Source organism: Apodemus sylvaticus, chromosome 1, assembly GCF_947179515.1.
Source record: "Apodemus sylvaticus chromosome 1, mApoSyl1.1, whole genome shotgun sequence".
Taxonomy (NCBI): Eukaryota; Metazoa; Chordata; class Mammalia; order Rodentia; family Muridae; genus Apodemus; species Apodemus sylvaticus.
The window spans coordinates 76,094,473-76,155,420 of NC_067472.1; the positions used below are offsets into that span (position 1 = coordinate 76,094,473).

At 42.0% G+C, this 60,948-nt stretch overlaps 1 protein-coding gene and 2 long non-coding RNA genes across 3 annotated transcripts; 1 reads left to right on the forward strand and 2 right to left on the reverse strand.

Annotated features, from left to right (window-relative positions):
• Window positions 1–2,606: 2,606 nt before the first annotated feature.
• On the reverse strand, window positions 2,607–46,510 carry Wdr11 (WD repeat domain 11). The gene is made up of 29 exons (XM_052197318.1): window positions 46,071–46,510; window positions 45,054–45,165; window positions 40,477–40,630; window positions 39,071–39,244; window positions 36,337–36,523; window positions 34,312–34,477; window positions 33,775–33,889; window positions 32,738–32,933; window positions 32,333–32,436; window positions 28,858–29,034; window positions 27,867–27,951; window positions 22,633–22,739; window positions 20,028–20,103; window positions 19,257–19,365; window positions 17,714–17,838; window positions 17,251–17,398; window positions 14,066–14,172; window positions 13,628–13,742; window positions 13,070–13,241; window positions 10,351–10,459; window positions 9,375–9,437; window positions 8,460–8,525; window positions 7,711–7,888; window positions 7,224–7,319; window positions 6,506–6,671; window positions 5,963–6,060; window positions 5,548–5,693; window positions 4,636–4,716; window positions 2,607–3,526 (listed from the first exon to the last, which is right to left on the reverse strand). The coding sequence occupies exons 1-29, from the start codon at window positions 46,154–46,156 to the stop codon at window positions 3,370–3,372; spliced, it is 3,675 nt and encodes a 1,224-aa protein (XP_052053278.1). The 5' UTR covers window positions 46,157–46,510; the 3' UTR covers window positions 2,607–3,369.
• LOC127695292 (uncharacterized) lies at window positions 46,282–56,205 on the forward strand. Its single transcript, XR_007979938.1, has 4 exons — window positions 46,282–46,351; window positions 46,830–47,048; window positions 53,605–53,831; window positions 54,752–56,205. It is a non-coding gene; the product is annotated as an uncharacterized LOC127695292 (long non-coding RNA).
• On the reverse strand, window positions 48,543–60,696 carry LOC127695283 (uncharacterized). Its single transcript, XR_007979936.1, has 5 exons — window positions 60,574–60,696; window positions 58,161–58,212; window positions 56,180–56,248; window positions 52,050–53,796; window positions 48,543–48,664 (listed from the first exon to the last, which is right to left on the reverse strand). It is a non-coding gene; the product is annotated as an uncharacterized LOC127695283 (long non-coding RNA).
• Window positions 60,697–60,948: the final 252 nt, after the last annotated feature.

Genomic DNA, 60,948 nt, shown 5'->3' on the forward strand with positions numbered 1-60,948 from the left:
CAGTTAAGTTCCTTTCCTTTGTGTTGATGGGTAGTTGGATATACTTCTTCTAGTAACATATATTAGGTAGCATGTGCTGGCTGGTCCTATGTCAACTTGACTCACAATATTCTGAAAGGAGGGAGCCTTAATTGAAAATGTCTCCATAAAATCCGGCTGTAAGGCATTTTCTTCATTGGTGATTGATGGGAGACGGCCTAGTCCATTGTGAATGGTTCCACCCCTGGGCTGATGGTCCTGGATTCTATAAGAAAACCAAGATGGGCAAACCTCAGAGGCAAGCCAGTAAGCAGCACTCCTCCATAGCCTCTTCATCAGCTCCTGTCTCCGGGTTTCTGCCCTGCCTGAATTCCTGTCCTGACTTCCTTCATTGATGAATTGTAATGTGGAAATGTAAGCCAAGTAAACCCTTTCTTCCTAGCTTGGTTTTTGGTCATGGTGTTTTGTTGCAGCAATAGAAACCCTAAGACACAGCAGTAATAACACAGTAAGTGTAGGTTAACTAACATGAAACTACACAACTGTACCTCTGCCACAGCCGTGTGAGCTTGGACTTTTCGGGCTCACCAAGTTTCTGAAAAACTAGATGTTCACTCCAGAGTTATGACAATCAAAGGTGTTCTGGAGTCTAGTCCGGAGATGGTGACTCACCAAAGTTCCTAGAGCTGACAGGTGCAAGGCATGTTGGTTATAAAGCAGTCACAGCCTAGTTCACTAAAGTTACCAGCTGTCTTAGGGTTTCTATTCCTGCACAAACATGACCAAGAAGCAAGATGGGGAGGAAAGGGTTTAATCAGCTTACAGTTCTGCACTGCTGTTCATCACAAAAGGAAGTCAAGACTGGAACTCAAGCAGGTCAGGAAGCAGGAGCTGATGCAGAAGCCATGGAGGGATGTTCCTTACTAGTTTGCTTCCCCTGGCTTGCTCAGCCTGCTCTCTTATAGAACCCAAGAATACCAGCCCAGAGATGGTACCACCCACAAGGGGCCCTCCCCCCCTTGATCACTAATTGAGAAAATGCTCCACAGATGGATCACATGGAGGCACTTCCCCAACTGAAACTCCTTTCTCTGTGATAACTCCAGTCTGTGTCAAGTTGACACACAAAACCAGTCAGTATACCAGCCAAGTCTAGAAAGAAGCAAGGAGTTAAGACATTCCTTAACTTTAGCATTTGTGTCGGGGCAGTCCAGACGCGGCGAGGGCTGTCAGAAGGACCCTGGTGGATCAGATATCATTAATCATCATGGTTGGTTTCTAAGTTCTGGGAGCCAGATGCCTTCTGCTTTTCAGCCTCAGGTAGATCAGAGATAATTGGAAAGGTCAGTAATCATATACTAAGGTTAATGAGGAACACTCAAACATTAACCCAATGCTTCTTGAGAAAATAGTGCAAGTCCTTTCCCCATGTCTTCAAGAGTCTGCTGCTGCCCCCGACACAGGGGCCTGTGCAGTACGGTGTCAGTTTCTTCCTTGACTCTGTCCTGTTGGTTTTACTGCAGACTTGTTAGTTCTGATGGGTCCACTTGCTGCCTCGGCTCTGTGGGACCGTGTGGGGCTGCAGCCATCAAGCACGAGGACTAGTTTTAAACACAACCAATTTTGTGTCTTCTGGCCTTAACTATCTTGGCTTTAAAATGATGGCGAATGACCAAGAAAAGAAATGAAGGGAGGTTCTTGCAGTAATGTGTCTGGAGTGAAACATGCTTCAAAGGTTTCCAAATACACTTGAACTTGAGCCTTCTGTTTGCATCATCTGAGGCCATTTACCTGAGAATTGTCACAAATGACATGGAGGTCAGCCTGGGCTACTCACAGACATTTCCTGGAGCCTATCTGTGAGAACCCGAGACTGCAAAGTGCCAGGCAGGAAGAGCGGTCCATCTGACATTCTCCTGAGCACTCATTGTAACAGTAACAAGAGTAACAAGTAACAGTAACAAGAGTAACAAGAGACGAGGTAACAAGTCCCAGTGGGTCAGTGGGACCCAGAGACTTCACAAGGCAGCAATTTGGCCCCTAAGTGGAAGTCATGAAACTGCTCTGTCAAGCGCAGGACAGGAACATTTTAGATCTTTCTAGCCATCTGCCTTCAGTCACATGGATCCCCATTAGTCCTCCAACCAGATGGAGCAAAGGCAGTGAATGCTGGGCCTGATAACACACTAGTGAAGCTTCACTCTCGGTGAGCAGCAGATGTGGGAGCCGAACTGTTCCAGTCCCCTCCCCAGCCTCCATGCCAGCCAGCATCATTTCTTCAAATGCTGAAGCTTCAGGAAGCAGGCCGGCACTTCCGGCTACCACAGAGCACAGACTAAGCTGCCTTTACCTCACCTCGGACCCACAGCCACAGTTCACACCGTCTTTCTGCCAAGGTCCTACATGGGGTCTGGACCGAGCCACCCCACCAAAGCACCCCAACTTCCCTGGCTTCAACAATGGAAGACAGGGTTGCTGGAAACTACCCGAAGTTGCTGGGAACCAGTGACTAACTTGGACCTGGAGTTGTGCTTCTCAGAGCCCCTGGGAAGATACAGCAGGGGTGACGCTGTTGCTCATTCAGCTGTGTGGGGCTGAAAGACCCCAAAAGAAAAGGCTCAGACATCTTGGCTGGGACTTTCCTTTATTTATCATTTTTATAGCCACAGATGTTTAAGTTCGGAGTAATAATTTATAATAATTACATCTAGTGGAAGAAAACAAAGGCAGAAAGTACAAAAGAGGCTTCAGAAATGAGGTTACTAGAATGTATCTTGGGAGTTAAAATTCAGACCATCAGGGACCACGAACGCCAAACATAAAGCTTAGACGTGCACCCCCCTTAGACTACAAGCCCCCCTACAAAGTTCAGCACCGCCTGAAGCACAGCAGCCACTGTGTTCTCAAGATAAGGACGGTGCTGTGTCGGCTATCTCAAATGCTGCTGCCCTGCTGTGTCCTAAGTGACTGCTTATCAACACAGGAGCACACAGCATGTATCTGAAAATCCATCAGTGGTCCAATCTCTTGCTACAGATTTCTTAAACATCTTCAAATTAACTAATGAGAAAGGACAGTAACTCAGTCTTTTGAATTTTTAAGTTACAAAAATTGAAAAGTATTCACAGAGATCTTAAAATCATGTTCCAAAGTATAAATGCTCTACACTGCACTGCGTGTTGCCTGCTCTGAGGTCACGTGGGACACAGAACTGGCCCAAGTGTAAATGTGCCTGTGCTGCTGAGCACCGTGGGACCTGCAGTGGTGTCACAGCTGACAAGGGCCACATCCTCACATGGGTCTGGACTGACCACGACTGTGACTATGGGGACAGTTGGTCAGCTCTCCCCACACCTTGCTTCTGACATCAAAGTTCCTGCGCAGAGCCTGTCAACCTTCGGTTATTTCTTCCCTGGGAGACCCGAGCTCATTCAATAAATCTCTACCGGCTGCTCCGGCTTTTGAAGCAAAATGTGCTGCTCCCTGTTTCAAGCCAAGGCTCCTCAGGCTTCGGGCATAGTCTGCATAGATGGCAGAGATGAGCTTCTGTGAACCCCAGTTAAGGAATGGACAAGCACAGGGAGCTGGGGAGTGCGTGGCTCCTCCCAGGCTCTGAAGCCAGATGCTGCAGAGTCATGGGGAGCAGCATGTCACGAGTGTAGGCACTTCTTTATAAGGTAACCATGCTGTCCCTTGCCCCAACCGAGTCCTGGTGTCAAGGCAGAACACTATTTTAGGGAAAAAGCTCTGGGCAGCTGGGCACTCGGAGCCCTGTTCCGTCACGGTCTGACTAAAGTTGATACCAAAGCAACTTCACCAGTGACTGGGGCCATGGCCTTGCCTAACCTTAGGCTTTAGTTACTCTTTCAAAAAATTGTTTTGTTTAGATTAAAAAAAAAAATGTACAGAGCTCACAGCCAACATAGAGAAAGGAGGCCAAGTGCAGAGAAGCCCAAGAAAAAGTGCAGCAAGGAAAGGAAGAGCTGTGGATGCACGAGGACCGTGGGGCCACAGCCACGAGCATAATCTCTGAAAAAGAAAGTGCCCTGTGACGCCCCGGTGATGGCCCCGGTGATGGGCCCCTGTGACGGCCCCGGTGACGGCCCCTGTGATGTCCCCGGTGACTGCCCCCGGTGATGGCCCCCGGTGATGGGCCCTGGTGATGGCCCTGGTGATGGGCCCCTGTGACGGCCCCGGTGATAGCTAGTAGAAATTCAGAGTTCCTAGGCATGGGCAGCTCACTGTAGGGCACATCTCAACTGCTCTATCTTACTCTGCATCAGAGGTTCACCTGTGTTTTTGTGTGTGTGTGTCTGTGTGTGTGTGGGGGGGGGAGTTCAATTTTTGTAGCTAATATTTTCAAGGTAAACATAGAAAACATTTTCCATAAAATGTCTCATTTTGAAAGAATTCTACTTTAAAGTACCAGGACCACGTCCCTTCTTTTAAGTTCAAACACATATCACAGACTGAGCCCTTCACTGGGCAGTCCTCGCCTCTCCTCTAACTGACCTGCAGTGCAGCAACTCATTCTGAGTCTTTCTCCTCCCCTTCTCCCTCTCTTCTGGGTTTAAGATATCCCATAGCATATCTCTCTCTCAATATGACACTGATGGTACCTTTCCCCACTCAGCACACATGCCCTTGTAAAGGATATCTGTGTCCTCACTGACTTCGAATGCACCATACTTGAGACAGGCTTCCACAAACAAGGCAGCTCTATCGAAGTATCTCATGCTGGTCAACAGAACAAAAGTAAGTTAGTTCTCAAAAATAGAATAGAATAGAATAAAATAAAATAAGAAATAAAACAAAATAGCTCTCAGGATCTGCTGTGGGTGGGTGACAGTAAGCACGCACTTCCGTCTGGAGCTCTGTGCACATTCCTGTGGGAACGAGCTGCTCCCTGAGTGACACCGCCACCCCTCTAAGTGACACCACCACCCCTCTAAGTGACACTGCCACCCCTCTAAGTGACACTGCCACCCCTCTAAGCAACACCACCATCCCTCTAAACCCGGGCTAGTAAAGGAGAGTTGCACTTCTCTAGGTGTGGGCTTCATGGAGGACACTGCAGAACACTGTGCTACGGCGTCTAAACCACTGTAACGTAGGACCACATGCTTTTCTAAATTATGCACCCACTGCCAAGAGTTATTAAATCGTGTGTCAAATTTGTCAAACTTACTGCCTCTAGTTCTCAATAAATCAATCTCCCTCTGGAGTGATGTGTTCATGGCAGACACCCCACACTCTATAGCCTCTTATAGCCCCCGGGCTGCTGCTCAGTACTCTCTCAGGGTCAAGCTTCCCCAACTCTAAAGACTTCTGTATTTTAAAGATGCCTTTAGGTTTGGCAAACATATTAGTGGCTAAAGTTACAGCTCTAGGCCAAATAACTAGTGAGCAGAGATGCCCGGCACACCCTAGGTCCTGCCTCCCGCCCCTGAACTGTACCACTCTCCTGTCCCATCACGCTGGGTACCACCTGCCCCCTCAGAGCCTGAGGCATTGTGAATGGCTCACCCAGCACACACACCCTGAGCAGCCAGGGCTCACATGGCCTACCTGTGAAGCGTCTCTGCCACGCTGACAAAGCAACCTAGAGAGAGGAGGACCAGGAGGGCCTTGGACTTCTGGTTGACTTGTGGAGAACAAAGGTGGTCAACCCACCGCTTCAGAACATCTGCACATTCTTCAGAATTTAACCGGACCTGAGAAAGCAGCCCGTGTTAGAACAGAGCCATCCTTTACAGAGAGGAAAGTAAGTGTGCTCCTCGGAAACAGACAGCGGGCGCTCCACTTTTACACAGCCCAGAGGCTGCTATGGGACCCGGGTGCACCAGACCCTAGCAGGCAGGAGTCAGCTGACCGCTCCAATGCAAGCTCTGTCTTCCACTAAGCAGCAGCGGCTAATACTCAGTGAGAGGTAGAACGGAAAGTCCTTCACAGGAAGAGAGCAGCACAAACTACGCATGCCTACCTTTGCAAGCCATGCCGCCCGATTCCACTCGCCATACGTCTGCAGGTAGCGACAGGCGTCCGCGGCCTTATCTATCAGGCAGAGTAACTGAACACCCTCTGGAAGAGAGGAGAATAGTCATCTGACCCTGCAGCGCTCTCTTTAGCAAATAGTTAAAAAGTAAAGCCACATTTCACTTTAGGCTTGTATATAGGGTGAGCACACTTAATTATTCAAATAGGTATTCGAACTGGACCTAATGGGAAGCTACTGAACTGAATTTGAAAACAAAGTATTAGACAGTGCTCTATAATGTTACACCTCATACAACCAGGGTAGTAAGCATGAACACAGCCTAGAGCATGATGTGGGATGCCCCTAGGGCTGCAGGACCTAGGTCTACTGCCACTGCAATCAGTGACACCTTCCTCTATGTTTCAAATAAGCTCCACTAACATAACTGTGGTCATCCAACAGGCAGCGCTAGTTTTCTGTAGTGTATATAAAGAGACACGTCTCTAAGAGCCCAGCCCAGCCCTGACAGGTGCAGTGGGAGCGCCTTACCTGCCAGCTTGCCATTGGCGATCATATTGGTTGCTACCAGCTTAATTGTGCTCTGAGAAGGGCCTGAAGAGGTGACAGTGGTGACCAAGCAAGCTTTCAGCGAGTCGCAGTAGTAGTGCTGGTTATCTGCACTTGTTTCCAACAGCAGCTGCACAGCCCTGTCTGTCTAGTGAGAAAAACACCTCCTCTAGTTATGGAAACGTATCTCCCAACAGAGCCTTTTGAAAGTTGTAAGGTGGGATGTCCAAGTCCACAGCCCACAGGCAACACTCACTTTCGACACATGCTCCTGGATGTTTTATTAACATATATGGAGCTGACGATAGTACTGCACTTCATCTCTAAGGCAAGCATACAAATCAGCCTGCTATAACTGTTGGGGACTGCCCAATTCAGCTGTGCATCGCCAAGGGCAGCAGAGAAAACCAAACAGCTGCTCTGTGTGTTATAAAAGCTACAGCTGCAGTAAGGTAGCTCTGACACTGTTAAAGAAAGCCAAGTGTATGTAAAGCACATGCTTGTAGTCACAAGCTCTGACACTGTTAAAGAAAGCCAAGTGTATGTAAAGCACATGCTTTCGAGTGTGCACATACACACAGATGCCTACGCGCGCGCGCGAGTGTGTGTGTGTGTGTGTGTGTGTGTGTGTGTTTAACTGTGCTCTGAAGTGTCCATCAACTCGAAACCCCACGAAGCTGAAGCACTGAAACTGACATACCTGGCCCAACAGCAGGAGCTGGTCTGTGCATTTCCTCGTGTGATCATAAGTTGACCGTTTTACTTCTTGTAGATTAACTCTTTCTAGCTGAAATTTCTAAAATACAAAAGAAGAAGGAAGAGGCAGAAGAAGAAAGATAAAGAAAAATGGAAGAAAGGAAAAAGTTTAGTTTAGATCAAACTTTTTAAGTAGAAAAACTAAGAGTCATTGAAAATTAGAGTGAGCAAATTAAAATCAGCTTTCCAAGTTAAAAATTTTAAGACAAAAAAATCAAGATTGTTTTAATAAAAATTTTCATGTGCATTAAAATTTGGTGTTTATAAGCTTTCAGAGAAGCAGGCCTTTCTCATAATAAGTGTATGGTATAACACTTATTTCTAGGATGTGGACTGTAAGTTGGCTTGAAAGTTCCTCAAGTTTAAGATACTCAGGAAAACTTCATAATAAAGGTAGTATCTGTGAGAACTTTCTCTAGAAACAGTAGCACCTGAAAGTAGGCGTTCTCACAGAGCACGTCATAGCAGATGTCCAGAGGGTTGTTCAGCCTGTCTTTAGGAGCACCTTCCTTGGTTACCACTGTGTCCCCAGACTTGGCTTGGGACAAGCTGTGCAGGTAGTGGGCTGCCACTGTCCAGAAGTGCAGCTCCGACTCATCGCCATAAAGCCTGAAGAGAGAACAAGGCCTCTGTGAATTCCCTCTCCAGGCCTGAGCAGGTTGCCTGGAGCAGCCTCAAGCATCAGGAAGTGTTCCACTTCAGAGTGAGCCCGCTAGCCCGGTGTGCGTTCCCAACAGCACAAGGCCTTCACAGCCAACTGCTCCATCGGCCTGCTTTGCCAACAGCACTGTGTCTGGGCATCAGCTTCACGGTAAAAGCTTCCAGATAAAGTGTCAAAAACCATCTGCTACTTATTCTCTGGAACATGGAGGGAATGTTTTCGCCACTATTCTGAGCACGAGGGGAGTACAGCTTGTTGCTTTTAAAGGTAACTAATCAGTATGTTTACAAAGGCTACCTATAGGTGAAAGTCCTGGCAGCACAGAAATCCCATATCTCATTTGAGATGTGGCTGGACTTCCAGGGTTGGATTGGCACTCGTAAACTAGACTGACTCAAATCTAAACGAGGAGCTTAGATTTTCAAAACATGTTTAGTTGTAACTTTTACAAAGCCTCAATAAAATAAGTTAACTTGAAATTATTGCTTAAATTCAGCATTCCACTTCAGAGAGCATTACCTGGAAACGAGCAGGCACCTCTGCAAAAGAGTGAATTCAGGATCCAGCAGGAGTTTCTTTATGTCGCTGCAGACAGGAACCCAAACAAAGGTAGGACAAGCATTTCCAGTCAAACAAAAAGCAAAGAGAAGTAACAATACAAGTTCAGAATTTATGAGAGCAGGCACTTCATCGTGGCTCCCAGCCTCAAAAGCAGAAGGGTGCCGTCAGTCACCTGAGCACTAGGGGCCAGGCCTCTGCTGTGTAGGCTTGCAGAGTTTATCTGACTACAAGAACAAGGACATCACCACTGACAACATTCTTAAAGTGGACAGTTTCTCAATAAAAGACAAATGTTAATTTTTAGAAACTGGAGAAAAGTAAATAGTTATTTTGAAATTGTCATTAACCAGGTACTATAACTTTTTAAACATGATGATGATGATTATGATATGTGGCAGAATCTAGAGTGCAAAAACATGCACTAAGAATCAAGAACTTCATGTAGACCCCTGGTTTTCTCCTCACTTTGCTATATAATTCTCAATATTTACTTTTAAACACTCATGGCTCTAAGAAACATCATTTTCTTAGCCAGAATTGGGCACTCAGACCTGGCACAGGCTGCTTCAGAGTCCCCTGCCTGTGTTCTCTAATATAGCTCCATGAGATGTTCACACTGGAGCCTCACTACAGAGACCTTCTGCTCCTGTCAGAACACAGCTGTGCCAGAGTTGGAAACTGGATGGAGACCAATACTCTCTTCGTGTGATTATTAAGATGGCCCTTCTGGCCAACAAGAGTACAAAGAGGAACAAACCTCTGTCAAGGGATGGCCACTAACACTTAGGAAAATAACTTTTGGTTTTAAAAAGTCAAATTAATGTGTGTCACTTTCCCATGTTCTTGTCGTATATGAAACGCAGAGTTACTTACTTAGACAACGCATGCAACTGTTCTTGAAGGAGAGTCTTTATTTCTTCATTTTCTGGATAATCACTGTACAGAAAAAATTTTGAATCATTCATTGTCTGTGCAATTACTGTCATGTATATTTTTAACTGAAAAAGTTGTATTAATAAAGAATTAATCCTTTTATAACCTCGGTTAAAAATGTGGCTACAGATCAAAGTAGTAACAATGTGCCTGCGACTCACTGACCATTTTTATGGCTGACTTTGCCTTACTGAATAAAAACAAGGAAATGAGTAAAGAAAACCATGGGATTCCAAAAGAGAAAATTGGTTCGCTGGCTATAAGAATGATCAAGTTTGGATTGCTTTTAACAAAGAACCTACAATGAACAATGACTAGTGATTCATTCCCTTTGCCCTATAGAATGGGCATAGTAGTTCTTAGGCAACAGATATTTATTGCCTTAAATCATCATCATCAACAACAACAACAACAACAACAAAATTCTCATTCCACACCAACCTGTATATTGCATATAATAAGTGCAGTAAATTGTAGAATTAATTAATAATTGCTAATGTGCTTCTGTGATGACTTTTCTCAGGTGAGGTAGACTTTTCTCAGGTGAGGTAGATTTATAGACACATTTTTGACTGCCTTGTGAAGACTCAGGCCTGTCTCCAGACTCCAGCACCTCTGGCCATCTTCACCCTCATCCTTTTCCTCTATCACCATGCACCTGTGTGAGGACGACCCAGTCCTCAGAGCATCCTATGAACCTGCAGCTCTTCGCTGACCCACTCTTCCACAAAGGCCCCACAGTGGTGCAAACAATAGGGTAGGAAACAATCTCCTTTTAGTGTGTTTGCCTTTGCTTGGATTGGTTTTAAGGCTTCATTCTTTTTAAGCTCTTGGACTGAGATCCACAGCTCATTTTCATGAATATCCTTTAACCCTGAGTAAATTATGCAAAGAAAACAAAAATGAAGTAACTTACATGTGAGAAATGTCCAAAGAATATCGGCCATTCCAAGGCTGGTGTAGTAGGAAGGCTTTCAAGGCAAGGGCGGCCCTTGGAACAAGGAGGTATGGGCACCACACAGGCTCTAGACAGCAAAGGAGTGCTTTTCAATAAAACGAACTTTCATACCTCAACCAAGGCTCAGCTATAGACTGTTTACATAGCAGCCAGTAGGGAGCAAGGCCTAAACCCTGTGTGAGTATGTCTGGGAGCCTACTCCAGAGCAGAGATTCTCTGCACTCAGCTCCATTAGTACATTCTCTTTCTCTTTTTAAAATTTTAAGTATCTGAACTGGTAGAAAGCTCTGCACTACTGAATAAAAGACTAAACGTCATGACTCAACGCATACAGATAAAGCTCATTTTTAAAAAAAGAATTAAAAACAATTACATTTACCTGAAATACTTTTACCACTACATCTGCTTTTCTGAGACTATTAAGCTAACATGGTCCGCCCACCCATCAGGAGTTTATTGCTGAAGGGATTGGGAGACCTCTGATGTCTGGCATTCCCAGGAGGCTTTTATGAAGTCTTTTGGACACAGGGATAACTTCCTACAGGCATGGCCCTCACCCCAGCCCCAACATGCAGCAGTTGCTTATTAGGAAGCTACAAAACAAGTAAGAGCCAGTCGCTTTTAGTACATTCCAGTGGAAAGAAGCAGGATCAAAGGCGATGCTACCTGGCAGCTATGTTCAGCAACTCCCTCCACTGGGCCCCATCTTTGACCACTGGCTTTCACTCCCTAGCCCTCTCAGCTCCTATATGGAGCCTTTCCTCCCAGCCCCTTGAACAGATACAATTAGTTACAATGGCCCAAATGTGTGGTAGACTGTGGCGTCTAATATGAAGGACACCTACTAGTTACAAGCATGGCTACTGAGCACCTGGAAGATGGCCGGTGCAGTGAGGAGATGAATGACTTAGAGTCCTCACACTTGGCTTGGTCCTTGTATCACTTTAGAGCTACTGCTTACATGAAACGTTACAAAATCCAAACAGAGCTCAAATAGTTCTGCTGGAAAGTTTTCCTCTGAATTATAGCTATCCCAATTTACTTTGTAATACCAACAAGATCTTAAGAACTTCTTTAAAAAGATAAGAATACCATTAGTAATTATTAATAAAAGTTATACTTGAAATGATAATTTTTATATATGTAAGTTAATGAAGCAATGTTGCTTTAGCAAATGTGACTTAACAGAAACTTAAACAGGAGGTGAATACTATGTGCAGGCTTCTCAACTTGGGAGTCAGATAGGGTGAAAATGTCTTTATTACTACTTTTCCATACCTGAGAGTTTTACTGCTGATTCAAAAAAAAGCACCTAAATATTACTCATAGTAACAGGCTGTTCATCATTCCACAGATAGCCTGATAACCTCATCCTCTGTGAAAGCCTCACGCCTGGAAGCTGGAGATGTGATCATGAAATGCTCAGCCCTCCCTGCAGCTGGAACCCATCAGCGACCCTTCCCCATCACCATTTTAAAATCCCATTTTTCTGGTTGAGGCTGTATCACTAAAGACTGAAGAGAAGTATGTTTTCATTCTTGATATCAGTACAAATTTTAAGTATGATGTGAACCCTGGTACCTAGTACCAGTGTACATGATGGATTCCAGTCTGTAATCAGCTTAGTTTAGAACACATTCATGTGATGATAGAGCTTTTTAGATTCAAATTTTAAATCAAAAGAGAAAAATAAAAGCTTCAAATACTTAGATTGTATTTATCTACTTCTTAACCTAGGACTGGCAATTGTTTTTGCTTTGTTTTGTTTTTGACCCTTGACATTCCCTCAAGTTCCTTGGTAATTCAGTTTAGGAAGTGTTTGTTTCTGTTTGTCTCCCTCGGCGGGGAGGTCCTGGCACCTCAGAGCTGACAGGTTACTCAAGATCAAGTATGGGAATGGGAATGCGACAAGCAGCTTCCACTTCACCCGATGGCCGTCACGGCTACAGAGAGGAGGGTGACAGTGCAGGGTGCAGGTCAGAAGTGACATGCACAGCACAGGAAGGGTTCAGCACCCATCAACACCAGCAGCAGGGCGCCAGTGGCTCCAGTGTGGCCATAAAGGAGAACAGCTTACAAAGCCCAAGTCTCTCAAGTGCCACAGAGCAATGAGTCTGTCACGCACAGGCCAGGCAGAATTGAATCAGCACATGAATAAACGAGGCTCTCACGACATTCTCTGCTAATCAGTCAGCCAGGAGTGTCATGGAGGATTTGCCAAGAGGACACTTGGAGATGGAAGTCCTGGAAGTCTGAGGTAGGATCAGAACCACTGTCTCTCTGAGAGAGCATTCCAAGGATAAGCCCCGTTCTGAACAAACCACTGGACGGGTGTACTTGCAATCTCCTTATTTCTTCTTTAGGAAAAAGAAGTCATACACGGAGGTTTTATTTTCTTTTAAACAAAAACTCCTCAAAACAACCACGCAAAAAAGGAACAAGATACTCCAGTCACCCAGGTCAGATCTGACTGATCACCTAAGTCACAGACAGGACTCACATGTCATGATATGCAGTGGATTTCCATCAGTACATAATGTAGGACACATAAAGCTTATTACTGAAAAGTGATTAGATTCGAGTTTCCTAAGAGCTCTCTGAAATAAAGCAGCAGCTGCCATCTCTGCAGACGATCATATCCTGTGGCAACAAGCACCCTCTCAGGAGCGTGCCTTACCTATTAACTCCTGCTCATCCATTCTGAAACACGTAGACTTCATCGACATCTCTAGGACTCTGATGCACCCGTCATCGGATGCCAAGATCACCTTATCTGATGTGCACCAGTCCACATCCAAAATCCGAAAGGTCACATTTCTTCCACTTCTCAAACTGCTTACCATCTGAACCTGTAAGAATGATTGACAGAAAATAAATTTGTTTACCATTCCGGATTAAATGGTCAGAGACTGGGTGACAGAGACTCAGAGTATATGCAAATGAATAGCCACTGGCAGCCCACCCCACATGCAGACTGCACTCTACAGGCCTCAATCACAGCGATGACACTACAAAATCAATCAATCAATCAATCAATCAATCAATCAATCATCTTTCACGCTGCTGTCTTGCTTACGACAGAAGCACTCTAAGAGCAAAATTCTCTAACAGATAATTTCTTATAAGAAGCTGCACATACTTATGGAGGTTCTATTTTCAGACAAAGTGAGAAACAGTCAGTTCCCATGGCTGACCTCTCCCTCTGCTTCACGGCAGGCTGCAGAGCTGGGCCTACCTCTTTAGTGTCCCACACTTCAGCACCATCATTGTACATTGCTATTAGCTTCTGGTTTCCCTTGCCGGGAGCAAAGCGAATCTTCCTCACCCAACTTCTATGTGTGGGTATTCCTCTGAGAACAAAGAAATAAAAGCACCAATAGGATATAAAATGAAACACTCAGTATGTCCACTATTAATGATCAGGAGTGGGGATGGGAGAACCACTTTACATTCTTGGGAGCCACATTTGACAGGTAGGTCTGCCATTAATATCTGCTGAAGCAAGATTCCAGGGCTTCTGCATGGCTGCCCTGTGGTCTACTGTGACCGACCAAAGCCTGTCTCATGACCAGTCTTCCTCTAAAGTTTAGGTGTCAAGGGACTCAAAGCTCCAATTCCCACTCATGTTTATTGTCCTATTTACAACTGAACAAAGGTTTCTCTTGGCTCTTACCTAGATACTCTGCCTTTCAAATCCCAGAAGTTTAAATTTCCATCCATATCTCCAAGCACTAATGTATCTCCTTTCCAAGCAATGCAGGTAATACTGCCCATGCTACCCTAGAAGCAAGAGCAACAAATTCACATATGAACTTCTCTGCTGAATTACCATTTGGACAGAAACATTTCCCTGTAATGATCACAATGAAATAATAAAGACATTACTTATGAAGTGCTCACTTTAGCAGGAATATCAGCATATCCTAAAATTCTGAACACTGAAAGAGCCACTGCATATCAGCTTCAACTGTGCTGAAACAGGGTATTTGAATTTGATAGCCATTCAGTCATCTAAACTACATCAATAGAGAAGACATGTCATTTAAGAAGAAATGCTTTAGGAAAAGGAGAATTCCAGAAAGACAAAAACAAAACAACCCTAAACAAAAAACCTAGTAATCTAGAGCATCATCTCTAATTATCTCTTTATAAAAGGTTAATAAGTTTATTCCAAGAGAAACTCAATCACCCTCAACTAGCTGTGCAATGGTTTGTCTACTGGAAAAAAAGACTCAGAACTTTGCCCACACACTATTGTAAGAGGCGAGTGTAGTGGAGAACGGGCAACCCAGCAGAGGTGCTGGGTGGGTCAGGGGCCCCGAGTACTTCACCCTGGCATCAGACCACCCTGCCAGGCCTATGTCCCAACTTCACCTCTTAACAGGGCATGTCTACTTAACCTTCCTGTGTCTTGAGCCTACTGTTGGTGGAGGCAGGTGCTGGTAGAAATCCATAAAGCTAAAGCCTGGAAAGCCATCTTTGCCACACTATAAACACAGTTCGTGTTAGCATTAGATACTGTCTACTCACTGCTTCTCCACTCATGAAAAGAAACCTTGCTTTATAGTTACAGAACAATAAAAATATTCAAGAGGGTCTCTACTGTTAGGTCAAGATCATGCCAATGGTTGACAAAATGACCAATTACCTTTCTAAATATTATATAATCCTCTAAATATTACATAATCCTGGTACTATTCCCAAAACTAAACAAACAAACAAACCCCACCAGAATTAAAAATCAATATTGCAATGAACTTAACAATAACAACACAAAAACTTAAAGTATATGAGATTCTGTGCAATGCTCTCAGATCTTATTTCCATTTTTCTAAAATTTGAATGGGATGTTTAAGATAAATTTACCTTAAGTTTACTTTGTCTTGAATACTTCCACATTTTCAATCTTAATTTCCTTTTCACATTTAAAATGAGAACATTATGTTAAATTAATCTACAAATCAGTGTTGCTGTGTTAATTCAATTGCATGGACATGCAGATGCCCTTGTGTAGGGCGCTAAGTGGAGTGGGAGCCATGTGGGCATGGTGGGGCTCTCTCTGCTGTGCTCTCTCTCTCTCCTCTGTGGTGCTCCATGCTCACCACTGCGGCTGCTGTGCTGCCCGAATGCCAGGCAGAATGCATAAACAGCAGACAGTCACTGTCTCACTCTTTCCATTTCCAGGATGAAGACAGCCACCGAGGATCACACATACACACAGTTTAAAATGTGCTGAGCTTTCTCTCTCCTTTTGCCATTTTATATACTTCATAGTTTGGGGGCTAACTTCCAGAGTGCAAATTTCAGCTCAAAATCAATATTTAGAATCTTGCATTTGAAAGAACAATAAAGAAAATGCTGGACCAAAAGAAACAAAACCCCTTTTTCTACATACTATATTACATTCACTGGAAAAATGTCAGTTTCAGAAGGAATAACAAACCAAAACCAATTCTCACAGAGTATATAGACGTCAAACCCTTCCCTAATCATAAGCCATTCCACGGGAGGCAGCATGCTTGCTAACAGTCATTTCTTCAAAGACTTGCATTCATTTGAAACAAGGACTCTCATCTATTCAAAGGCCTCGGTAGCCACTTCCCACAATTACATAGGACTGATCCAGGACCAACAGCAGACTGCAAACATGACAGGACATCACTTCTGAAACTAGGCCATATGCCTTGGCTCTCCAAACTCACTCACTTGAGAAGAACTCGAGTGCCAAGATGGGAGGTGACACAAGAAGTACTTGAAGACACTTTGACTTCCACTACCCACAGCTTTAACTTTAAGAAGCCACATGATAGCACCACCTTGGCGTGGATAAACATGATGGCCAGTTTTTGTGTAAATGCAGAAGGCCATCTGGGAAGAGGGAACCTCAGCTGAGAACATGGCTCCAGCAGACTAGCCTGGGGTGAATTTTCCTTATTGATACAGTATGTCCCAACTCATTGTGGGCAGTGCCATCTCTGGCCAGGTGGCCCTGGGTGTGCAAAAACACCACGGGTAGAGCAAGTCATAGTGAGCAAGCTAGTAAGCAGCATTCCTTCACAGCCTCTGCTTCAGCTCTTTTCCTGACTTCCCTTAGTGGTAACCCTGAGTGTGACTTGAGAGGTGCAGGGTGACAGAAGCCCTCTCTTCCCACAGCTACAGCCACAGCATTTATCACATAGCAGCAGAGACCCTCACGGAGATCATCTCTCTGCCCCATTTAACTTTAAATGACCTCGACTAGTCAAGATCCTTACTGAGACACTTGAAATGAGATTTGGCTTTCTACTAGGACATCTATTCTTTGATGAAAATCTTAAATATGCATCCTTTGAAATCCTTTTTAATGTCTCCATTTAATCTATACTAGTTAACGGTTTATTAATTAATCTATTAAGAGAAATCTGTAAGCTGTATGCTGATGTCAATTATTAACTATAATTGATTCCACAAGGCCAAAAAGAGGTACCTACAAATGAATAATATTAATACCACTACACTTACAATCTAATTATAATTATTTCAAACTAACCAATGGAAATGTACAGAATAGAAACAGGGTAGTCGCAATGATTCAACCATGAACCTTCCTGTCCCTCCCTGTTCTCAGTTTCATAAGCAACCTGCGATAATTCCTGTGGACTGCCATTGTGGTAAGATGGAACAGTACGTGGTCTATGATCACAGTGGCTACGTTACTTTGCAGTATATGAACTTGGTATGGACTAAGTTCAGTCTGCAGTGACTTCTCCTTGAATAGTAACATTTATTTTATTAGGTTTAACTATGTCTTCACAGGATATGGATGAATAAGATCCTGGTCACACTCATGACACAGATATACTGGAGGATGACACTCACATCTGGTGGAATCCGAGCACTGTCTTTCACAGAATTTCCTTCGACAGTGAGATGGTAAACTTGGCCATCGTTGTCAGTAAACACAAAATGCTCCCGAGCAGAGATGTTCTGACTGAGTTCAGACTTACTTTCTGCCTCCTGTAATAAACTTAAGGTAGAAAAAAAAAGATAATTTTCCCCCTAGAGTGACACCCATTACTACCCACTGTATAGGTGCATTTACAGGAGGTCCAAGAGCATTTAAACACCTCTTGAGTGTTCCCAGAGTTCCCAGAACATTTTCTGTGAAGGTGACTGTCTCTATCCATATCAGTGTTTGTGTTTCAGCTAAAGGTGCTGACTCGATCACACTCATGGCCACTGACAGGTTAGCAGTACTTTGTTTCGCTTTAATTATCTGAGTCTGCCAGGTTCTCTGCCAGGACATGAGCAGTACAAAGGCTCACTGATAGGGACCTAGTACCTGATCACAGATGATTCAACAGCGCCCAGCTCTGCATCCGAGACCACAGTCTGGCGGGCCATGGCCTCCCGGGTGGCAAGCTGCTTCTTTCTCAGGCTCTTCAGGTTGTGAGATGGTGACCACTCCTGCACAGCAGACAGACATGCCAGGTTCCTTTCCATCAAAGCCTGCTTAAAGCAGCTGGGCACAGCTACTTATGATCAGCACACAACTGGTTTTCAAGCAAGGACATGGTTTTCTAGCAACCTTCTAGAAGTAGGTGTTCATGCTTTCTGAATCCATGTGGTCCTGCGCACTCCCAACCATGCAGGATTAGAGAATCAAGCTCGTCCATCAGGCCCGTTCTCAGGCACAGGTGCTCACAGCTGCTCACTTCATGATTATTCTCATGCCTCTGCCTAGTCTGATCCAATACTGCCTCATGTAATCGTTCCTTTTTAAGGTTTACTTCATATGTGTGTGTGTGTGTTTTACTTGTATATGCCTGTGCACCATATGCATGAGTTGGACTGAGTTGTGAGGTACCTCATGGGTGCTAGAAATTTAATCCCAGTCCTCTGGAAAATCAGTTAGTACTTTTTTCTTTTAAAGATTTATTTATTTCATGTATGTGGGTACACTGTCGCTGCCTTCAGACACACCAGAAGAGGGCATTAGATCCCATTACAGATGGTTGTGAGCCACCATGTGGTTGCTGGGAATTGAACTCAGGCCCTCTGGAAGAACAGTCAATGCTCTTAACCGCTCGCTGAGCCATATTTCCGCCCCCAAGTTAGTACTTTTTAACTGCTAAGCTACGTCTCCAGCCTTTCATATAAAAGCTATAGCATGTAGCTACTGCACACGTGGATATTTCTAAGACAGTCTTCCTTTCTTCTGCTGTCTAGCTTAGGGTGCATGAAATGTGCTGTCCTCCTTCTACCTTTGCAGTGCTGGGATGTCAGGACAAGGTCAATTCTCATATGCACTGGAATATAATTTAGATAAATAGCACTGTGTTACATATCATCCTGTTTCTTATTCTTTTTTATTTTCCCTCATTAAAGTTGAATAACTTTTGTCTACAAGGTCAAAGGAGACTAGTGAGTGGTCCAAGGGAAAAGGGAAGGGGGTGTGCTTAACATACAATGATACTTGTATGTCAGCTTAAAAAACAAAAGGTGAGACTGTTTCCTTATGGTCTGACTCTTCTGTTTGATTTGCACATTGACTATATTGTGTATTTGGAGCCCATATACCCACAGGTCTGTCTGAACTCTTTCAGGTGTTCATCCATTTCTTCTTTTGTCAACTGGACACTGGTTTTATTTCTATGACTTTTTAAAATTAGTAATACCAGATTTCAAGACCAACTTTATATCATTTTACTTCTAGAATGATTAAAGTCCACCTTCTTTCATAAATATATTTACGTTCCTCAAGACAACCAAACCACACATTTTAACAAGAAAAGACATAACAGGAATGATATTAATTCAAGCTGTGGAAAGTAGTCACCACACAGATCAGTACTCAAGAGGATGGGCTCATGGGCGTGACTTACCAATGCAGTTATAGCAGGGAAGCTTTTAGACATTTCTCTAAGAAGAGTGCAAGTTCTAATATCCCATAATTCCAAGGGCTTATCTTTGAAAACAACTGCCAAATACTGTCTAAAAGAAACAACAAAAAATAAATCTATCAAAAAGATTTCTTTTTATAATAACAAAAATCGTCATGATTAGTTAATAAGCTGAGAGGGTGGTACTCAGACAGCAGTCCCATGCCTAGACAGTTAAACTAACACTCAGACCCCATTACAAGTCACGTTCCAAGTTACATTAAATATGAATCACTGAGGAGCCGAGAGGGCAGGGATGAATTTACAGTGGGCTAAGGGTAAGATTAGCACTGACTGGTCCACAGTAATGGGAAACATCACTGAGACAGACTTGGATGCAGTTTTAGTAAAAATGACCAGAAACAAACTATAATACAGGAAACTGCCAATGAAAGGCATTTTCAAAGAGCCTACAACAGAGATGTAGATAGGGCTGAGTTCAGATGTTAGAGGTCTCAGCACCCCTTAAGCAGAACAGGTCTGGGGATGCGGGACTCCTCAGTATGCACTGTCTAGAGGGGAACCATGAAGAGCACAGAGCATCTCCAGGCTGCCTCATTGATGGTCACACTGCTCTTTGGTTTGGCCACACGTAATTATTTGCTGTCACTAACAGATTTCAAGAATATTGAGCATACTCCTACTTTCATAACAGTTAAAAATCAGCTGTGAGATGCCTGAGATACAACCGTAGATGGTACAGTTGACACTTACTTTAAATGAGACACTTTGATCATTTCAATGGGTGACTCGTCATTGCCCCGGTCTCCACGAAAAGCAGTGCTCCTCCCTTAATTGAACAATGAGAGGTGAACAGCAAGCACAGCATAAAAGAACAAGAAGCCCTACCACCTGATGCCGCCAGCCACGCCTTCTCACGCCTGGTCCCAGTTCTTTGCTTCAAAGCCAGTTACAATAATTAAATTTGAAATAGTGTTAAAATATGAAAAGGAAACAAAAACATATTACTCATATTCAAATATATATTTTATAAAAAGGTATTTTAATGTTACACAGTTTCTTTAATTCTGTAATTCAATTTTAGAAACTTAAGAGATACTGTTGTCTAAAACTTTAGAGCATCTATGACCTGACATTGATTCTCTATGCATTTAAAATCATAGAAGACACACCCATGTTTTCAAGTACTGATTAGTTGAGAGAAAAAAAAACTTGAAAAGAATATTGATGATTTCTGTCCTATGTGCAAAGTATTAAATGAAATATCTGAGTACATTACTACCAAAAATTCTTTCTGAGTGAAATTTGGGAGTTATAACTATATGCTATATTACTTAAGTGCCAAAAAAAGAAGATTCCATAAATAAAATTTACCTTTCATTGTAACAAATATATTTTAATATCTTCTTGTGAGATTTTTGTTTACACTGAATTAAAGTAACAGTTGAAAAATAACTAAACACACTTGCACACCCTGCTACTGCAGGCAACAAGTGCAATCTATGCTCCAAAAAATGGGCCTTTCTAGAATCTGCTAGTTCACTAACCTCTAGGGTAGGGTTTTCAACCTGTGGGTCAGGACTCCTTGGGAGAGGGGGTGCTGACAATAACGACCTTTTCACAGGAAAACACAGATATTTACGTTATGATTCATAACAGTAGCAAATTATAATTATGAGATAGCAATGAACTAATGTTACGGCTGGGGGGTCACACGACATGAAGAACTGTATTAAAGGGTTGCAGTACTGGGAAGGTTGAGAACCACTGGGCTACAGCTTCCAGCTACAAAAACCTACAAGCTGAGTGCTCAGTTTTCTCTTTAGGAAAACAGCAACTGTTGATTATAGACAAGAGAAATCTGTAAGAAAATATTCTAAATGAAACAACAGTCCTGCTGAAGAAAACAAATGTGAATTTTTAAAACAAGTGAAAACTAACTATAGTCTTGCTCTAACTCTGGGACATGACATTGCTTGAGAGAAAGTCAGAGCGAATATGCTAGCAAGGCTGGAACCCAGGAGCCTTCAGTCCCTGTGCAAGTCACGTTCTGGTATTAGAGCAACACTGGAATGAGGGCATGGCTGATTCTTTAAGTTGACACCAACTATATACTGAAAACCACCAAACACTTGTCACTCCTACACATTATTACAATTTATACTGTAATATATTGGTTTTACTGTTGTTTTCTTGTTTGGTTGGCTGGGGTTTTGTTTGGTTTTGTTGTGTTTTGTTTGAGATAGGCTCTCACTACATAGTTCTGGCTAGTCTGGAACGCAATGAGATCCCGCCACCATGCTCAGCTATGGTATTATTTTGCAGAGACTCACATATTTGAAGTCATTGTCTTTAAAATTGTTATGCTATTATAAAGTTCTTCATTCCTGAAATTCATTAGGTTCTACGTTGTAAATAATCCGAAATGAGTTACTTTAGAAAATGCTTTCTTTTCTATTACATTTAGTCATTTATTGAATCTGTGATTTTGTGAGTGTGTACACAGATGTCAGAAAAATACCTGTGGGGGTCAGTTCTCTTCCTTTACCACTTGGGTTACCTGCTGAACCATCTCCCAGACTAAGAACCCTATATTTCCCCTTTTCAATTGTGAGGCAGGGCTCATGTGTCCTAGGCTGGCCTTGAACTTGTTATGACTGAGTATGATGCATCTTCTTCCTCCTGAGTGCTGGGATCACTCGGTTTGTGTGGTGCTGGCACCAGAATTCAGGGCTTCCACATGGCTAAGGCAAGCACTGTATGAATGAAGCTACATTCCTAGCTGTGGAATGTTTTCTACTGCAAAGACTTCATATGTTCCCTAATTCAATCAGCCTGTAACCATCAAAAGTTTTAGATCTGAGCATTTAAAACTCATCACTAACCTATGCAGTTTTTGAAGGCTTCCTACAATGGTCCAAATTCTAAGCAGAGGACCTAAAATCTGCAACTACAGAGGAAGCTTAAAAATGATCTTTTAGAGAGCCAGTGAAGCAGCTCAGTGGCACAGTTGCTTGCATGGACTTCAGTCCCAGGAGCCGACATGGCTAAAGGAAAGGCCTGGCTCCCAGGAGTTGTCCTCTGACCTCCACATGACTGCTGTTGGACCCCACCTTTTGTCGTGCATCTGTGAGGTCAGCTAATGGATTTCTATTTACCTTGTGCTACACTAGTGGTGTGTACACAGAAACAATGCTGTGGCTTTTCTAGGGCAATTGTTACAGAACTAGAAAAAGTAAACAAGATGTAACAGCACACACCAAGGCCAAAGAAAATGCTCTGAGGACATTTTATGCAAGCAGTGTCTCTCATCAGCATGATACACCACCCCAACCTTTCAGGAAGGTGAGACACAGACCTGTTGGGAGATCAACCAGCTGAAGTTCATTTCTCACTAACCCCATGTTGTTTGGGGTCGAAGCAGCAAAAGAAAGGAAACTGGTCAAGCTTGTCCATTCAATACCCCTAGAAAGCAAATACATTTTAGTTTTGTATTCTTTTCTCACTTGAAAAAATTATTTGAAAAATTTGGATTTTCCTAAGGCCTCATTTATTACATAATGTAACTTAAAATATTATTCTTACCCTTTCAGGCCATACTCTGACATATGTGAAATTTGTTCTAATTAAAATTTTATACCCAAGTATAATGACAAGATAGTTATCAGAATCCATACCATTGTTAAAATGGATACTAAAATCTAGCTAGGGAAAAACACTTCAGAGCAATTTTTAAGAACCTAACTGCTTAAAGCAAGCAGCACAGGAACATTCAGAGATGAATCCTTAAAGTGATTGCTAGGGATGTTATCAAAATCCCCAGCTGCAAAACTAGAGCAAAATTTGGTGGAGCAAAGCTTTCAGATGGAAGAGACAGAAACTCCAAATGTTGCATCACACAAAGATTAAAACATGGGCTCAGTGAAGGCCACCCTACAGGACAGCATGGATGCCTGTCCACATGAGGCTGGCAAGAGACGGACTAGCAGTGGTGACACATTCCTTCCATGTAGTCAAGCTGGGTCCCTTTCAGTTGTCCACCAGTGCCACAGGCCGGCTCTTTGAATTCGGATGGCAGAGCCTTGGGCTGCTTTCACAATACAACAGCAGATGTGAGCAGCTGTGAGAAGCTTCAGGATCTAAATTCTTAAGCCTCAAAACTTTATTATTGATCCATTATGAAAAACGTTTATTGCCCTCTGATCTACAACAATATTACTGCAATAACAAAGATTTGCATGAGCTTCATCTTATTTCTATCTTGCTTTTTCCCAAGCAGTCTAATCAACTTCTGTGTCATGTCAGCGCCTGTCTGCAGCTTTCAAGGCTATCAGACACATGCCAAATCCAAGTTCACTGCTCTGTCTTCAGAACTTTACCTGCAGTCATTTATTTTCTTTTAGAGGTATTCTTGCTCTGTATTCCACTTCAGTGTGTACTCAAGCACACTATGAAGCCCATGGTATGAAGCTCCTGCCTCAGTCTCCCAACCGTGGGATTACCAGGGTAAGGCAACACAGTCAACATTCATCTGCTACGTTAACTACAAGCATTTTCCTGCTTGGTTCCTGGGTACCCTCATACTTGTCTTTTTGTAGAAGGTCAACATAATCAACAGAGAGCCAAAGGTAGCAATAGCTGCGGTAGTTAGGATTAGAACCATTTCAAAGCAAAGCTGTACTGAACACCCAGACCAATGGCTGCCTGGAATGAGCACACTTGGGAATTTCCATTCCTGGCTCAAGTTCTCCCTTCTTTCTCCAGGCACAGTGGGACAGACTGACTCTAGTATTTACCCTCTGCACCTCAGTCTCAGTAGTCACACAGAAACAGTACAGAGGGCATTGAGCAGGACTAGCCATCACCACACTCACGGTGAGCACAGTCAGGAACTAACTGAAGCCTGTTGTCTTCATCTGGCCTGTTTGAAATAAATACACCCACACTGATTATCATACAACGGGCCCAATCACTACAAAAGTTGTTTTTCCCTCTTCTCTCTCTTTTCTTCCCCTAGCAGGTAAATTCTCACAATTTCTAGAGTAAAAGGAAGAACTCACTGTATCTGATCTACTGTCTATAAGCCTGGTAGCGTCAAGCAGATTCTCTAAGACGATTTCCCAAGTCCTCCTGCTGGCAATATCAATTCACTAATTCATAATTACACTTGGTGTGGTGGTGTCAGTAGCTCTGGGAACTCATCCATTATTTTTAAAACGACTCCATTAAGTATCCAATACATTCATGTGAGTGGCTGTGTGAGATACTGTGATGAGACAGATGGCAGGATCAGACACCTGCCAAAGCCAAGTTCACTGCTCTGTCTTCAGAACTTTACCTGCAGTCATTTATTTCCATCTGGAGCTTATATTCTCTCAGAAAAGGAGCAGGATGCAAGTATAGTTTGCAATACCTACTACAAAAGAGATAGCAAAGAACTCAACAGAAACTGTGTGAGCTGCACACATTCTGACCTCAGGAACCAGCTCTGAAAACTGTGCCATTTGACCTAAGCCTGACCAACCATGTAACAGCAGCACAAGAGGCAATAGGCTGGCTGTGTGTGTTGCTGGAGATTAAACTCAGGGCCTCAAATATGCTAGATAAGAACTCTACCAATGACCTACTTACTCCCCCAATACCCTGAAGTGTCCTTTAAGGGAGGCACCATTATATCTTGCCTAGAATCTCTCTTCTGTTAAGCAGTGTGATGCAAATTCACGACATGTTTGCCCTGCTCACTAGAGGCCCCAGCCCAGGAGCTGGAGCAGACCCTGCTCACTAGAGGCCCAGCACAGGAGCTGGAGCAGACCCTGCTCACTAGAGGCACAGCCCAGGAGCTGGAGCAGACCCTGCTCACTAGAGGCACAGCCCAGGAGCTGGAGCAGACCCTGCTCACTAGAGGCACAGCCCAGGAGCTGGAGCAGACCCTGCTCACTAGAGGCACAGCCCAGGAGCTGGAGCAGACCCTGCTCACTAGAGGCACAGCCCAGGAGCTGGAGCAGACCCTGCTCACTAAAGGCCCAACTGCAGGGGCTGCTTATTTGTAATCTGGCAGTGTGAGCATGCTGCTTTTGAACAGAATACAGCAGTGGCTTATATCTTCTTAAATAAAGTAAGATCAAACCGATTTCAAAGTAGATTAGGTAAGGAAGGGGTTATCTATCTGTCAGAAGAAAAGAATTAAACCTGCTGTCAGACACAGCTGAGCTTCACATTGCCCCTGGGATTAGAGTACTGTTGCCCAGACTGAACTCTAATTCTAGACTTTTATCTGAAGGACTAAGAACAGCATCTCATCCCTGATCTAGGATTTCTCTCATCTTTTTTGGTAGAATCCCTAGCCTCGAAACAACTGTAATCTTAGAACTTATCATCAGATCGCTTCAGCCTCACAGGCTGAGTACACCAGCCAGGCGTCTATAGAACATACATCACAGAAGCTACTTCTCAAGACAAGAGGGAGCACACAGTTCTGCAAGGCTCTGATCCTATGTGTCCAGGTAAGCAAGAGAGGTCGTTTCACTTTCCACAAGTAATTCAATGTAGTCAAAGCAATATTGAGTCAATCCATGTCTATACAAACTACTGTTTATATGTTCTTCATAGTACCAGGATACGGTTTTAAACTCAACCCACCGGATAAAGACATAAACTAATGTTCTAAAAGAATCAACAATTTTACTTTGTAATTTCTGTATCTGCCACTGGGTTATAAGCACCAAAGCCTCCAATTATAGTTTTACAAAAAATATTCAATAGTGTCTGTGAAACATCCCTTGTAAAACATTGAAACATCATTTCCCTACACCCTTCCCACACACTGTCATCATTATACAGTAGTGCCTAGTAACATGTCTACCTACATATGATTTAAGTAATGAAGCAACTATCTAAAAGTTACCCTTAATTTGCATGTGAAAAATCAAGAATACATTAGGTTTATTGCTAATTGGTACAGAACTTTTTATAGCACATCTGTGAAATTTTCATAATGGTTTTAATTGTAATTCTAAACTGCATTAATCGAAACACAAAGACAGCAGGATTTTAGCATCCTCTTGGGTAACATCTTTGAGTATAAAATCAATTACCTTCAAAATGTCAACAAAGAGGAAAGTTTGTATGAAAAGTGGGACACCTGCATATGATCATTCCCAGGTCTGCTGTGAGTAGGCTATCCCTCAGAGTACGCAAGTTTCAGGACCACTAGGCCACAAATAATACCACAGTATGTGCAAGTATGTGTCATTATGCAGAACCTGACTCTGTGATAAACCAGTTACTGAGGTTCAGAATTTAGACACTAAAGTAAAGACAACATGCTTGATCTTCTGGAAGTTCATGTCAAATTCTTAGCATGATTCTTGACTCCATCAACATTTAATTTATTGCCATCATGTCTGTCCATGGACATTTTTCGCAGGAGATCATCGCTACAAGTACAGAGCTCAGGCTCTGATGTCTGAGAGGCCAGGAGTGAGTCCTGCCCACCTCTTCCTAGGCTTGCATTACTCAGTTTCTTCGTCTGTCCCTGGACCTACCCTTCAGGGTTGTGGTGGGGTCAGTGAAATGACTGACACAACATACCCACACAGAACATAATCTTCCGGATAGCAGTGCATGTTTCTGATTGGTTTGGCTATACACAAAAGATACAGGTAAAAGGAAATGGAGACAGAAAAGGAAGAGAATGAAGAGACAGAACAGCAGCAGCAGAGATCACTGGAAGTGCCAGGATGGTCAGCTGAGGCCCTGAGGCCAGCGATACAGTGCAGCTCCATCCCAAGTTCAATGTCTTGAAGAGATTACTATCTATGTAATGTATTTGCAGAGATGCTGGAGAGGAACAACACAAGGCAGTAAAAACCAGTCACCTAGGCTGTGCCATCGCAGTGGTCTTAAGACATTTCTATTATAATCACCTGCTGTAATACTCAAAGGTTAACCTTGCTCTATCTAGAAAACATTACACTGAAGCATGCTCACTAGATTCACTAAGGTCTTCAGTGTACACAAGACTAAATTACAAAATGTACAACACAGAGAACTGCTCTTGTCTTTTCAGTGGAAGATCATTAAAGCACTGGGCGCACTGCACATACATGTAACTTCTATAACGTATCACCAGGCAAAAAGGGAAACAGTTCTGCATTCAGCAAAATCAAGCTGTGGAGTATGTCTGAAGCAAATGCCAGAGGCTCTCTGCTCCTTGCCACATACTGCACTCACATACACACTGCATCTCAAAATCAAATAAACGCTTCTCAGTTTCTGTCTTGGTGATATTCAAACTCACAATTAAAAATGAGCAGTCCTGACAGATCTTAATCAAACTGAGAAATAAACTATATAAACCTGGCAACAGTGATTTCCAGTGAGAAAAGAGTTAGGAGAAATTCACAAAGCAGACAATGAGTGCTCACTCCTAATGAACCCTTAGCTAGATACGCATTTGTCACTCAAATGCCAGCAATCAGTTACCAGGGCACACACCAGTGCAGAACATCAATGCAGAGAGGCCTAGGAGACCCTGTGAATGGAATTCCCCTGGCATCCTGTTTATAATCTCAGTGTTGCAGCCATACTCACTTGACTTCACATGAGTGGACACTTAACTCCTTGTGCAGCAGACCACTGGTGAGGTGGTACACCAGGACAGAACCGTTACTTGTACCTTTCAAAATGATGGAAAAGACAATGCTAATTTATTAGGGGTGTTAATTCCAATCAAAGTGTTTTGTTAAATTTATCTTCTACAAAAGCATCCAAATTATATACTTAAAAACAAGTGACTAAAGAAGGAAAATCTGTTTCCATCCTTATCAGAATGGGGCTAATCTCATGTCCTCTGAAATCTTACCTAATTTCAGGGACATGTATCCTCAGGAACATATTACCTAACTTCACAGACATAAGATTTTAAAAGATAAATCAATATAGATAATAATTTAAACTTTTCTACATATGAAAGTTGGTATTTTTGAAACACAGAATGATTATTATAAAAGCAACTAGCCTAAGTGCTCTATGTTTTATCTGCTTAAATACATCATGACAATATATTATGATGTGAAACGTGACTCCTACAGTTGAAGAAGCTGTGGCTCAGACTTAGGTGAGCTGCTTAAGCCAACAATGCACCTGCATTTGTAAGCTACTGAATCTCTTTAAATTACAAGTAACAACAATCTAATTTTAGAGGTCAGATGAGAACACACTCACAAAGCACGGAGCATGTCACTGGGTCACTGGGTCACTGGTATGGTTAGTCAGCATTTCTGCTACCACTGCCCCAATCAACAGCTCACAGCCATTGCTATGCCTCAACCCTTTTCTGTCCTGGACAGTCTGATATTTGAGAAACTTGCTGACAGAGATAATCTCAAGTGCATGGGCTTAGCACAATTAAAACTAAGACAGGAAACAGGATAGAAAAGTATTTCAAGGAGATTATTTATACAATTTCCCTAACCCATTTCTTCTTTTAAAGCATCCCCAAAGAGAATAAAGAACTTTCTAGAAACCAGGAACCTAAGTATTTTATAAAATGAGTTTAACAAAAGAATAGGCTAGTACCCACCAACAGCAAGGAGTGGCTGATACATCTTAATGTTTTTTGTGGTCAGTGGGGGGCACATCCTGATGGCAAACTGAGGGGAAGGGAGTCCTGAGAGCAGTCCCGTGAGCAGGAATTTGAGGTGCACTTCCTGCAGAATGGAGCCTTTGGGGTGCTCTTCACCAGCAATTGCACTTTGCCCTGATAATAAAAAACATAAATGAATCTGCTGACCAGGTCTAGAAACAAAGTTGTGCGGTATTGCTCTAGGGCAGCAGTTCTCAACTTGTGGGTCACAACCACTTCGGGGGTCGAACAACCTTTCCCAAGGGTTGCTTAAGACCATCAGAAAGCACAGATATTTACATTATCATTCACAACAGTAGCAAATTTACAGCTATGAATTAGCAACTAAATAATTTTATGGTTGGCGGGTCACAACACAAGCACCTGTATTATAGGGTGGCAGGCACACAAGGAAGGTTGAGAACCACTGGGCTGGGCAGGCTCATAACAGCTCTAGAACTGCCGTAGATCTTAGGTCACATCAGTAACAACTCAAGGATTTACTTCAATAGATTCAGAACAGATTACTCCAGGGTCACGCTACTCAGAATTGAGGGACCTGTGTCTTCTGAGAAACATTGCTTCAGACAGAGCTCTGGGAGAAACTCACTGAGAAAAGGCTTCAGGAAGAGAGCAGAAGACCTGGCTTATCACACTGTCTACAGACTGACATGCTATAAGACATGGTCTCCTTAGTGCATTTCTGCAGGGCTACTTTTCAGCTAGAGGGACTGACTAAGATACATTAAGTTAATAAGAATAAAAAAAAAAACCCAAAGAACTCATGATTTCTAATAAGAAGCCTTAATATATCATCACAGCAACAAAATGTTCAAGACTTTATATGTAAGTATGTAAAATAACAAATGAACATATCAGTAAAAATATTTGTAACTTATAAATACCACTGTAGATATAATTTTTTGAGACTGCAGCCTGACTGACCTTGAACTTGCTGTGAGGCCCAGGATGACCTTAAACTGATTCTTTTGCCCCTACCTCTGGAATTTTACAAATTTGACAGTTCTGGTATTTACAGGCTTGACAATTAAGTATTAAATTGCATTACTGTATATGCATTGTTTATGCAAATTGAATAATGATTCCAATAAAATTCTAAACTAAGAAAATAGAAGTAAAATAACTATAATAAAATCAAGACATTCACTAAAATGCACTGGATTTGTCAAAAGTCCACAATAAAGGACATACATGTACACTGTGAGATTAAATTACTAAGAATGGGTGAGTATAATCCTTTGAAGCTATTGTGAAGTCTAGAGCAATTAGAGGGAAGAAACCATCAATTTATTCTAGTTAAACCAACCCTGGGATTGGTCAACAGGTGGAATGTTGTGAAAAGGGAGGTTTGACAGATGTTCCAGGATTAGCTTAGAGATGACTCCAGGGAACTGTCACATGTCTCAGGCATTTTCCCTAAGAGGCAGTTCACACAGTAGGGCAGCTTAGATCTCAATGAGCAGAAGCCCAGTAATCATAAGCCAGTCTCTGTATCTCACTGAATTGTTTTCCATTTTGGCCAAGCACATGGTGAGCTTCAAATTAAAAGTCTAATTAAAATGTTTTCAAGTGCAGAGAGATGGTTCAGTGGTTCAGAGCACTGGATGTTCTTCCAGAGACCTAGGTTCAATTTCTAGCATCTACCCAGCAACTCCCAACTGTCTGCAACTCCAGTTCCAGGATATTGGATGCCCTCAAGCAGACATACATATAAGCAAAATACCAATGCACATAAAATGGAAAATACAGATAAAGATAAATAAATCATTTAAAATAATTAAAAATGTTCAAGTGACAAATCTTTATTAACACTTAAATAACCTCTGTTGTCATGAACTGCTTGACAGTCTGTATCTTTGGTTTTAAACACTGTGATTGTATCACTCAGGCACATGAACAACATAAACTCGCCTGGGTCTGAGCCCCACACTACTGATCAGTTTTGCTCATTCTCATTCATAATTCTTTGTACTTTAATATTTTATATTAAAAACAGGCAAAAATCAATAAACTTGGAAAGTTGCTAATAATCAAGTAATTCTGCAAAACTCTTCAGTTTATCTAAACTTCCTTGTAGGGATTTGTCTAGCAGAATAAACAGAACTAAATGATGGTACAACTGAACAAAAAGCTACAACTGGATGAATTGTGATTCAAGTAAGGTCATCAGGGTCAGGTCTTCCCCAGACAACAGGGGACAAGACTGGAGACTACTGTTAAGTCCCTTCTTCAAAGCCAGGAAGACAGGGTTTACATGTGCTTCCCATCTGCTGCTGTGTGGTCAAGGGCACGTTTGCCAACCTCTCTGGGGCCCATTCTCTACAGAAATGGGGGGATATAACTACGCTGCAGGGCTGTAAGATGCATCATGTACTTGGCCCAGCACTAAGTGTAGTACTAAGCACAGTGTCAGCAGATTACTATGATCAGTGAGGTAATGTTCTTTGAAGTATGTTACCTAGCATTTAAACAAAACCACTCACTAGATAATATCCGTTCTCATTTATATTATGGAAAGATAACAATGCAGAAAATCCTTTATAAACCATGTTGGTAATTTTAAAATTAGATGTCAACATTGCTTGGTATATTATAGTCTTACAATTTCAAGTTTCATAACATTTGACAACGTTCTTCCTTTCATATCCTAGCTCCATAATCATGTAATGACTAGATATTTCATTTATAAATATCTGTTGAAACCAAGAATCTCCAAAAGAGAAAATGCTCAACAAAAAGATTCCTTTTCTCTAATATTGCTTAGCTAACTTATTCCTTCAGTGACTCTTCACAGCACATGGATAAAGCATAAGCCTGGGGATGCAGAACTGACTCACTATCCTATTCCTGTACAACTTGTGACCTACTAGAAGAAAGACAAACCGGCAGTTATAACACTGTGGGTCACTATATTAGAGACTATAAAAAAGAGCACGTAAGTGTTCTTCTTGGCTTAGACCAGGAACAACACTTGAGCTGGAGTTTGAATTACAAGTAGCAGAAAAAGAAGAGAGAGGCAAGTAATTAATGCCCAGCTGTGGGTCAGGGACCATGCAGGCCCTGGGAGGACAGATCATGCAGGCCCTGGGAGGACAGACCATGCAGCAGAGCCTCCCACCTGGAATTCAGGCACCCATGATCCTTTCTTGCAGTCTCTTTCATTTAGATCAGAATCTTTTAAAGATATAATTTTCTAAATCTAACAACTGCAGAGCCTAAGCAAGCCACATCAGATGGCTTCATGTTTAAATATTTTTGACTCTGGCAGTTTATTTAGGAAATGAAAACATTTTCACATTTTAGTTTTCCTTAAACTTTGACTTTATAATAATTGCCAAGTCAGTCACTCTATTAATTTTGCACTTCAAAAAGAATATCTAATGGGCAAACTAGAGGAGAGAAACAAGCTTACCTATCATATTGTCTAGGGAAAGGTCTGGGAGTTTATTTTGTAGCACTCCTCCAGGAATCCCACAGAAAGCCACTGGCGAGTATAAAGGTGACACACCGGAACTACTGCAATGATACAGTGGTCAGACGGTTACACGTATGTAAAGCTAGCTTTACACACCAGGCACTCAAACAGCAACCCCCGGCATGGCATTCTTTTATAGCAGTAGCTAATAATTTTGGCCACAAGCAACTGTAAGAATATAATCCCCTAGTGATTTAGTGCCTCTGTCCTTTAGAAACGCTTTGTTTAAAAAAAAAAAAAAAAAAAAAAAAAAAAAAGGCCCTCCACATTTTATATTATTCTGGTAATTAAAACAGAAAACATCAACCCCAGTCCGAACCATGACTGCATGCATCCCCTCACCTGTTCCGTGCATTCCGACTGCACACGGCAGACTTGAGTTCCCATATCATGACTCTGCCATCACTTACTATGAGGGCAGCTGCATTCTCATTAACAGGACAGCACACCATACTGAAGGGACGGACAGTTTTCGTCACCCTGATTGCATCACACTGGCTTCTCAAGTCATAGGTGAGCTCCTGAACAGGATCTAGATCTTAAGGGAAAACTGTCTCTTTCAGATGCCAGTGAGGAAGCACAGCAAAAAATACCACCTTTCTCAGTGTAAATGACCTCAGCCACAAGGACGGCATTTCGTCACTAGTACAAACTGCCCAAACTAGAGCCGTGTTTTACTATTGCTCATTTCTTCACACTGTAAAGAGAAGTCACGTAAGAGCTGTATGCCAGTACAATCTCTACCTTGTCTTTAAATTCCTGGCAGAATACTTTGAAGAACATCTGTGAATAGTGCACTGTAGACTAGAAGTGCAGAAGTCTGAAGACACCCAGGCTTTATAAAGTGTCTTCTGTCTATGTGTAGTATACCATTTCACAAAAGCATTACTATATTCCCCAAAAATATCTATCCAGCACTTGGGTGTCTTAGAGACTAACCAACCTCTGTCACTTCACAGTGAAAGCTATCACAGCGCAAAAGTCACAGTGTGCATGGTAAAGGAACAGCAGAAGACATATTCACAACAGGCTGTTTCTCTCCTGTATAAAGGAGGCACTGGCCAGGCGGTGGTGGCGCATGCCTTTAATCCCAGCACTCTGGGAGGCAGAGGCTGGCGAATTTCTGAGTTCGAGGCCAGCCTGGTCTACAGAGTGAGTTCCAGGACAGCCAGGGCTATATACAGAGAAACCCTGTCTTGAAAAAAAAACAAAAAACCAAAAATAGAAACAAAAAAGGAGGCACTGGGCGCTTGCACAATCCTATGTCACACATGTAATTATATTCTAACACTTCTCAAGACAAGGATGTCATCAACACAATTCCATGTGATGCTTTATAAGCATAAATACCATTAACTATCTGTGAAATGCGCTCCCACCTGGTTCATCATTGGATGCAGTGCAGATGCTGTTATAAGACCTCCGGACACGTAAGGTTATACAGCCATTTTCATGTAGGCAAAACAGGCCATCGCGCTGAGAGCATGGTATTACCTTTAAACAGAGACAGGTTGGTTTTTAAAACCTAACAGAGCATTAAATATGTACCATGAAACTCAAACTCATACTTAAATAAGATATTGACAACATAGGAGACAAAAACATATATGTATGTTCTCTAAACTTTAAAAGTGAACATTTTAGAAAACCATTTGCAAACCTAAAATTAACTTGATACCTATATAAGCTAAATTATTGTTTGGGTTTTTTGTGTTTATGTTAGATAGCCTTCCTAGATAACTTTGGCTGGGCTAGAACTCACTACATAGCCCAGACTGGCCTTGAATTGATGGTGACCTTTCTGTCTCAGCCTCCAAAGCATATACTATTTTGGCTCTTACCTAGGGTCAGGAAGGTTTCTAGGGAAGCCTGACCCATTAGTAACTGTGGGGCGTGTAGCTGACCCAAGGAGATACCTGCAGAAAGGGAACGCCCGCTCTCTCAATGGCAATCACACCGACAGTCTGATTCACTTCAAGGTCAAGGATTAAAATCTCCCGAGGGTAGAGCAACAGCATGTGATTCCTTTTTGAAGGCAGATAGGCTAACTGGAGGCAGTCATTGAGAGCTACAAATTCAGCACTGAGAAAAACAAAAGAACAGCACCAATGTCAGCATCAAGACCCAATAACACAAAAACTGTCAAGAATGCACAACTATTTCCTGAAATGACCAAAATGGATTAGCAGCCAAAACTCAGACCTCTGTTATTTTCAGAATCCAAATTATGACAAAAATACTGCATGGGCCGGGCACACAGAAGTGTTTGTAAATCTTTGTAGCAGATAAACAGCATAGCCTTCTGATTATGATGACATGGTGGCTACACTGCGCTCCCAAGACAGTTTTATTTTCCTTTTGCAATTAGAAGTACTAGACTGCTGGGAAACAGACTTGGAATTGAAATGTAAAACATTCAGGATAGCAAGCACCTCGGAACCAGGAGGCCTGGACCATCCATGTGGCCTGGGGCAGGTACCACCTCTACTGCGCCTCCATAGTTTAATGCCTCCTTAAACAAACCAAGACAGTTCATTCTCTTCCACTTTCTTCTATGCAAACATAACATAAAACCTTAACTCACTTCAAGGTCAAGGAAGGAACCAGTTTTATTTAAGCTTCTGAAGAGTCTCAAGACTCATTTTAGTATCTTTTATTAAACATTCAATATTCTGACAGAGTTACACTGAAAGTTTTGGAAGTTTACAACACAGTTAATGTGGGTGAGTAGAGAGGAATCTATATCGCTTTAACCTCCTAACTGCCAACCCAAGCTGTGTGAGCCTGAGTGACGTCGGGACCTGGTTTCTCCCTCTGTACAGAGAGAAGGGCACAGCCGCCCGGGACAGGAGAGACTCCACGGTAGGTGGATGTGAACTTTCAGTCCAGTTCAGCTAAGGGTCAGTGAAGCACTGCCAATGCTCAAGACCACGTGGCAGAGAACAGCAAGCAAGACAAAATTATGCAGTCTCTAGACTTTGCTTGTGACAAAGAATCCACAGAAATATAAAGTTCTATTAAACCACTTGAAAAGCAATCTTAAACCATCTCAGCATAGGGCTTGAGATAAATTCACCAGTAAAGTTAATTAGACTACAGCATAATATACAAAAAAACTATTTATCTACAAATTCAAAACATATTTATAGCTCAATCTTTTACATAAGTCTTTGACATATAAGTAAATTAATTATTCAGTCTAAGCAGAATAATCTTATCATATTAAATACTATTTTAAAACAAATACCAAGAAAATTTCCAAAGCTATAAAAATATATAAAATTGTAGTTCTAGCAAAAGCCCGCAATCTATGTGTAATGCATACAAATAGTTAATACATTTTTTTCTCAGGTGCAGTTTCTTCAGCAGTTCGGAATGTATGTGATGTGCAGCACTACACTAAGTGCTAGACGGACACACTGTGTCTGTTCATCTCTGGAATAAGCCATAAATACTTTAGAACCCTGACATACAGACTGGGATGGGAAACTCTGAACAAAGCTAAAGATCTGCTCAGTAAGAACCTCCACAGCACCCAGCTCTCAGCCAGGCTAGGCAGTGAGCGCCTTTACTTGCATACAAATGCTCATCTTCCTGACTGCGGAGAGGGCGCAGCACCTGAGTGAGGAAAGGTATCAAAGTGAGCAGCCCAGCTCCGCAGTCCTCACGTGCTCAGTGGCCATGACTTTAAAACCATCTCATAGTTTCCCAAGTTAAATCAGGAAGTGATAAATCTTAGTCTAACATCAGTGAGGAAGTTCAACACTAGCGGAGTGAAGAGGACATGGAATGCAGGGGAGGGGACGAAAAGGACTCCTCCTTCACTAAATCCAAAATTAGAAGAGGAGAAAAGGTGAGATCAAAGAGGAAGTTCATAAAACATCACTTTCAGAAGTGAGGAGGAAGTTGTGTGCTCTAGTCGGTCTTACCCTGGGACTCACCTAGGTTTCTCCTGCGTGATTAAAATCTTTACTTTATTAAGAGCCTTCTTGGCTCCCGTGGCTGCGGCCAGCTTGTTATGAGCTGGGCTGGAGTGTGGGCTAGAGATGTACACTTTTTTCCCAGGGCCAGAGGGAGGCTTGGATGGAGAGAAGTCGGAGATGAAAACGATGCCCTCGCTGGTGAGTACTACACAGAAGAGGCAGAAGAACTCTGATCAGAACTTAGCCAAGGAGCACACAGCTCCACTCTAACCCATGGAAGCGGGATAAGGAAGCTTTCAGTATGAGCTGCAATGCCATGTCCCCAACACAGTGGAATGCTGCCCCACAGAAGCAGATGGTCCACTACAATTCATCAGAAACCTCCAAGCTGAGCTTCTCAACTACATCTTATATTAAAAAACTGTTGCGAGATTATTGGCAAAGCAACAAAGACTGGTTATTTCCGAGAAAATTCTATGCATATACTTTCCTTCCCGTTATATCCTGTACTTTCAAAATCCAAGCATTTTTCAGAATGTACAATCCACATAGGAAAACTACCCGAATGTAAGAAACTGGGTATCACCATTATCTAGGCTCAAATATCTGATTTAATGATACTAAGTTATTATGACTGTTTTGAGCCACTCAGTCTAATAAGTATTTTTTCTTCTCAAACATCATCCTGAACCTTGAGATAAAAGTATTCTTTGTATCTGTATGTCTATACCTAATTTTACATACATATACAGATGCATACACATGCACACACATGTGCACTCACATATAAAACAGAATATCAGTGGAAGCTTCCTGTTCATGAAACACAAGTATTTCAGCACCATATTTATTGTCACAACATATGCACCAAATATCATCTACCCCACACACTGGCCAATCTTGGGTAGAAGGCAGGGAACAGAACCTGTATAAGACGCTGACATCAGTGAAGCTGCTGTAGGCACAGGGATCAAGCAATGTTATGACAAGTCTGGCACTTTAAGTGCAGTTTAAACATGAAACAGTAGAGCAGCTGACACTTGAAAAGTAGAGGAAATCTCAGCAATCAAGAGACCAAGGCACGGAGATCATGGATTTGAGGCCAATTTGGAGACCTTTCCACCAAAACATAATACACACATGTGCACAAACAGTGCCTCCAGTAGCCAAATCCAGAGAAACACTGCTAATACAGTAAACTCAGCCCAATCCATCTCCCTGTGGGTTCCAGAATTCATCTGCCAAAGTCTCACTGGTTTCCTTTGTTCATGTCATTGTCCCCTACTAACTATAATGAACTAGTCTCTGACTGTGTCCTACAGCCCTGAATTTGTCAGCAAACCAATAAGTGTGTGCGTACAAATATACACAGGCAGGCCTGAATGCAAATGTATTGACTTTTATTTTTATAGCCATGTTCTTCATTTAAACTTTTAATTTTCTTTCTTTTTCAACAAAGACACACTCACATATACTGCCTCTCTTAATAAATATTGTTAGATAAAATCAGAATTCTGAAACATTCAAATCCAGGGAAAACACTATAAACCACAGCCATTTCTCTGCCTCCTTTAAGCCTCTGATCATTACTAAAATAAGGCTTGCTCTGGCTGTTAATATAGCCTGAGTGCTCTTAGTCTCCATTCTTCCATCTCCCTCACTTGATTTCACCTTCTTAATATCACTGATCACCTTTTCAAGATGATGATGATGATGTGTGTGTATGCGTGTGTGTGTGTGTATGCATCACCTGAGTGCAGTTGCTGAATCCTACGAAGCTGGATTTGCAGGAGGTTCTGAGCCATCTGACATCGGTGCCAGGAACTGGGTTAGAATCCAGCCCCCACTTAACATCTCCTAAAACCCTAGAACTTATAAATTCATTCGTTCATAGCTTATAGTCTGACGACCTCTTACTAGAACATTAACTCCATGCAGTTGAGAAACTCCATTCTGATTCCCAGAATAGTAACACTATCTAAAGCAGTATCTGTTGAATGACTGCATAAGGAGTATTTTCTAAATAATAAAATTATGCAAAAACCAGTCTAAAACAAATCTTATTATTAGATTATTTGATCCACAATGTTGGCAACCCCTTTTGCAAAAAAAAATTTCTCAAGCTTAATTTGTCCTTTACATGAAATAGTATTAATTGGAATAATAGTTTTAAAAACAAGAACTCAGGCTACAGATTAAATGAAATCCCTGGGGCTGGAGAGCTGGCTCAGGGGTTAAGAGCACTGACTGTTCTTCCAGAGGTCCTGAGTTGAAATCCCAGCAACCACATAGTGGCTCACAACCATCTAAAATAGGATCTGATGCCCTCTTCTGGTGTATCTGAAAACAGCTACAGTGTACTCACATATAAAATAAGGAGAAAAAAAAAGAGAAAGAAAGAAATCCTTGATTCAAATTCTTTAAACGAAGTCTACTTAAGTCTGAAGTAGAATAATGCAGTAGTTCTCTGTCCCAAGCTAGTCCAACACTATTCATATTCATTCAGCCATGAATTCAATGTGTGCATGGCTTGCTGCCATCAATTTCCAACCCTCAAAGTACCTGCAAACAGCTCGGGGTTTCGATTCAGTATGCAGATTAGGAACTGCAGCTATATGAAGAGTGTTGTGCTTCTCTATGGTGTTCACTGTGAAGTTACTGAAGACATATAACATGTGTACTTTGTGTATACAGCACTAATTTTACTTTTAGTACCTCCTATAACTCATTTTCCACAAATAATTATACTTACAAGTTAGATGTGAAGGATCAAAAGGGTCAAAAGAAAAAGAAAGGATGTTATCTGCATAGCTCTTCTTCCACAGCTTGGTGCCAGTGTCTGCATTCCAGAGCACGATGTAATTTGGTGGGTGGATAGCAAGCAGTAAGTCTCGGGAAGCATCCTGGTTCCACAGCCACTGAACATCTATAAAGACCAGAAATGTGTGGGCAAAACCATAGGCCCTCACTCCAAAATGTCTAAAAAGTACCAAGGACAAGGTGGCCAGAGTGTGTAGCTCTGATAATCTAATACTACCCCAAATATGATGTATATGCATTATCAGGCTAATTTTATCTAAAAACCAAGTTGTTTGGTTCACATCTAAATTACCCTGAGATATTACTTTTAAAGAAAATATACAATAATCATTACCTGAAACTATAAACTTGGGATCTCAGACTTTCCTAGGCATAGCCAAGATAAACACTTCACTAATGCTTTTGTTAAGTTACTTGAGAACACTGAAGCTTTTCTTCATTTTTCAAAAAACAATAAATATCTTAAAACAACAATGTTTCTTAGTACATAGTTAAGTACTCAATAGATATTTTTAAAATCACCAATTGAAAGATTATTCAGAGCTGGGGAGACAGCTCAGTAGTTAAAGTGCTTGTCCTGTATACATGGGGACTTGAGTTCAGGTCACCAGAGCCTACATAAAGAGCCAGCACAGTGGCACCAACCTGTAATTGTAGCACTGTTACGGCTGGATAGGGACAGAGACAGGATGAGCCCCAGAAGCACACTGGCCAGCTAGCCCAGCTAGCTCAGCTTGTGTGATGAAGCCCCAGGACAACCAGAGACACTGTCTCAAAGGAAAGGTGGAAGGCACCTAAGGCCTGACCTCCACCCTGTAGGCATACACCTGTGAGCACCCAAATCCATCTACGCACAGTCCCCCAGATCCCTCATATTTGCATATTTTTCCCAGCCAAGCAGGAGACCTTCTCAAAGACTTGTCTAAAGAACACTGTAATAATTTTGGAGGAATAACACTAAACGAAAAAAAACCAAGTAACTCTTAGGAACATGAGAATACAAGTCTGCTAATCTCTATTGTTTTACCATTAAGCTCTGATAGCTATCTCACAGCAAGTGCAGACGAGTGTACCTGATAGCATATACTTTGGTAGCTCAAGAATCTCAACAATGTAGCTGAGGCTGATACTGAAATTAATGAGTTTTACTACAGTAAGTGTCAGTTAACATTTAAGGCAATAATGTCTAAAGGTGTATTCAGAAGGAAAAGAATGTTAAATTCCTATCAGTAGATAGGCTAGGCTAACACCTTCAAGAGTTAACCCGGAAATAACCAAACCAAACACGTGGAAAGAGACAATGGCAAGAGCAAGCGGGCTCCCCAGTAGGCTCCTCACCTTGGATGGGCTTCACGTGCTCTTGGATCTCACACTGAGCTACTCCTGCTGCTACATCCCAAACAATGATCTTCCCACTGACATCAGCAGAAGCCAAGCGCAGGCAGTACGGAGAGCCAATGTTGTGGTGATAGTTCTCCCTGGCCCACTTGACCTAGTGTTGAGGAGAGACTGGATCAATCCACTCACAACATATGACACTGGGCACCATTCTCACAGAACAGTAACCATTCAGACAATTAAAAAAGTTTGGTATAGCTAAGTAGGAAACTAGGATTAATTTTGAAACTTAGACATCTTCATTATTTATTTTTAGATATTGTATTTATTTTTTTTAAATATCACAATGCCTGTAAAATGTAAAAAAACGAGTCAGAGCCTAAATATTTTGGTAACATTGGGTATAAAAACAACAGAATTTATCAAACACCTAGGTAAAATCCCAGGCCATCTTAGAACTTAGTTTCCCTAAAATTGAACTTGGGCAAAGCTTCTAAAATCATTAATGGGTAAGAAGAACATTTTTCTACATTCTATTACCCTAATTAGAAGGAAAAAATTAGAGATGTAAAAATTTTTGGAAAGAAAAAGAATAAACAACTTTCCAAACCACTAGCCATATCCTTTCAGAAAGAATACTTTCTCTAAATCAAAGTTTATGCTCTGTAATTAAAATTCATATTAAAAGTTTAAAAAAATAAAGCTGAAGAAACTGGTTCAATAGGTAATGTGCTTGCTGCATATGAGGACCAGAGATCACCAGCATCCATAAAAATGCTGGGGGGCGTGGCATCTTGACTGCATTCCAGGCAGGGGAGCTCTCTCAGAGCAAGCTTAATAGCTAGACTTTTCAAATGAATAACTTCTGGGTTTGGGAAGAGACCTTACCTCAGTACATAAGATGGACAGCAACTGTGTAAGACATCCAGTGTCAACCTCTGGGCTTCACACACACACACACACAGTACTTTGTGCTGGCTAGTTTAATGTCAACCTGACACAAGCTTGTGTCATTTAAGAAGGAACAACAATTGAGAAAATGCCCCTATCAGACTGGCCTGTAGAACATTTCCTTCCTTGATGATTTATGTGGTAGGGACAAAGCCTCTGTGGATGGTGCTAGCCCTAGGCTCTTGGTCTTGGGTGTGCTCTAAGAAAACAGGCTGAGCAAGCCACAGGGAGCAAGTCTATACGCAGGAGTCTTCCACAGCCTCTGCATCAGTTCCTGCCTTTTGTTCCTGTCCCAACCTTCCTGCACGATGGACTACAAATCATAAGATGAAATAAGCCCTTTTCTTTCCAAGTTGCTTTTAGTTGTGTTTTATCACACAGGAATCCCAACTAAAACAGCCCCATAACACATGTACCCAAATATAAACATGAATACACACATGCACACACAATTTATATAAACATGACAAATGAATTAAAATATAAAAATATAAAAATAAGGCTTGGCCTATTGGTGCATTCCTGATACTCTGGAGGCTGAGGCAGAAGGACTCCAAGTTCAAGGCCAGCCTGGGCAATGCAACAGCATCCTGCCTTAAAATTTTAACCAATAAAATAAGAGCTGGGTGTGTGGTTCAGTGGTAGTGTACATGGTAAGCTTGTGCAAGGCCCTACCCAGCATCACAAACACAAACTAAAAATAAAATCCCACCAGAACTGTAGGGTAAATCTGATTACATCCTTGAACATTAAATAGTCAGACACACATCTCATAGTCACCACCATAAGCCAGAGCCTTCCCTGGTGACGCCCTGGTGCCCCTGCCCATCCTCCGTGTCTCTCAGCACCGTGCCACTGGATGATGTGTAAACACTTCACTGCTTTCACTATTACCAGCCCTTGGAGAGCTTCACAGAGCAGAACACAGAGACCTTGCACTTCTATTCCATAACCAGAGAGTAGATTCTAAGTCTGTTGTTCAGTGTGTTTAATAGATAAACACCATAGAATCTTCAAATATACAGAAACATAGGTCAACACATTTGTGTACTCCTAGAAACAATCATATATAATGAATGCCAAAGTTGGAAAGAAATGTGACATATTACAATAGAATTTATGGAGAAGGTAAAAATAAAGTTTCTGAATACTAATTTTACTGATCTTTAAATTCCTCAGGTAAAACTCTTTTTAATAAATGTGTACATTGTTTATATTTACATTTACATTTGAATACCATGTATATTATGCATACTGTCTACACACAGGTAAATCTAATAACTCTTATTGTATGGAGTTTGCAAATATGAACTCACCTGCTTGCTATGATGTGTTTATAACCTCAAAGCCAATACTTGTAGGGCATTTGCAGACAAGGACAGAGTGGTGACTAACCAGAGTTGACCAACACATGCATGTAAGGAGCTGTGGGACAACAAGGAATCCTTACTTCAGCCCTCACGGTGCAAGTAAGTGGCCATCTCAGAGCTTTACCACTGTTTTCCATATTCGGGCTTTTTCTTGGATATCTTATTTAAAATGGTCCCTAGCACACTGCTCCTTACTGTGGCTATGCGCAAGAGGTTACAAAGTTCCTAACCAGAAAAAAAGTGTGAAGTAGCTCTGCTGAGATGCAGCTGTCGGTAATGAATTCAATTTAAGTGGGAACAGGAATATACAAAGGTTATGTACTGCTGAGATGATACAATGTGTGTCCAGAGGCTCACAGGAAGCTGACTGCTTAGAAACAAAGTTTTAGTATTTCCTAACTCCATGTCTGCAATGACATTATGGAATATAATTACTCTGAATAGGAAGAAATGTGTGTGCATGTAGGCAGATGCAGCACTGAAGCCTATTTACATAAATTCTAAGATACTTATAACCATCTGAATAATCAACTACGCACATCAAGCTACTGAAAACAGAGAGGAGAACACTGGAAGATACAATTCAGAGAGAGAACCCAAGAAAGAATTTCTCATCAGTCATATGAGCTAGAAGATCATGAAGTGGCATTTTAAAATTACTTCTAGAAAATTAAACTACCAACCCAGATGTCTTAATGTCCTTTGAGAATATTTAAAACAAAACAAACAAACAAACAAAAGAACCAAAGGCAAAATATTTCCTCACACCACTAAAAGCTCATAAAATTAACCAAGGTAATCACTTCAAGAATTGACAATAATTTCTTCAGGTTCAAAAGAAATACACTTAACAAATTGAAGCCCAAATCTACACATAAATGAAACTCTAGAAAAGACAAAAGAGGAAAGAGAAAGTGGAGGGGTGACAATATTTCTCTCTCTGAAAAACTCTCTACTTTATATAAGGCTTACTTATGAGAGATTGGATGCCTTCCTCTAAGCTCAGGAAAGAGATATAAGTACCACTCAGTATCCTGATTCACTGAAGTTTGAGGTCCTGGCCAATGCAGTATGGAAAGAAAAAGAATTAAGCAAGTAGAGATTACCGAATTAAATTGCTCTGCTTAGCAGATGTCATGACTATGTCTATATCTAAAAATGCAGCCCCAAATTACTAGTTCTAACAATTGAGTTTATCAAGACCATAGGACACAAGTGAGTATGTCCTATATTTTCCCTTAACTTCATACCAAATACAAAAATTAACTTAAAATGTATCAAGGACTGAAATGAAGAGCTAAAAATAAACTTGTAAATTGCTTGATGTTGGAGAAACCAGTGATTTCTTGGATACCGCACAGGTAAATGGAAGAATAAAAGAAAGAATAAATCATATCAAATTAAAACTATTTGTTCTTGAAAAGGTACCGTCAAAAGAAATGAGAAGAAGACCAAATAATAAGAGAAACTATCAGCAGGTCATGCATCTGATAAGGGGCTCATATGTAAATATACTGCTAAAGGTCACAATTTAATAGGAAAAAGGCAACACATTTCAAAGTGGGCAAAGAATCTGAATAGGTGTTTTTCTTAGTTACTTAGTTACTGATGTGGACAGACACCATGACCATGGCAACTCTTGTAAGGACAGCATTCGATTGGGGCTGGCTCACAGATTCAGCAGTTCACTCCATTATTATCAGAGTCTAGGCGGGCGTGGTGCAGGAGGAGCTGCACCATGTTCTACATCTTCATCTGAAGGCGGCTAGCAGAATACTGACCTCTAGGCAGCTAGGATGAGAGTATTAAAGGCCACACCCACAGTGACACACCTCTTCCAATAGTGCCACTCCCTGGGCCTAGCATATACAAACTATCACAGGACTTCTTCAAAGACACACAAATAAACAACAAGCCCCTGAAAGGATGTCCATCACTATCCACCATGAAATCACAAATCAAAACCACAGTGAGACTCACACCCACAAAGACATTTTATATGCTTAGCACCTGGCAGTCAGTGGTCAAAACTAATGGATGAGGGGGTGATATGGTAAATGACAGAATTGGTATTTCCACTCACCTTTTCAAAGTGCCCCAGAACTAGCACTTAACAATGCATTTTGGACTGACATTAAGTCATGGGCATGCAAATGCTAGGCAACACTAAATAATTGTATTTATATCTATGACTTAATGAGAGCCTGGTGATGTACTAAACTTGAGGTTATGGGACTGATGTGCGGCTTAACTTACCTTAACAATATCAGCTTTATGTTTTTCTAGAACTTGCAGAGTTTGGGCAGTATTGGAATCAATCACTACCACAAGCGAATGACATCCATATGCAATTAAACCTTGCCAGCCCCTGGAGAAACAACAGTGTTAAAATGCAAATATAAAACAAAGCAACTCAACATCCCTCTTGCCTATCATAAACGAATCTAGGTCACATATACCACTATTAGTATTAATTCTTACAGTGAAAGGCTTGTGATATTGTTCCATTTACATAAACCCCTAGCTAAGTCTACAATACTTATTGAGACCCATTTTCACTCAGATCAACAGTTCTAAAAGCTATCTACACAGAGATCTGATGTTCAAGCCAATCTGGGCTGGTTTTGTATGCACATGCCCTGTCTTATTCGCATTTATTAATAACATTTATTTTTTTAATAACAACATAGAATCCTCAGTGTTCCTAGGATAAGTGTCTAGTCTTAGTCCGTTCAATCAAATAAAGTATATGTGAGGTCTCTGCCTCCACATTCCTAGTACAACAGCCTCACATGGTCAGTTCTCAGAACTTGGGTGTAATTTTACTGTGGAAAGAGAACTGGCTGGAGAGGCCGTGCTTCAGAGGAACCAGGCAAGATAAAGGTGGGAATAGGTGACAGGATACAGTCTGGGGCATTTTTGAATGGATCTAAGTGAAAAAGAGGAGTATGAATGAGTAAGACAAAGTCAGGACCAGGAAGTGATAAGGAGACGGGGTGGAGAGAAGCCCTCCAGGGGGCCGGTTAAGAAAGAGGACATGGGGACAGCACAGGAATGAGATGCGGAGAAAGAACACAGGACAGAAACTGTCCGCACCGAGGAACTGCCGTCTCGGGGCATTTGCGATTTATTTGACAACATAAATGTCTTAGCTAAAAGAAAATCTTCGAGCTGTAGGACGCTGGCCGCGGTCTAGGAGAGGGAAACCGGAAGCCCGGTGTTCTCCTCTGTCCCCTAGAGAACTGCGGCCGAGGCCGGAAGCCTTGCCCTCACCAGTCCACCGCTGCCTTGTTGTGCGCGTTGAGAGCCCCGGTGAGGGTGCGCGCCGACACCTTGAAGTTCACGGTGTAGGGTAACATCGCGGCGGCACCCAGGTCCTCCCCACTGGCAGGCAGGAAGCGACACGCGCAGCTCTTCCGTTCCAAAGTCCGGGTAGTCGCGACCGCGCTGCAGTCAGGTTCCGTGAAATCCCAGGGTCCTCCTTCCTAGAGTCCGTCTTCTCTCCGGGATCTAGGACTTCTAGGTTCCTCCCTCTCCAAAGTTCCGAGACTCAAGTGAGTCCCATGGAGTGCAGATTGGAGCTAAACTTGGAAGAGGGGTTCTACTACCAGCCGCATCTGCTCTCTTCCTTTTGGGCGAAAGACTGCTGGAAATCGTGAAAACAAAACAATAAAACTCCCAGTTTGCCTTTCTGCTTTTGACTTGTTAATTTAGGGCAACTACCATTGCCAGCCTCTGTTTATTGTAGAGGGAGGGGCTTGCATAAGAAGACAGTGACTACTCACTAATGTTTGTTCTCTTTTTTCTGTGTGATAAATATCCTGGCTACTGTGATTTGCATAAGCAGCTCCCAAAGGACCATGTATTAAAATTTTGATTTCCGCTACTTTAGGAGGAAGGGCCCATTGGGAAGTTTTAGATCCCTGGGAGAAGTGCTGGGGTTGGGGGCAGGGGGTGGGTGGGTGGGTGGGAGGTGCTGTTGAAGGGAATTATTGGACTCTTGTCTTTTCCTCCTTATTTTTCCGGCCCCAGCCATGAAGTGAAGGGTTCTGCCATCTTGCTGTGCACTGCTACCATGGTATAGGCTCAAGAACAATGGGGCCAACCAGGCATGGACTAGAAGCTCCAAGACGTTGTCCTTTAGAGGCTGCTCTAAAGTCTCAGGTGCTTGTTTCAGATTTGGAAGCATGGCCAACACACTAGTGAAGTGAAAAAGACATTCTGGCTGAAGTGTTGATTTGCATCTCCTCAGTGAGTAAAGATGTGTGTCTTTTAGCAGCTGATTAGTCATTTGTAATTATTTCTAAAAATACCCTATTGGGATATTTTACCTCACTTTGTCTTTTCACTTCTGAGTATTCTTTGTTTATTATAAACTGAAGTTCCTTTTCATACACACACACACACACACACACACACACACACATATATATATAAATATATACTATTTATATAAAATCTTATATATAAAAGTATGTATTATATAAACATATAATATATAAATTTTATGTTTATAATATTATATGTTATATAATATACAACACGATAATATAGAAATTATATAGTATGATAGATTATAAAATATACATATATAATATCAATACATAATATATTTTATATATAAGATTTATATTAAATATTTATATATAAGATTTATATTAAAATATGTAAGATTTATATTTAAAAAAACCCTCTCATTCTATAAGTGGCAACATGGGCCTTGAGTCATTTGGCTAAGCAAATATTCCCAGCAAAGTCAAAGGAGGGCTCAAGCACCAGTGCTGAACAGCTCACAGCCACCTGTAAGTCCGGCTCCCAGGGATCACACACCCTCTTCTGGACTCTTGGGCTCCTGCTCCTACACATGGACACACCCTCACGCAAACACACAATTGAAATTTAAATCTTAAAAAATAATGAAATGAAACAAAAGGAAATTTTGTGAGTTGTTCTTCTGTTATATACTTTAGTATATATGTAGATTTCGTTTTTATTTTTATTTTTATTTATTGGAACTGCATAACACGATGACTCTTGGAACCCTGCTGATAGTCCTGCTCAGTGCTTGCATATGTAAAAATCTACACAAATGTTATACTTTTCATGTATCTTCAAGGGACTCATGGAATGTGGGTGTTGCTAAGGGCTTTCATTAAGACTTTCAGAAGCATCCTTTTAACTCCATTAAACCTCTGTGCGGATTTCAGTGAACCATCCCTCACCATCCTGAGTGTTAGAGCATTTGGTTTTCAGTGTTGTTTGGGTAGGTTTAGGAGGTCTGGCCCGGCTGGAGGAAGTGTGTCACCGGGGACAGGTTTTGAGGGTTTAAAGACATCGGCCATTTCAAGTTTGTTTTCTCTGCTCTTTGCCTGTGGTTTGAGGCGAGCTCTCGTGTGTCCCTCCATCCTGCCTGCTGCCATAATTCCCTGCCTTGATGGACCCTTATTCCCTCCAGAACTGGAAGTCCAGATACACTCTGTCTTTTTTTTTGTTATGTATGTTATATATGTGCTTTTTGTTACATATTAACCATATAAAATAAACCTAGTGTCAGATTATAAGGTTACCAGCTTTTTTTTTTTTTTTTGCATTTTCATGAGTTTTAATAGATTTTTTTTTAATTTTTTTTTATTCGGTATATTTTTTATTTACATTTCAAATGATTTCCCCTTTCCTAGCCCCCCCACTCCCAAAAAGTCCCGTAAGCCCCCTTCTCTCCCCCTGTCCTCCCACCAACCCCTTCCCACTTCCCCGTTCTGGTTTTGCTGAATACTGCTTCATTGAGTCTTTCCAGAGCAAAGGGCCACTCTTCCTTTCTTCTTGTACCTCATTTGATGTGTAGATTATGTTTTGGGTAATCCAGGTTTCTAGGTTAATATCCACTTATTAGTGAGTGCATACCATGATTCATCTTTTGAGTCTGGGTTACCTCACACTCTGTCTTTTATAAGTTGCCTTGATCATGGCGTTCTGTCACAGGGATAGAAACTGTACTAATACAACCTCCTTCTCCCCGTTATTGTGGCAGAGCAAAGGATTAAATTAGATCCAATATTTATAAAGTCTTAACGTAACTCTTAGCTTCCTATAATTTCTTGTTTGTTTACTGATAGACATAAAACAAGGCCTGCTGTTTTCAGTGACAGCACTGCTTCCTCTAAGATACCATTTTTAGCAAAGAAAGGCCTTTCTTTTTGAAGGCATAGCTTGCAAGAGAAGAATTGATAAGGATTTGAGTGAAAATGGAGTTGAATTGGCTTGTGAACCTCTAAGACACAAATGCCGTGGCAGCCAATTTTAAAGTGAGGGCTACCAGATGCTTTCAATGAACACAGGGGCAGTATTGAAAAAAAATTCTTGGCCTACAAGGGATATCATCTATCTACTATCTATCTATCTATCTATCTATCTATCTATCTATCTACCTACCTACCTATCTATCTATCTATCTATCTATCTATCTATCTATCTATGTGTATCTCTCCCTTTCTCCCTCACTTTCTCCCCTTCCTTTCTCTCTCTCCATCCTTCTGTTCCTCCCTCTCCCCTCTCCTCCCTTCCCCTCTTCCCCTCCCTTTCCCTCTTCCTTTCCTTATCTGTATCCTCCCCTTCCTTTCCCCCTTCCCCTCTCCTCTCTCTCCATCTTCTCTTCCTTTCCCCCTCCCCCTCCCTTTCTCTGAACACCTTTCTCTTTTTCTCATCTTTCTCCTCCCCTAGGTTAGCCCAGAACTCACGATGTAGCTCCAGGCTGGCCCAGAACTCACTATGGAGCTGCAGACTGGCCTCTAATTTATGTCAGTCCTCTTGTCTTACTCCTTCTAAGTACTTGTCAAATTAAGTTTGTCTTTGTTCATTGTGAGCAAACCAGAGGAAGGTTTCCTGGCCAGTGTTGGACAAGAGCAGGGACTTAGGCCACCCTGACCTATACAAACAACCTTTTGAAATATAAAAAATTATATAGCTCAAGTAGGTGTGTGCACGTGTGCATGTATGTGTGCATGCATGTGTATGTATGTGTGTCTGTGTGTGCTTTGTTTTACAGTTAAATTTAAAATAAGTAAATGTTTATTATATGAAACTATAGAAATCTCACAAATAAATAAACATCCAAGGTTGTTTTTTAGGTGTCTTGTATCTTGAGAAATACACATAGAGTATTTGTATGAAGCCAGGGGAATATTTATCATTTCTTACTCTCTTTCATTGTAGGAATTTGATGTAATCATTTCTAATATTCCTTCATTATCTCCCTCTATCTTTTGTATTGCAGAGATATAACGTTTTTAATGGGAAGATGCAAGGCTTTCACAGATGCAGGCTCAGGCTACCCCTGCATTCCACATTCTGTGTCATACCGTGCCTGACAGTGGGATAGGCACTGATTTCAGAAAATAAAGGAAAGCAGGGCTTTCTGGAGGCCTGGGCAATTTCCAGCCTGGAGCAGAGCCAGGTGTCAAGCCCGGGAGACATTATCCATCTTCTCTCTAACTTTGTATCTTCTGCCTGTTCTCACATGGGGCCCACAGTGTGCTTCTCTCAGAAGAATCTAAGACCAACATCTTGGAGCCTTTAGGGAATTGCCTAGCCCTGAGCAGTAGTCATTCTTCTATAACAGAGTTACAGGGGTGGAAGGCGTTTATCTCTGAAAACCACGGGGACTCCATAGGCTCTGCTCAGAGCTGTCTTCTGAGCCCTACCCTTCTCCTTCACCCCGCCGCTGCTCCTCACACATGTCTTTGGAGCATTGACTGGGTGTAACACGAGTCCCATCTGTAGTTCACGTGCCTGACAGCTTTTGATGTGGACATAGCCAAGAAACAGGCAAATATAAAGGTTGGTATTTCTAAGCCTGTGCTTAAAGAAGACAACACCCCCTTTCTCCAATGAAATCAGTCAACAATGGGAAGTCTGGGGGGGTCTGAACAGGAATGGAAGGGAGATGAAGTATAACTAAAGTTGAGGTCAAGCAGCTGCTCTGAAAGTAGGTCAGGGCGGGGGCACTGTTCCTCCATTGGACACTGGCTACTGCTGTTCCCATCACTCCAGAACATTCCTTCTTCGGATGTAAATCTTACCCCCCCACACACACATTATTGGACTTTACTTCATAGTAGGCACCATAAATACATTCTGACCATCTCACCCCTTCAGGGCACTAAATCCCAGGAAGTAGCACCTGCAAGGCTGGGCTTGGGCATGAGTGTGACCTTCTCACAACACAACAAATATACTGGGATTCTGGGCAGTAAAAATGTGGTTCTGTTCCCTTGGATGCCTGCCCGCAAATGCTGCTTTCTCTTTACATTTCTAAATAACCAATTCCTCATAACAATTTCATTTCTCTTGTGATAAAAGATGTAGTAATAGCCTGGCCTAGGAGAGACTTCTCAAAATCCACCAGCTGTTGGGCTGAACCCTACAAACGTGCCATTTCTATGCACCAATGAGTGGATAGATATCATCGTTCCCACGTGGTTCTACCAATGGTAGAGCCAGCCCCAGGCTTTCTTGTCTATTAAATTCAGAGCAGTGGGTAGGATGGAGGGTCACAAAGACTCATTGCAGACATAGGCATTCCTTTTACTACTGCTAGGGTGAATGCTCCGACAACAGAGGTAATGCTGTGCAGGCTGCTATAATGCATCCAGCAAGTCACTGAGCATGACACAGACAAAATCAGGGAGAGCAGGCAAAGAGAGCCCATCTCTATGAGGGAAACCTCATCCACAATGAGGTGGTTAAGCTTTGAAGAGCCTGGTTAAGCTATTGCCAGATTCTGGTTAAGCTATTGCCAGATTCTTATAAGCCACCGAAACTTCAGGTTTGGCTGCTGCATGGTCAAATTTGATAACCAGGTATGTACGACATTGTCAAGCTCATCTTTAAGAGGGGCGGCCATGCCATAATAGAGTCAACTCACATAGAGTCTCTGCTTCATAGGCAAGGTCTGGCAAAACCCATAAAGGAGCTCTACTAAAGTCATCTATGAGGATTTTTACCTCCTCCTCAGCCCCCATCATTGAGAACCTTTATCACAGGTTGGTTTCTTTTGGTGAGAAGTCTCGTGACTCAGATCTGGAGTTCAGCCACAGAGGTGCCTATATGCCTTTCCCCTGATCCTCCTCCAAAATCATCTTAGGATTCCTCTATAGAGTACCCATTGTCTCTCAGATCTGGCAAAAAATGGCCTTCAACAGATCTATGGGGGCCTCAGACAAAACCAGATTCGAACTTCTATTAACCATCACTTACCTGTGTTAAACTCTTCTATCAGCCTCTCAGAACTTGTCTGAGTTCTCCCAGGAGCTCCTCCTTGATGCCTGCTAGACTTGGGTTTTCCTGAAGCAGATACTGAGCTGGGGTTAGGAATTCCAACTATTAGTCAGAAATATTAAGAAAGGGAATCAGGATTAGACAGAGGTAGCAACTGAACTATTGTACAGACCTAGGATATTTTCCCATTGCTGTGACAAAACACCAGGCAAAATCAGCTTAAGGCAGGATTTATTTGGTACCTAGTTTGGGTGGTGCCATCTGTCCTGATGAGGAAGGTGTGCAGATGAGCGCCAAAGGCTGCTGGCAACACTGCATCCCCAATCCAGCAGAGAGAGAGCCCCTGGCACTCAGTTCATTCTCTCCTTTTTATATATACTGTCTGAGACTCCAGCCCATGGAATGGTCATCCTGACATTAAGGGGTGGGGATCTTCTCAGCCCATTTAAACATCTCTAGGAACATCTTAACAGATATACCCAGAGATTTTGCCTCCTAGGTGATCAGAGCTAAAGGTTGCTATGGGGAAATCCAGGTAACCAAGTCTTTTGGCATTGTTCAAGTGTGTGTGTGTGTGTGTGTGTGTGTGTGTGTGTGTGTGAACTGTGTGTGTATATTCCAACACACAGTGTTGAAGAAAGAAAGATGGTCTGGGGACAACTTTTGTGAACAATTCATTAAGGCTCGGGGCTTTATATCTGTCATCCCATGGAATTCTCATGGTTCCTAGTGAAGGGTTAATGCCCTAAAGCCTCAGGTACACAGAGAATCCCTAGACAGGAAAGCTGACTTTACTGACAACCCGTGTGGAAGCTTCTGACCACTTACCAGCCCTGCAGCACAGTTCCCACTCTGGGGAGACTACGGCCCTTCAGTTGCTCTGATTAAAGACCTATTCTGCTTCTGGAGATAGATGCCTGTCTGCTTTCTTTTATTTCTGTGTTGCCTCCATCAGTCTAACCAATCTAAACCAGAGAGAAAAATAATGTATTTATTCTCTTCACAGGCCACAGAGTCGCTAATTTCTTTCACGTCACCGTATAGCAAAGCTGAGAGCCCTTATAAAATAGTTCTTCTTTCAATTTCCCATCTCCTGAAGCAGCCAATCTTATAATCCTAAATTTGAAACTATTCATACAAAAAAAAAATCACCCAGCGTATTTATGTTTGTTTGCTTTCTCCTACCATGATAAAGACTGTAATCCAAAGCAAGGAGGCGAGTGGAGGGTTGATTTGGTTTCTACGTCCTTTCATATTTCATAGTCCACCACTAAAAGAAGTCAAGGCAGGAAATCAATGAAGCTGTGCTGGAACCTGGGGGCGGGAAGTGAAGCAGAAGCAATAGATGGGTGGGCATTTGACTTGTTTCTCATTGCTTGCTCAGCCTGTTTTCTTACAGATCCCAGGACGACCTGCCATGGTAGGGCACCACCCACGGTGGGCTGGGCCCTCCCACATCAATCATTAATCAAGAATGTTCCCCCACAGCCTTGCCTCTGATGGCAATTCCTTTATCAGCATTTCTTCTTCCCAGGTGACCGTAACTTGCTGACAAACACATAAGCGGCACCCTGCTTTTGCAGACTGGGTTGTGAAGATGGATTTTTGCTCTGAGTGTGAAACTCCATCTGTGTGTTCTCAGCATCTGTCCAACAGGCAGTATGGTCCTCTGACCTACAGTGACCTGAGCTCCCAGGACGAAAACAAGAAGATGGTCTCTGGGATCCTAGAATTCAAAGAACCCGTCTGAGTCACAGGATGGTGGGTGCTTAGGAAACGAACCTGCACCCCTTCAGCGTAGTTTTGGACCCTGTGTTCAGAACCATGAATGAGTGGAGTTTCTGCTTAAGAGATTGCCAGTTTGACTGGAGTAATAGATTTATCCTAGCAACGCTAGAGAAATTATTGCTGCTGTTATTGTTACTGCCTTAAACTCTTGTGTAAGAATTTACACAAGGCTTCAGAGTCCCTTTATTCAGGAAAAATAAGAGCTGCTCGATAGCAGGCATTCAAAAATGACTGTAGAACTAAAAGAAGATTCAGTCTGATAAGAAAGTAAACAAAGTCATAACCGGGGATGGTTATGGAGATCAGGGGAGAGAAGCCACTGTCAGAGTGGACTTAGACTTCACACAACCCTAATGTCCCCAGTGGTTTATATAGCAACTGATTTCAGGGTTAACAACCTGAGCAGACAGGTCCTACTGTCTCCCTCACAGATAAGGAAACTAAGGTACCAACACCCACTCATGCTCACACTCACACTCAGACTTCACACCTGTGCAGCCTCAGTCGTCATTTTGACTAGTGGATGCCTTCACCTACTTTTGGTGAGAACATGCATCTCAGGGGAACTGCTTATATAACACACACACACACACACACACACACACACACACACACACACACCACACTCACACACACACAATCTGACTGTCACTATTTTCTTGAGGCTTCAAACTCCCTACCTTCCAGATACAGAGCTTCGTGAGTGGATATATGGTCAGGCCTAGGCTAACCACTCTGCTACACTGTGATGGCTTATGCAGATTGTTAATGTGACAGGATTTAGAATCGCTTTGGGGACAGTTTTGGGTATATCTGTGAGGGGTTTTCTATAATGTGTAAACTGAGATGGGAAGTTCAGCTAGTAATAAATAATGTGTTTATTCTCTTCACAGGTCACGGAGTTTCTAATTTCTCTCACCTCACCGTATAGCAAAGCTGAGAGCCCCGATAAAATAGTTCTTTCAATTTACCATCTCCAGAAGCAGCCAATCTTACAATCCTAAATTTGAGACTATTCATACAAAAAAAAATCACCCAGCGTATTTATGTTTGTTTGCTTTCTCCTACCATGATAAAGACTGTGATCCAAAACAATGGGGCTGTTCAGCTGTTCAGCTGGTAAATTTTTTTGACCAATTGTTATTCCTTGCCTTGGGCAGCTATAAAGTTAAATAAATCCCACCCTAAATGCAGGTGGCACTGGTCTGAGGGTTTGGTTCACAGACTGAACTGTGAGTTGAATGTTAGCACTCACTGTGCCCTCTTTCCTGACTATGGACACAATGTGATCGATCAGCTGCGTCTCTCTCCTGTTTGCAGAACTCCCCCACCATGATGGACTGCGCCCTCAAGCTTCGGGCAAACAATCTTCCCTCTCCTAAGCTGCTTTTGTAGTGCATTCTGTCATAGCAACAAGCAAAGTAACTATTGAATGCAGAGACCCTGGCTACAATAATGTGTTTGCATGGCCACAGATGGTTAGACTAAATGTTTACATTAAAAAGTTAGAAGGTCTCTTTGGGGCTACCTCAAAGCTGGGATAATGTAAGCCTGCTAGAAAAGGCAGCCTGAAGGCACTCAGCTCAGAGGAGAGCTACACAGAGACAGGCTCGGCCTGATGGCATCATTGATGCCTTCACTCATTATTTCCAAACACTACCCTGGTCTTACCACACTTAAAAAGTCAGTGCCTGAGCTCTTTCTGTATATTTTTGTAAGCCTGTTCAATATTCCACATCAGTTAAGTTTTGAAGTTCTAAAACCCCTAAAGAACCCCTGCACTCACTTGCATTACTTGCTAATTTATTTCCTTTATCACTACTTTTTTTTATCTCCCCTGTACCAGACACAGAATCACACAGCATGCGACTTTTGAGGTTGGCTTCTTTCATTAGCATGGTTGTGGAGGTTTATCCACACAGCATATGCCAAGATTCCATTTATGGTTTGTGTCCAAATTGCATTGCACTAGATGGCAGCATGACATTTTGCTTACCCATCTACTTTTCTATTGATCAAAGGCCTACTTTATGCATCAGTGTATAAACATGCATGTGACACGCGTGCTCATACCATGTGTGCATAGGCCATGTCTGCACGTACCACAGAACTTATGGAGGTCAGGGGACAACGTTCAGGAATCAGTTTTCTGCCTTCACTGAGGGTTCCAGTGATTGAGCTCAGAGCCCTCGACTGGCATGGCAAGTGATTTTGCCCACAGAACCATCACTTAGGATGGCCCTTGACTTATTGATGGAAAGTTTTGAAGACTTGTGAGATTTTATTCCCAAACTGATTACACCATGATATATTTCACTTACTAGTGTATGAGAAGTGAAGTTTTTCTTTCACATTCTCAGCTCTTGTTATCTTCTTTTTTCATTATAATCCTATTATGGGGGTATGAAATAATATATTATAATTAGTTGGCACAGTTTCCTCGCACTCTGTGACATCTTGCCACTGACTTGATAGTGCCCCTTACACTTGTTAGAAGTCCACTCATCTGCTTTTGTTCGGTCACCTCCATGCTAAACCAACTTTTAATTTTCAGGATAAATTGATCTTGCTCATGGTAAATAATTCTATTAAATATCATTGGGTTCAATTTGCTAAATGTCTATTGATGACGAGTTCACATTTAAACATATGAAATATATTGGTTAGTAGTTTTTTCTTCTTATAAGGTCAGGTTTTATTAGGAGGGAAATACTGATCTATAGAGATGATTTGAGAAGTATTCCAAACTTTTTTATTTGGGAAGCTTGTCCTGCACTCTTTAAATATTTAGCAAAGTCATCACTGGCTTTTCAGCTTGAGTTTTCCTTCTGGGAAGGTCTTGTGTATAAGCAATCTATGCTTGTCATTGATCTATTCAGATTTTCTATTTCTTCTTGAGTCAGTTTTGCTTGGCTGTGTTTTACAAGCATGTCCATTTCATCCAGGTTATTAATTTGTTGGTATGACATTATTCACATTATCCCTTTCCATCCCTTTTATTTCTATAAGTAATAATTCTCTTCTTTCATTCCTAATATTAACAATTAGAGTCTTCTCTCTCTCCCTTTCTCCTCATCTTCTTTCCCCCTTCTTTTCCTTTTTCTCTGTCTCCACCTTCCTCACCTCCCTCCTTTTCTTCTTCTCTTTCATGTAGCTAAAGGTTAACTAGTTGTGTTAATCTGTTCAGCTAGTAATTTTTTTTGTCCAATTGTTATTCCTTACCTTGGGCAGCTATAAAGTTAAATACTTGCCTGTAATTGTTTGCAACAAAACATTCTGGGCAAAAAGGCTTTTATACTGGGGAAATACTAAACCAGGTTCAATCTAGACTTCCCAAAATGAGGTCTTTCAAAGAGACAGCACCCAGACTGGATAATGTCAAGGGCCGCATCCCTGCTGTGGTCTGCATGCAATGCACCCCCAAATTCATGTGTTAGAAATTTGATCCCCAACTAAACGGTGTTAGGGGATGTTTAGGTCACAAGATCTGTACCCCATGAGTAGATCAATGGTGCTATGAGAAGGGGTTGTGGAAGGAAGTAGCTCACTCTTTCCTGTCCTGCCTCATGGAAGGACACGGTTATAAACCACTTACATATTGTACCTTTCATATTGTACTTCTCAGTTCCCAGAAGAATGAGAACTGCATTCCTGTTCTTTAAAACTTGTCCAGACTCAGACATTCTGTTGTAGCAGCTGAAAACTGAGTAAGACTGCCCACTCCACTCTCTCTGGTGGTTGGGAATGCACTGCTATTTTGCAAGGGTGCTGAGTGGCTAGATAGTGGGGATGGGGGTGGGGTGTGGTTGGGACAAGCTGAGTGCCATGAAGATTTTGGTTAGTCTCCAGGAGGATGAAGAGACATCAAATTTACTTCTCACTGCTGTTGCTGAAAGCAGACAGAAATCTGATTTTATCTACATGTTTTTTGTTTTGTTTTTTGACTAATATCCCTGTTTTATATTTTTAAAAACACTCCGGAAATTGAATATATTATGACTGATAATTTGATATAGTTTAATTGGTAGAATTTTAGTGACATAAAATGACAGTGCATGTTAGCATAACCATTATTTGAGTCTACAAATTCACTTTTTGCAACATTCATCTTGAGGTAAACTTTTTTCCTTTGTATATGAGTAAACATCAAGTATCTTTCTCAGAGATAAAGACAGCCACTGAAGGATCTGAAGGGAGAGATACCGGGACTCTGATTCAGGCAAAGGACCATCAAGCATAGACAAGGACTGTCCCTGTATCTCCTTCCCCTTACGTGAGGCAATGCGTCAGTGCTGGACTTACCCACATTCTTCTCTTTCCCTCATCTACAGGATCTTTCATGGATCATAAAACCCTGGAAAATTAAGATTATAATAACAACCCTAGTCCAGTAAAGATTAAGTAAGATTGTCTTTCTAAAACATATGGCACATTTCGCTGAAATTATTCTAATTGTCACACATGCGTTACCAAGCAACCTTTCATTTCAGCAAGAAGGTAATGTTTTCAATTTCTTTGAATCCCTTTCAAATGATTCTCAGAGAAGTCTCCGTTGTATGTAAGAGGCTTCTCTGATTCTATCAGCATCCTTGTTGATGAAGAAGCAGAGACGAGACTGGTTTACTGAGGAAGCGAAACACATCTTGGTGCCAGAAGCTGACTCTAAAGAGAATGAAGAGTCTCATTGGGTGGTGAGACCAAATGTCTTACCTCAAAACCAGGACATGATGAAGATGTCATTTACAATTACTCCATGACAACAGGCATCATCTGGACACATGTCCTGGCCCCTCCCATTCCCATGGTCCAGAAAGGCAGAAGTAATCAAATGCTGTAGCAACATTGCCAATGTGTCATATCCTCCAGCCTAAAGATGCCTGGCCTTCATGAACTGGCTGACGGAGTAGATGCCAAAGGCTCTTGCTAGCTTCTTTTGCCCTCCATGTAGGTGACCCTAACACTGCCATCTGTTGGTGTCGGGCTCACCTGGAGGCTTTTGCTTCACAGACAAATTTGCTGATGCATTTGAAAATTCACTATTTGAAAGTGGCAGGTCCGGACCCCTATGTTGGCAGCCTGAGAGGCAGGCTGTATGACCCAGTCATTTTTTCCCCCTACAAGTATGAATTGAACTACATGAGGTTGGGGCTTTTGGGTAGCAAAGAAGCCAGGTAGGCATGACACCTAGGTTTCTGTGTGTGCCTATTACAATGATTCAGTCACATTCATAAGACGGGTGACTTATGAATAACTCCACTCCAGTTATACCCAGGTTTCAAGGACAACAAGAACAGCATGTTTGCTATAACTATTTAGAACTAGCGTAATTTTGCAGCTAGATGACCAAGGTGAACACATAAGCTGTCCCCCTTTCTTCCCTTCACATTTAAATGTAAATGAGTAGAAAGTTTTACTTTAAAGACATCCTCGGATACACTCTCCTTCAATTAGAGAGAGATTTACTCGAAGATTCTAATTAGCAGCAGTAATTGCCTGTGACTCAGCTTCTAACCAGCCATGACCCAGTAGAGCATGGAAGCCTGTGTCTGGGAAGGGTTCCCCTTCACAGTGCTCTGTCTCTGGGGAAATGTAAAAAATATCAAGCAGTAAATGCAAACACTACCCCCAGTCTTATGCTTTGTTTTTTTTTCTTTTTCTTTTTTAAAATTTCCCTTTGGAACTTAAAATCAAATCTTCTAGTTAAGTCCATGAGCGCCTTGGGAAGATAACAGAAGCTAACTGGGTCAGGAGTGGCAGTGGGTCTAAAAGTGCACTTAAGTGTGGACTATTTGGGGAGCAAAGGCATGACCATCGAAGAGGCTACAGGAAGACTGATGTCTTTAGAGAGGAACTGGCTTTCTCCTGATTTAGAAACCATGACACTGATACGCTGTTAGGTTGTGACCTTGAAGTAGGCCACCCAAACAATCCCTGTATCTCTTCAATCAAAAGTAAGAATGAATGTGTCATGGACCCCTCTTTCCTTCAGAGACATGGTGGCAGCTGTGGGCATGGAGCAGCAACCTCTGACCACCACAGGGAAGGATGGGTAAGGCCTTCTCTGAAAACTTCTGCGGGGGTTTTCTTTGCCACCAAATCACATTTTCTTTGCCATGGTTTGAAACTCTGTCTCATTGTTACAAACACAGTCCCTTCTCTTTACACATTACAAATGATCAACAGTCCAAAAGGCTGTTATACTTTAGTCTGATAGGAACCCTGGGATGGCTGTGGAGAAAGCTAGAACTTGCCAGATATTGGTGGTAAATTGTTGAGTGGAAAAGGCTTCTGGAGTCATAGGGGGACCTGAAGGTCTCTGGTTTGGGAGTTGGCCCTCAGGTGGCCTCTCTTGATTTTAATCTTGTTTTCTCATCCCACACTCCCTCCCACCACAGGCTTCTCTTTCCTTACTATACATAAGTCATACCTGGACTTGTGGATCCCCTAAATTCTAGGCTTTAGTCTGGCAAGTTTAGGAGGAAGTATCTCTTTCCACAGGTCCTGCTTGTTGGGTAAAGTCAGAAAGCTGAGAGGACTCAACATGCCCAGAGGCCCAGCATACCGTGATCTTGGTCTCTTTGCCTTGTTCTCTATACGCTATGATTCTGGAGAGAGAAGCATTATTTCTAATCATTCTCCCATAAATGGAAGATACCCAATATAGAATTCCAGAAATTGGCATTTAAGCTATTATTAAAATACATTTTGTACTTACATCTCCATGCAGGACTTATGGTAGGTAGTGAGGACAGGAGAAACTGAATTTGGAGCAGAAGTCCAATCTTGGAAGAGAGGGACTTCCTGGTAGGAGGAGGTTCCCCTTCCCACAGTGACCAGCTATTGCTGCCACAGAGAAGCTGTATTTTAGGAAGTCTTTGCCTACAAGTCCTAGAGGATCCCTGTGTTATTTGCATGATCTTGATATAATCCCCCCTCAAATCAATCTACTTAATTAGTGACCCAGCTAATAGAGTAATCAAAATAAGCTCCCAGAAGCCATGGATGTGCTGTGTTAAAAAAAATAAAAGAAGTATGCAGAGAAATTATTTCAGAAACAAGGAAGTGAGTTTTGACTAATTACAGCAACTTC

Coding starts and splice junctions, on each gene's coding strand:
- Wdr11 (XM_052197318.1), bottom strand. CDS start 46,156: ATGTTACCCTACACCGTGAACTTCAAGGTGTCGGCGCGCACCCTCACC. Junction 39,245..40,476: donor GCACGTGAAGCCCATCCAAG/GTGAGGAGCCTA, acceptor TGGTCTTTATAG/ATGTTCAGTGGCTGTGGAAC. Junction 3,527..4,635: donor GAAGTCAGTGAGGACACAGA/TATCCTTTACAA, acceptor CTGGGGTTCACA/GAAGCTCATCTCTGCCATCT.